Source organism: Podarcis muralis, chromosome 5 (assembly GCF_964188315.1).
Source record: "Podarcis muralis chromosome 5, rPodMur119.hap1.1, whole genome shotgun sequence".
Lineage (NCBI taxonomy): Eukaryota > Metazoa > Chordata > Lepidosauria > Squamata > Lacertidae > Podarcis > Podarcis muralis.
Window position 1 is genome coordinate 97,511,867 of NC_135659.1, and position 61,554 is coordinate 97,573,420.

The 61,554-nt window shown below is 47.4% G+C and overlaps 1 protein-coding gene across 1 annotated transcript; it reads right to left on the reverse strand.

Annotated features, from left to right (window-relative positions):
• Positions 1–2,402: 2,402 nt before the first annotated feature.
• ANGPT4 (angiopoietin 4) lies at positions 2,403–51,524 on the reverse strand. Its single transcript, XM_077929426.1, has 9 exons — positions 50,907–51,524; positions 26,271–26,426; positions 25,594–25,715; positions 17,906–18,138; positions 14,788–14,903; positions 13,173–13,274; positions 11,896–12,062; positions 7,266–7,399; positions 2,403–5,373 (listed from the first exon to the last, which is right to left on the reverse strand). The coding sequence occupies exons 1-9, from the start codon at positions 51,228–51,230 to the stop codon at positions 5,201–5,203; spliced, it is 1,527 nt and encodes a 508-aa protein (XP_077785552.1). The 5' UTR covers positions 51,231–51,524; the 3' UTR covers positions 2,403–5,200.
• Positions 51,525–61,554: the final 10,030 nt, after the last annotated feature.

Below are 61,554 nucleotides of genomic sequence, written 5' to 3' on the forward strand. Positions count from 1 at the left end.
CTCATCAAACCTAAATCCGGCCCTGCTTGGATCTGTTCATTGTGGAAATATATTTCAGTGCGAGCAAATGAGCATGGTGGGAGAGTCAGAATCCTACATGTTGGATTCAGTAAACACCAGTACGAGAGCTAAAGGCATTAGGAGGAGTAAGGATCTACTACAGGCATAGGCAAACTCGGGCCTCCAGATGTTTTGGGACTACAACTCCCATCATTCCTAGCTAACAGGACCAGTGGTCAGGGATGATGGGAGTTGTAGTCCCAAAAACATTTGGAGGGCCAAGTTTGCCTATGCCTGATCTACTGGATCTCCCTACACAGTCACTCAGCCCAAGCAAAGATGTTGTCTGAACCACAGGCTGTGGGTCTCCTCTTTTGCTTGGATACCAAGCTCACATGGTGAAAATGTGAATTTCGTTGAAAAAATGGCTCCTTCCTCTTTCTGTTCCCTATTAATAGCATTCACCCTAAGGTGGGTTTCCGCAATTAAAACACATTGAAAACAATTTTCTGGGGAATGATCTATAATGAATTGAAGAAAATGTTCAAGATAACTTTTAGTAAAAAACCCAAAAAACTAGAAGACAATGATGATGATGATAATAATAATAATAATTGTTTATGTATGCTACAACTGTAGCTAGAGAATGGTTTTTGCCCAGAGATGGAAAGAAGATGCAGTACTAACCAAGAATGAGGGGCTGATTAAATTAATAGATTATGCTGAAATGGCAAGATTAACAGGTGTAAACCAAGAAGAAGAAAACATTATCAAAATTTGTGGAATATTTGAAAAATTATTGTATGCAAATAAGTTCATTAGCATGGTAAAACAGGGTAAAACAAGCAGTTAAACATATTATCAAGATATGGGTAGGTAGCCGCGTTGGTCTGCCATAGTCGGAACAAAATAAAAAAATTCCTTCCAGCAGCACTGTAGAGACCAACTACGTTTGTTATTGGTATGAGTTTTCGTGTGCATGCACACTTGGTATCTGAAGAAGTGTGCATGCACACGAAAGCTCATACCAATAACAAACTTAGTTGGTCTCTAAGGTGCTGCTGGAAGGAATTTTTTCAGAAACTGAAAAGTAATTTTTTCAGAATTTTTTTCAGAATTTTTTCAGAAACTGAAAAGTAACTTTAAAATTGTTTAATGTGAAAATGCAGCATAAAACATTGAAATTAAAAAGAAACCACAAAAGGTGTGTGTGGGGGGGGTGGAAGTCAAATATATGTGTGTATTGGAATTGTGTGCGATTTCTGTGTTTGTGATTTGTATGTCTGTAAATTTTTGAAAAATAAAATAAACAGAAAGAAACCAAGATCATGTTACAGAATGCACCTCAATTAAACATCTGTTTCGCGGGCCACCTTGGGGGAAAACCCCCCAATTCAAAACAACTTGAAATCTCAGAAATAAGGTGGGGCCTAAAAGTAAATACCTCAGGGGTCAAAACCCAGGATAAAGAGATCAGTTCTCACACTCCAGTACCAAACTCTTGAGTTGCTTGTGTTAACCTGAATGTGTGCTATTACCCATTAAGAACATCTTCCTGTATTTCCTGTGGATTCTGACAGGTGTTGTACAGATGTTGAACGCAACTCAAAATACCTGAGAGAAAGTTCTTTATAAAAACTTAGTTTATTTCAAATTTTCAAAGCTGTATTTACAGGATAATGAGATATAGCACGAGAGAGGGAAACAAATAATGCAATAGTGGTAATTGTAATAAGTGAAAATGCATTTCGAAAGCTTTCCAAAGCTTCATAAGGAGTTAGGCTTTTCTTCAAAAACCTTATCGAAATGATCTCTCCATTCATGTCCTGAAGGAGGTGGAGAAGTCAAGATAATTGAGAGGCTAAGGTGTCAAAAGTGTCTGTCCTTCCCCAAGACTAGACTTTAATATTTATATGCTTGAACTCATGTATATCAGCAATGATCTCTCATTTTTAAAATCTACTGTAATTCAAAATGTATTGGATTATCGCTCCTAAATAATGAACTGTCTGAATCCCAACTCCGTCATTTAAATGCCAACCTTTCCTAAACGACGACTTTCCACTAAGCTCAAAACAAAACGCTTTTTATTCCAGGTTTGTGCTGCCTGCTGGTTACCTGTCATGGAGCTCTTTCAAAGCTTTAAAAAATATTCCCTCTTCGCGTTCATCTTGGTATATTAACCAACAACATTAACAATACTAACTTGACCAACATCATTCCCTCGATAGCCACTTTCCGAAGCCTTTCTTTGGTTTCCCAGAGATAAGAATAAAAGTAAGAGACATTCGAATGAACAAAGATCTCAAATACCGTCAGATGGTAAAAGCAACTGAAGTCCTAAAATATAGAAATGTAATTTTAAACTATCAATAAAGCTGGAGGAGGAAGGGGAGTTTGGCTGAAGTTTTTTGTTTGGGGTTTATTTTTCAGATACATAGTACAAATTAACATTACAGAGGCAAATGTGGAGGAATAAGAGCTGAACATTGACTATTGTACCACAACTGTATTATACAAAGGTAATTGCAAACTGTAGAATTGTCAAATACATCACTTCAGCAGCAAAAACAACAACAACAAAAAAACCATTTAGGAAACACTTTGAAGTGGACGGGGTGAAAAAGACAAAGATGAGACTGGTGGTCAGCTACATAAAGCTTAATATGAGAGTGAATACAACTCCTTTCTTCTACTGGATCATAGACAACAACCCAATCACAAAACAACAAAGATGACTATTTACAAAGTTCATTTAATATTAAGCTAAATTGTGCATTAAGGAGAGGCTTCTGTGATCCCAATCGACCTATTTTTCACTAATATCCATGGCAAGGATACTATATTATTATTATTATTATTATTATTATTATTATTATTATTATATTGTGTCCTTCCTCCCAAAGGATCCCAGGTGTCGGCTCTGATGTCTCTTGGACCAGGTACAAGGCAGAGACACCAGAGTGTCACAATTTGATGGCCTCGGACTCTAAAGTCAACCAGAAATTATATCCACACCAACCCGCCGACCTCCCACAAATGGATTTCATGCAGAGCAAATGGGGATCATTCGTGGTATATAGACTGATCAGACTTCCATTCATGTGGTTGTGTGCATCTATGGACATTTGGAATCATGTGCTCCCTGGGTGAGATTTGGGCCCTGGGCAATTTGCCATCCCTGGACTCCAGGCCACCGTAGGAAGTGAAGCGCTTTGCTATGTCGGAGGTGCGACAGAAAGAAAAATACTTCTTGTTTTATACTGTATTGGCCTGAATAGATGCCTCACTCCCCCCCCCCCAAATTCCAGCCGTGAAAAGTTAAAGTGTGGCATATATATGCAGCCAGGTGCACAGGGCAAACGTTCCCCCTTTTTAAAGGGAAATTCCCTTATTCCGAATAGGATTCCTCGCAAGAAAAGGAAAAAGTTGACAGCTATGGTCCCCTGTCCCCTCCCCTCCCCCTGTCTAGTATGCAGCCAGGAGCAGCAAGGAATGGAGAGGGTTAAATTTGGGTATTTTCCCCTCCCCCCCTCCAATTTTAGAAGTGCGGCTTATACTGTATTCGGGTGCAGCTTATATTTGGGCCAATACGGTATATTGCAAGCGAAAAATGGCCACTTCGCTATCAGCAGAGTTGCTGCACATCACGGAATGTTCACCAACATTATTTTCCAGACAGCTGTCATGCTTTGGCCCTCAAGCAGGGCTTGTAGGGAAAAATACAGGGCAGGCAGAAGGGGGAAATCTCAGCTTTCGAGGCTGGAGCGTTTGGGGTGTTGTGTCACCTTTTCTCCAAAGAAGCTGCTCTACAAGTAAATGGCAGACAGGTATCCTGCAGGTAGAGCACAGTTAAAACTGCCCCCGTCATGTTCATGCCTTGGCTCAAAATGTTTTGAAACAGAACTGCCAAGGCGAGGTGAGATTTTATTGAGCCTTTTGCCAGGAGGGTTCGTTGGAGACTTGATTCCCCTGCTGCCAAATAAGGGGAGGGGTCTTTTTGATTTTCCCATCTTGGGCTAGCCCTGCTGGCCAGTTCAATGTGGAGAAAACACCAGCTTATCCAGCCATCGCTGAAGCAAGGGGTTGAAAATGGCCAGTTTGACACATACACCCCTCGACCACAGCAGAAACGTTTCACAGTCTCTTGCAAGGATGTTGCAACCCAGACTGTGCCAGCAGAGGGCAGCTTAGTCCAGTCACGGCACCGAGGCTCCAAATTGTGGGGTCTCTGAGCCTATTTGTGTTTATGTGAAGCAAAAGAAGGGAACTCAGAGCGTCATCCTCAGAGCATGACTCTGTCCTATATAAATCAGGGATGGGGAAAACCTTTGGCAATCCAGATGTTTCTGAACTCCCACCAATCTCTGCAGAACCAGTGTCCAACACAGGCAGGATCATGTCTGTCTTTACCCAAATAAAGCCTGAAGCATAATATAAATAATATAAAGGCTGATGGCCGAAGAATGGATGCTTTTGAATTCTGGTGCTGGAGGAGACTCTTGAGAGTCCCATGGACTGCAAGAAGATCAAACGTCTCCATTCTGAAGGAAATCAGCCCTGAGTGTTCACTGGAAGGACAGACCCTGAAGCTGAGGCTCCAAGACTATGGCCACCTCATGAGAAGAGAAGACTTCTTGATGTTGAGAAAGATGGAGGGCACAAGGAGAAGGGGACGACAGAGGACGAGATGGTTGGACAGTGTTCTCAAAGCTACCAGCATGAGTTTGACCAAACCGCGGGAGGCAGTGGAAGACAGGAGTGCCTGGCATGCTCTGGTCCAGGGGGTCACGAAGAGTCAGACACGACTAAACAACAACAACAACACAATATAAAACTGACCAGATTTTTCTGCATTTACCCAACAAGCTTGCCCCTTGCCCCCAAACGAGCCGGATAGTGTGACACACTTTTCACGGGCAGATTCAGCCTTTAACATACAGAATAGTTCGCCGTACATTTTCTCGGAAGTCCAAAAGCCCACAAAAGACAGCTTCCTGCGCCATCTGGGAGGAGATAGAGAAAGCTGGTGCTGTTTGCGTCCGACCGCAGCCATGAATTCCTAGCCGCAAAGGCCTCTTTCTCAGGGAGTTTCTCTGCACCTGCCACCTGTCCAAACCGGAAGGCAGTTCCTGTTACCTGTGCCAAGGTTTGCTCTCCCTGGCTCACAGAAACTGCAGCCCTGCTTGGCGTCTCTCCACTATGCTCCTTCAGGGCTGCCCGAAGGCCGAATCATCATCCTCGTGCCCTTTAGCGAGTAGCCCGGTCCCTGGAAGTAGTGCCATCGGATCCCGTTCAGTTTCCGGATATTGTGCTTCGCCGGGTAGTAGATGCCGTTCAGATTCGAGAGTCCGCAGGCATCAAACCACCAACCTGAAGGTGAATCAGGAAAAGCAAACCGTAGATCAGTGCCCCAAAGTAGGTGCTACTGACCCCTGGCTGTGGTGGGATTCAATTCCTAGGGGCTGAGGTCCCTTGGCCCCCCCATAAAATATTTGAGTGGGACACCCCCAAAAAGTTGATGGGCATTGCCATGTGTGTGGTGCCACATCTTGTGATTATTTATGCAGGGCGGGGCTTACCTGGCACCCCCAATATTTTTTTCAAGTTGGCACCCCTGCTAGGGGGGCACTAAGAGGCAAGCGGGGTGTCGCTGGAAGTGGAAATGACTATCCAGCTTTGAAAAGCTGGTATTGCTGGATCAAGCCCATCAATTTTGTTGGAATAATTGAACTAAATAGTTTTAATTGGATTCTGAATAAATGTGCATTGAATTAATTAGTTAATTAATAATAAAATTTTATTTATATCCCGCCCTCCCCAGCCAAAGCTGGGCTCAGAGCGGCTAACAACAGTAAAAGTAACACAGTTTACATAAAATCACAATCGATTAATTGAAATATATTCTAAAATCAATTCATTCTAAAATCAATTCAGAGTCAAATTAGTGGCAACCATTGGGCTAGAGTTCTATGAGGATTACAGAAGGAGGGGGTCAGGCTGTGCCTTGGCCAAAGGCCCGGTGGAACAGCTCTGTCTTGCAGGCTCTGCGGAAAGATGTCAAGTCCCGCAGGGCCCTAGTCTCTTGGGACAGTGCGTTCCACCAGATCGGGACCACAGCCGAAAAGGCCCTGGCTCTGGTTGAGGCCAGCCTAAACTCCCTGTGGCCTGGGATCTCCAAGATGTTTTTATTTGAAGACCGTAAGGTCCTCTGTGGACATACCAGGAGAGGCGGTCCCGTAGGCTACTGTTTTGAATTTTATTGTGTTATTGCCTTCCCCAGTGGCTCATGCAAATCACTATTCATGCAAACCACGTTTTATAGGGTGGGGGGCACCGGGGATGAGTTTATAGAACCAAGGGAGCAGCGGCCCCCAAAAAGTTTGTGAACCACTGCTGTCCAAATGCTTAAGCAGAAGACAAACATGTACAGAGTGCTTAAAAACTCAAACTGCTTTAAAATGGCAAAGCTCTAAGGGCTTTTAGTGGAGTCTTGGTTCGAAGAGAAATTTACACTTTTTGAAGCAATATGACAATGGAAACGCAGCCATCCTTAAAAAAAATCTCCGCTTTCCCTAATTTTACAACATAGCTCTCTGGCCAAGCAATGTGTACAAAAATGGAGGAAAGTGTGCATAAAATTGTATCCATTAGTGAAAAAAACATGAAAAGGTATTCTGTTAGGTGAAGGTGCTCTGCAAAAATGTGTATAAAGGTAAAGGTACCCCTGCCCGTACGGGCCAGTCTTGACAGACTCTGGGGTTGTGCGCCCATCTCACTCTATAGGCCGGGGGCCAGCGCTGTCCGCAGACACTTCCGGGTCACGTGGCCAGTGTGACATCGCTGCTCTGGCGAGCCAGAGCTGCACACGGAAACGCCGTTTACCTTCCCGCTAGTAAGCGGTCCCTATTTATGTACTTGCACCCGGGGGTGCTTTCGAACTGCTAGGTTGGCAGGCGCTGGGACCGAACGACGGGAGCGCACCCCGCCGCGGGGATTCGAACCGCCGACCTTTCGATCGGCAAGCCCTAGGCGCTGAGGCTTTTACCCACAGCGCCACCCGCGTCCCTAAAAATGTGTATAGTAGGGGAAATTACATGCAAATGTTTATAGGATGAGAATTTTGCACTGAAATGCTGATGCCTTATATATGTGTGTATGCAAACTGATTTGGAAATGTGGAGTCTGGAAAAAGAGAAACTCAAGATTCAAAGCTCTTCTCTCCTCCCTCCCTTCCCAGTCAGGGAGCACAAAGGCCGACTCACCACCAGAAAGCATCTGGGCACACTTGCAGTTCCGGCAGTTGTCATTGTCAGCGTCTCGCGTGCTGAAGCCCGTCCCTTGGAGAGGCAAGCCACTCTGCTGCCCAGCACTGCCTTTGTAGCCTCTCAAGAAAAGCCTGTGGAACAGAAGACCTCATGATGAGAAAGAACGAAACCCCCTACAAGTTGCAGCAGAGAGCAGGAAGGCAAAGGCTGGGGCTCCAGGACGGCATTTCCTTGTGTGGAGGACTAGTGATAGATATTTTTTGAAGGTGACCTGGAAACTGCAATTAATCCAGAATGCGGCAGCTAGATTGGTACCTGGGAGTGGCTGCCGAGACCATAAAACACCAGTCCTGAAAGACCTTAATTAGCTCCCAGTACGTTTCCAAGCACAATTCAAAGTGTTGGTGCTGACCATTAAAGCCCTAAACAGCCTCGGCCCAGTATACCTGAAGGAGCGTCTCCACCCCCATCGTTCTGCCCAGACACTGAGGTCCAGCACTGAGGGCCTTCTGGCAGTTCCCTCACTGTGAGAAGTGGGGTTACAGGGAACCAGGCAGAGGGCCTTCTCGGTGGTGGTGCCCGCTCTGTGGAACACCCTCCCATCAGATGTCAAGGAAATAAACAACTATCTGATTTTTAGAAGACATCTGAAGGCAGCCCTGTTTAGGGAAGTTTTTAATGTTTGATATTTTATTGTGCTTTTAATTCTGTTGGGAGCTGCCCAGAGTGGCTGGGGAAACCCAGTCAGATGGGTGGGGTATAAATAATAATAATAATAATAATAATAATAATAATAATAATAATAATAGCAACAACAACAACAACAACAACAAGAACAACAACCCCAGAGTCGGTCATGACTGGACCTAATGGTCAAATGTCCCTTTACCATTTAAACTTGCTAAAATGTACCAGACAAGAACCAATGAGTGTTGGAAATGTAAAGAAAGGGAAGGGGTCTTCTTCCACATGTGGTGGACTCGTAAAGAGCTAAAGGCTTTCTGGGAAATAGTATATAACAAGTTAAAGAAAATATACTTTAGTTAAAAAACCAGAAGCCTTTTTTATTGGGTGTAGTGGGCGAAGAGATACCAAGGGAAGATAAAAGGCTGTTTATGTATGAAAGAACTGAGGCAAGAATTTTTTTAGCCCCAAAATGGAAACAAGAAGAAGTACCAACGAAAGAAGAGGGGCAGATGAAGATGATGGACTTTGCAGAACTGGCGAAGCTGACAGGAAAGATCCGAAACCAGCACAATTAAGTACAGTATTCCAAAAGGACGAGTAAATTTATGCAATATCTGAAAGATTATTGTAAGCAATTAGCAATTAACTTGTAATGAGAAGTCTTCTCCCTTTCTATATTTATTTAAATTTTGAGCTATTTTGTAATGAGTGTAATTGGAATTGGAAAACGTACAAAATGCAATGATATAAAGGTTAATTTTGAAAGCCATGAGGCGGGAGGGAAGGAAGTCGACAGGCTCTAAAGAGACAGGGAGGTAAAGTGAATGATGTGAATGTATGTTATTAAATGGAAAATAAATAAAAATGAGAGAGAGAGAGAGAGAGATGATGATGATGATGATGATGATGTTTTTGGAAATCCACAAATACCTCAGCAGATCAAAAGCAGATGAAATGAGAGGCACAAACATGCCCTTCCATGCTGAGCAGAGGGCAAGAAGGCTTATTGGACACCCTGAAAGAGCACCATGTTCTCTGAGAAACAGATGCTCGCCAGAAACCCTTAGTCACATCCATAAATACCAGCAAGTTAAAGGAGGCTTGGCACACTCATCTCTTGGATGGGCAGCTCCCAAGGAAAGCGGAGGTGAAGACACAAACAGAGCTGGAGATTTGCTAGGTGGCAAAGTTCTCTCACAAGAGGCCACCTGAGATGGGTTCAGATTCTCCATTAAACCCACAGGAGATGGTCCCTGCACCCGGGCTGATGATTTGCTAGGTGGCTGACCTCCAGGGCAAAGCACTCTCGGAACAACTTGTCCAAGCCCCTTCGCCTTTATCAGAGTAGGTTCAAATCTCCTTCTAAGCTGGCCAGAACAAGCATTTTCATTCGGGTGGCTTTGGCTGGTTTGGTGCTTGAAGCACGTACGAAAAAACCCCGGGTGGAATCTCCATGGAGCTCAGTGGTTTAGGAGGTGAGACCAGTTCTCTATCAGATTCCAGACAGGGATTAGCTCTAAAATGAAGGTGATCTCATAGCCTCCAAGCATCCCAATTTTCCAGGGACAGTCCAGGAATTACAGAATTACAGTACATCCCTGTTATGTACTGAGTTGAATAGGATCCAAAATGCAGCAGTCTGATTGGTCCTAGAACAATAGGATCCAGAATTCAGCAATCTGATTGGTCCACAGGAGCCACCCAATCCAGCTCCAAATAGAAGTGAATCCGCAACCTGATTGGCCTACAGGTGAATTAGCCAATCACTTGGGGCCCATTGTGTAAATAATGTATATAAAGCAGACATTCTGGGGGAACTTCCATTCCTCCTCACCACTATGAGCTGAATAAAGAGCATGAAATCCACTCTCGACTCCGAGTATATTTCAGTCCCCATTTTGATTTGATCCCAAAATGTCCTGCGTTTCCTTTTTCCTCCCCTCCATGTCCCGGAGAACAATTAGAAGTGCTGTGTGTTTGTAGGTGCAAAAACAGACTCCTGTTTATCCTGGAAATAAAAGTCCTGCACTAAATGAAGGAGATGGTGAAGCTGGCATAAAAAGCCCATCCTATCATTTTGAAAGACAATGTCACCAATCCACTTTAAATTCTTTCACTGCCGTGCTTCTGCAGCCAACCATTTCTTAGAAAACACAGGGAGTGCTTATTCCTTTCTTGTAAATGGAGCCTTACACTGTTTACTCAGAAGGAAGTCCCACTGTATTCAGTGGAGTTTACTCCTACGTAACGGGGTAAAAAATGGTCAGTCTTAAACACTCAGAACTAAGTCCCACTAAGTTGAATAGGATTCACTCTCTGGTATGTTCCTGATCATTCTCACAGTTTCTACAGCAGCTCCCAACCCAAATAATAACGCGGGTGGCGCTGTGGGTTAAACTACAGAGCCTAGGACTTGCCGATCAAAAGGTCAGCAGTTCGAATCCCCGCAATGGGGTGAGCTCCCGTTGCTCGGTCCCTGCTCCTGCCAACCTAGCAGTTCGAAAGCACATCAAAGTGCAAGTAGAGAAATATGGGATGGGGGGGCAACTCCCATCTCTTGTGGGGGCGCAATTAGTGCCAGCACTATCCGTTAAGAGTTTGGGTGTAATATTCGACACCTCCCTTTCCATGGAGGCGCAGATTGCAGCTATAACAAAGGCGGCATTTTTCCATCTCCGCCAAGCTAAGCAGTTGGCTCCTTACCTCTCTCGCCCTGACCTAGCCACGGTGAACCACGTAACGGTCACCTCCAGACTGGATTATTGTAACTCGCTCTACGTGGGGCTGCCCTTGAGACTGACACAGAAACTCCAGCGGGTGCAGAATGCCGCGGCGAGACTCCTTACGGGGTCTTCACTGCGAGATCACATTCACCCGGTGCTCTACCAGCTGCACTGGTAGTGGAGTACAGGATCAGGTTTAAGGTGCTGGTTTTAACCTTTAAAGCCCTATATGGCCGAGGACCCTCGTACCTACGGGACCGCCTCTCCTGGTATGTCCCACAGAGAAACTTACGGTCTTCAAATAAAAACATCTTGAAGGTCCCAGGCCACAGAGAGGTTAGGCTGGCCTCAACTAGAGCCAGGGCTTTTTCGGCTGTGGCTCCGATCTGGTGGAACGCTCTGTCACAAGAGACCAGGGCCCTGCAGGACTTGACATCTTTCCGCAAGGCCTGCAAGACTGAGCTGTTCCACCAGGCCTTTGGCCAGGGCACAGCCTGACTCCCTCCCTCGGCAATCTTCGCGGAGCTCTGGCCCAATGGTTGCCAGTGGCTTGATTTGAATTACCGTAATTTTATAATGAGTGATTTTAGAGTGTTGTGTTGTGTTGTACTTTTGTACTGTTTTATTGTTGTTAGCCGCCCTGAGCCCGGCTTCGGCTGGGGAGGGCGGGATATAAATAAAATTTATTATTATTATTATAAATAGGTACCGCTCCGGCGGGAAGGTAAATGGCGTTTCCATGCTCTGCTCTGGTTCGCCAGAAGCGGCTTAGTCATGCTGGCGACATGACCCGGAAGCTGTACGCCGGCTCCCTCGGCCAATAAAGCGAGATGAGCGCCGCAACCCCATAGTCATCCGCAACTGGACCTAATGGTCAGGGGTCCCTTTACCTTTACCAAACTCTCCAACATTTCTCCAATGAAAATAGGAATGTCCTAAGGAAAAGCGGGACATTCTGGGGTAAGATCAGAAAACCGGAATGGCTTTTGTAAATCCGGGACTGTCCCTGGAAAACAGGGACACTCGGAGGGTCTGAACTGTGGTGTCCATGGTTCTCTCCCCCCCCCATTTCATCCGCACAGCAACCCTGTGAGGTAGGTTAGGCTAAGAGATGGCGACTGGCCCAAGGTGAGCTCCACGGCTGAGTGGGGATTTGAACCCTGCTGATAAACACCTACCATACTGTTTGCATACAGTTGGCAAAGACCACATGTTACCTGTATCGCTGACGCTCGCTTCCTAGCTGTAACTTTTCGTAGTGTGCGTATGCGCGATTGCCTTCCCAGTCCAGGAGTTCGACCCTCAAAGAATAGGCTCCCTGGTTGGTCAAGAAGTGGACTGCCTCATTCCCCAGCCAGTATTCTCCTGCTGGATCCCCAAAGCCCTGGGAGAGGCAAAACACAAAGCACTAAGTGGGTTGCTCAATTAAGTTCTTGGCATATCTCAGCTAAGAGGTTGTTCCTCCCTTGAATATTGAAATCAGCCGTTGAGGGCTGAAAGGATTGCAGTCAAAATGGGACCACAGGGGAGAGAGAGAGAAGAAATGGTCATGGAGAACTCTAAGGTCTGCAGATGTACAAATATCATTTAGGGGAAAAAAATATTTAGGCAACCTTCCCCCAAAAAACAGACAAATGAAGAGCAACAGCGTGCTGCGTCTCTGGAGAAAGGGACAGAAAACTGGGAAGAGGAACAGAGCGGAATGGAGTATTTGGCAAGAGGACCACAGTTGGCTGGCTGGAACCCTGAACAGGAGCACTCCACACCGCAATGTCTTGTAAAAATCAGATGGCACATTTTTTTCTTGGGGGGGGGGGGTCCATGGTAGGAAAGGTGAGATTAACTCTGTGGTCATTTCCAACACTATTGGTTGTATCCAATGTTAGTTCAGAGTAGACTCATTAATAGACATGAATAGTCCAAGTCCATTAATTTCACTGGGTCTACTCTGAGAGTAATTTAGTTGACTCCAACCTTCCGATTCCCTCTTGTTACTTTGTGTAACATGGAGAAGAAGAAGCTCCTGCTGTGTTATGTACTGCCCGGCTTCAGATCAGCTGTCTCGTTTTTTTACGTTTAAAGTAATTTATCCAGAAGAATGCCCATTTGCCCCCTTCCTTGAATCCATCACTACTGAATAATTTTTTGGATGCTGGAACAGTGATTGGGGTGGGAGAGCAAAGTGGGTTGGTGACTTCACGTTGCCTGGCCAATCAGTGCTGTGCAGAGCCCCGGTATATGGTTTCCCCCTGCTTGATTTGGGAGAGAAGATTGTGCAACTGACCAAACTGTGGCGAGCAAGTTTCCTCTGCATAAAATTACTATGCACTTTGACGCATGGCCTCAGGAAGCCAGTGGGTTAGCAAAATAGGGGTCAGCAAAGCTGTGGGGTGCTATTGGCCCCGTGGTGATTGCTATGTGGTCTCCACTCTTTCTACCTTTGATAAAAAAGATCTGACAGATTGAGGATGACAAGTCCAAGACAGAATCAGACCTGTTTGTACTCTTTCCAGTTCTTTTGGAAGCTGACGCTGCCATTGACTCTGTACTGGATCACTGTCCAGCCGCCTCCGTCCGTCTCCATATCACAATAGGTCTGTAAAGGAAGAAAGCAGAGGATGCTCAGATGGAAGGAACAAGAGGCAGAAACACAGCTGAGCCTACGGATATCAGAAGAATCTGATCTTTGCAGATGCCATAAGGACTTTTCTTTTTTTAAAAAAATAAACAACGCTGGAAACTGATGCGGAAATGTGCGAGCACTGAACCTGGCTTGGAATGAACAATTTGCATGTGCGTAGTGCGGGTGGCGCTGTGGGTTAAACCACAGAGCCTAAGACCTGCCGATCAGAAGGTCGGCGGTTCGAATCCCTGCAACGGGGTGCACTCCCGATGCTCGGTCCCTGCTCCTGCCAACCTAGCAGTTCGAAAGCACATCAAAGTGCAAGTAGATAAATAGGTACCACTCCTGCAGGAAGGTAAACGGCGTTTCCATGTGCTGCTCTGGTTCGCCAGAAGTGGCTTAGTTATGCTGGCCACATGACCCGGAAGCTGTACGCTGGCTCCCTTGGCCAATAAAGCGAGATGAGTGCCACAACCCCAGAGTCGGTCACGACTGGACCTAATGTTCAGGGGTCCCTTTACCTTTACCTTTAGTCAACAAAGACTTCCACCAAGAAAAGCAGTGTTTAGATTCTGTGTTTAACTCCAGTGTCGTGATGGCAAGTAATCATTATTTAACAAGAAAAAGCATGTGATATTGAAGTGGCATACACATTTTATGAAATGAAATAATAAAATAAATGCCAGAGAGGTGTTGCCCGTCAGTGTAGACAGTACTGAACTATATAGGCCAATGGTCTATATAGAAGTTGTAAGGAAACTTCCTGTGTTCCAGAGCTCTTTCCAGGTCCTGCCAATTTCCCCTTAAACCTATGAATGTTCCCCAGCCCAAAGCAAAATCTAGCCACCAGAACCAAGCGCAGAAAGGCAATCCATTTGAATAAAATCTCCCTGCCCCTCTTTTGCTTAGCTGCCAATGTTTCTCAAACTTGGGTCTCCGGCTGCTTTTGGACTACAACTCCCATCATCCCTAGCTGCTGGACCAGCAGTCAAGGATGATAGGATTTGTAGTCCAACAACAGCTGGACACCCATGTTTTGGAAACATTGGGCCTTTGCAGAACCCGTTTCTAGACCAGGACGTTTTCCAGACAGCCTTAGAGAGGGTCTGTTATGTACTGAAGTTCTCACCCTGGGCCAGCAGGGGGATACTGTGGATAGTTTTCACTCAGGTCCACATATGCAAATATGGGATTGAAAATGACGTTCAGTGATTGGATAGTTACAGAAAGTGGTTACTGTTGCGTTGTAGTGGAGCTCTATATAAGAAGGGTGGCTGAACCCTTCAGTTCAGTTCTGGCCTGTGAATAAACAAGAGCTGTTTGAAGAATCGATGTGTTGTCTGATATGTTCATCCACAACTTAACAGGGTCAGATTCCTTTAGAAGCACCGGCGGTAGGAGTACCAAGGTGCTTTTTTTAGCTGTACAAATTGAGCAATGATCCTTCTCCCTGCCTCAGTTCATAGGCTCTTGGGGTTTCACTGACCTTCTTGGGTTCAGTCAGATTGTTGATATGGAGGGTGTAAACCCCACTGAGATTAACTCCAGATTGGCGGATTTCTGCGCAGTCCTGGAACAGCCGGTCTTCTTTCTTTGGAGGAACTAGCAAGAGAAAGTCAAATGCTAAAGAGTTGGCCTCTCCAAATTAAATAAGCATTTTGGGGCATGGATACAGCGACAGTGAGCTCCCAGTCTCAAGCAAATTTCCCTATTTGAAATGTGAATAAAATCCCTATTTAAAATTTGCTTGGGGAAAACTGCAATTATATTTACTAACTCCTGCCTTGTTCTTTCTTCATCAATCCAAGCTAAAGACCAGAGTGGGGAATCTGTGACTCTCCAGATGCAGCCAGCATGACCAATGGTTAGGGATGATGGGAGTTGTAGTTCAACAGCACCTGGAAGATCCTCATCCTTCTAGTAATATTTTGGGCAGATCCACACCATGCATTTAATAAACACCTAATACATCACCTTGCTAACAAAGGTCCGTATAGTGAAAGCTATGCTTTCCCCAGCAGTGATGTACGGAAGTGAGAGCTGGACCATAAAGAAGGCTGATTACTGAAGAATTGATGCTTTTGAATTCTGGTGCTGGAGGAGACTCTTGAGAGTCCCATGGACTGCAAGAAGAGCAAACCTCTCCATTCTGAAGGAAATCAGCCCTGAGTGCTCACTGGAAGGACAGATCCTGAAGCTGAGGCTCCAAGACTTTGGCCACCTCATGAGAAGAGGAGACTGCTTGGAAAAGACCCTGATGTTGGGAAAGATGGAGGGCACAAGGAGAAGGGGACGACAGAGGACGAGATGGTTGGACTGTGTTCTTGAAGCGACCAGCATGAGTTTGACCAAACTGCGGGAGGCAGTGGAAGACAGGAGGGCCTGGCGTGCTCTGATCCAGGGGGTCACGAAGAGTCGGACACGACTAAACGACTAAACAACAACAAGGCATATTTAAAGCACACAACTTCCCCCAAGGAGTTCTGTGAACTGTAGCTTATTAAAGGTGCTGTGAATTGTTGCACTGTGCAGGGAAACTATAGTTCCCAGGATCCTTTGGAGGAAAGCCAGGTGCATTGGATGTCCATCAAAGGTATGTTGTGGATCTGACCTGAGTTTATTGCAGGTGGGGATGGGAAGACATGGTGTAAAAGCACTGAGTTTGAAAAGTTGCTACACTAATAATAATAATAATAATAATAATAATAATAATAATAATAATTTATTTATACCCTGCCCATCTGGCTGGGCTTCCCCAGCCACTCTGGGCAGCTTCCAACAAAATATTGCTTTAATATTTAGAAAGCAACGTAGAATTTCAAGTTTTTCAAAAGCATCCCTCACGATGGAACGCGTCCACTCTTTGCTGTACGTTGCGCCAAATTGGCCTCGTGCGCTATTCTCCTGCACACCTGAACTTTCAAATGACCCAGAGCATCGCTGGAGGCTTGCTCCCACTCCCTCTTCCCATTGGCTCGGCTGCTCTGATGTAAAGGAATGTTCACAAATCCACATGTGGTGGGAGTGCCAAAAAGTCAAAGAGTTCTGGGAGGGGGTGTATAACGAATTGAAAAAAATCTTAAGATATACTTTCGTTAAAAAACCTGAGGCGTTTTTGTTGGGATTGGTAGGGAGGGAGATAAGAAAGAAAGATCATAGGTTTTTTCAATATGCAACATCGGCTGCAAGAATCTTAATAGCTCAAAATTGGAAATCTGAGAACCTGCCGACAATCGAAGAATGGAGAGCAAAACTGCTAGACTACGCGGAGATGGATAAGATGACAGGGAAAATTAGATACTCTAAAGATCAGAGGTTCATTGAGGAGTGGGAAAACTTTACGAACTATCTGGAAAACTTGAGTGAAGGACAGATAACACTAGTGGGTTTCAAAGGAGCTCTGTAAAAAGAAAAAAAGGGTACTGTCAGAGAGAAAGAGAAGAATTAGGATGGTTAATGACAATACAATCCAAGAAATGCGAAGTTTTACAAGGACATTACGGATGATTTGTGGAAAGGTTGAAGGAAGTCGTATTAAACAATTTGTGAATATGAGAATGTAACTTTTATGTTCTATATCTTTTTAATATGCAAATCAATAAAAATCACTTTAAAAAAAAAAAAAAAAAGGAATGTTCACAAATCAAGCAGTCCAGAGGGGAAAGTCCTGATGATGGAACACTGGCAAAAAGGTGCGACTCTGCTAAGGAAAGGAAAGTTCATTTTGGAAGGGGAGACTAGGAAGGAGGGACAGGGAGAGAGGCTGCCGGCAGGTGGGACCTGTGTAAGCAGCCAGGAGAGTTCAGAAAAAGGCGTAAGAAGACTGCGAACTGTTACAGCAGCAAGAATACTCATCGCAAAGCATTGGAAGACACAAGATCTACCCACTCGGGAAGAATGGCAGATGAAGCTGGTGGATTACATGGAATTGGCGGAAATGACTGGCAGAATCCGAGACCAGGGAGAAGAGTCGGTGGAAGAAGATTGGAAAAAATTTAAAGTATATTTACAGAAACATTGCAAAATTAATGAATGTTAGAAGGATGCTGGAATGAAGTTACATGGTTTTAGTAGAAAGGTTATAAAGAACTAAGTAAAAATGGGCTGTTAATGGGTCAAAGTGTAGAATTTAAGGCCTAATTGTGTTAAGATAAATTATAGAACAAAAATTGAGAAAGATGGAAAGGATTTGCTGAAATAGCTATTTGAATTAGAATACAAAAAAGGGAGGTGTGAGGAGGTCGATGAAACAAGTAAATGAAAGAAAAAGGTATGGAAATACTGGATATGTTTTTAAATGTTTTTGTTTTTAAATGTTTTTGTTTTTCTTATTGTTTTGTTGTACTGTTTTTTTATTGTGCTTTTTATTTTTGAAGTATTGTAATTTTTTTATTGTCTTTTTTCTTTTTTCTGTAACTGTTAAACCTTTAATAAATATCTCTTTTTTTAAAAAAAAAAAGGAAGACTGCGAACTGTTGAGCTATCTCTGTCTGCGGTGGACCTCTGGCTAGCATGCACATCATTTGGAGCTCTCAAGTAGCAGAGGCTTGGAAGCTGCTTCATTTGAGATAAAGCGTGATTTATTCCGGTGGCTCTGAGCTCACCTTTGCCTTGGGAGACCAGCTGGACCAAATTCTGAACCGACTCCAAAAGCTGCAGCTGCTGTTGCTGGAGCAGGCTGGTGTTGCCGCTGGCGGCGTGGAGAGACTTCTCCAAGACCTCGATGGTGTCGCTCTGGCGGATCACCAGCTGCTGCAGCTCCTCCTTCTCCGTCCGGATCCCTTCCAGTTCCATCAGGTGCTTTGTCTCCATCTGCAGGACTCGGGTCTCCAAAATACTGCCAAGGGAGGAAGGAGAGGGAATGAGGGCAACAGAACTGCAGGGTGCATGGCTGGCGGATTTGCACAGAGCTGGCAAGAGACACTTTTCAGAAGGCGGTCAGCGTAAAAAGCGGGCACCTGCCTTAAGGGCCGCGCAGTCACATCCACAGAGTACATCTGTGGGATTCACCAGGATGTGGGTCTTGTTTTAGGTGTAAAGATAGTTGGAAATTTGGTTGGGTTTCCACACCCCAACCAAGTTGGCAAAAATGTACAGGATTAGAAGTAAAAAATGCTGGAAATGTTTAGATAAGGATGGCAATTTTTACCACATGTGGTGGCTGTGTTTAAAAAAAAAGGCATTTTGGGACAGTATATAAAGGTAAAGGGACCCCTGACCATGAGGTCCAGTCGTGGCCGACTCTGGGGTTGCGGCGCTCATCTTGCTTTATTGGCCGAGGGAGCCGGCGTACAGCTTCCGGGTCATGTGGCCAGCATGACTAAGCCACTTCTGGCGAACCAGAGCAGCACACGGAAACGCCGTTTACCTTCCCGTCGGAGTGGTACCTATTTATCTACTTGCACTTTGACGTGCTTTCGAACTGCTAGGTTGGCAGGAGCAGGGACCGAACAACGGGCCTTCACCCCGTCGCAGGGATTCGAACCGCCGACCTTCTGATCGGCAAGCCCTAGGCTCTGTGGTTTAACCCACAGTGCCACCCGCAACGACAACTGGGAAACACTGTCCTGTGAGCGCTCCAGTTGGAGAACAACCTTTACCAAAGGTGTCATGCACTTTGAAGATGATTGAACTCCGGACAAAAGGGAGAAACGTGCTAAGAGGAAAGCATGCTTGGCAAATCTTCACCGTGATCAACTCCCTCCCAGAAAGCAATGCCCCCACTGTGGCAGGACGTGTGGATCCAGAATTGGCCTCCACAGTCACTTATGGACTCACTGTTAAGACCGTGTTCATGGAATACAATCTTACTCGGCTACGAGGGATCACCAAAGAAGAAGACACGATCAACATGCAGACGGTTAAATGCTGATTGGGCATGTGGAGTTGGAACGGCACCAAGGGTCATCTAGTCCAACCCCCTGCAATGCAGGAATCACGGCCAACAGATGGCCATCCTGACAGAAGACCACTGAACCTCTGCTTAAAAACTTCCAATGAAGGAGAGCCCGCCACCTTCTTTTTTTTTTTAATAATTTTTATTACTTTTTCAAACATATAATAAACACAAACAATCAAACAAAACAAAACATACAAACATATAAACATGTATACTTTCATAATCTCATCTTCCTACACCTTGCTTCCTGGACTTCCCCATACCTCTCCTTTTCTGCATCCTTGTTTTTACCTTTCTTCAGCAACCCTTCAACTAATTCATTAATTCACTTTCATTGAGAGCCCACCACCTTCTGAAGGAGTCCGTTCCACTGTTGAACTCCTCTTACTGTCAGAAAGTTATTATGGATCTTTAGTTCAAATCTCCTATCTTGTAACTCGCTCCCCCAGGGGGCAATGATGGTCATCAACTTGGATGGCTTAAACAAAAAAAGGATTAGGCAAAGCCATTCAGAGGAGGTGAATTTGCAGGCTTCACGGCCCCAGCCCCCGCGTGATTGGTGGGGGGGGGGGGATTCCCAGCCACGTCACCTCCTGGCCAGCCAATCGGCTGGCACTGGGGGCGTGGCCTGCCCTATTTAAACCAGGACGCAGCTGGGGATCTCCCTCTTTGCCGCCCGCCAGATGTTCCTGTTTCCCCCACTCTCCCGCCCTATAAGGTTGTTGTTCCTTGACCTTCCTATGGACCTCGGTTGGTTGCCGTTGAGGGGCCTGGTAGGAATTCTTCCACTTGGCAAATTGGCACCAGCCACTTTGTTTTCGCCCACCTCGTAGCAAATTGTCACAGCTTTCTTGGTACTGGCGGTTAGGCATTGGTATTGCTCTGTAGATGGAAGAGGGGAGGAAGCGCCATCACCTGCCCCGCATATTGAAGGGTAGTCCGATAAAGGATTCCGGGGGGGGGGGGGTGGCCCTGTCCGAAGCCTAGGGAGGTGAGGGCTAAAACACGCCCCCTATCGGTGACCCAGGGGGAGCTCCTAGTTGATGTCATCAGCAGGACTCCCCTTACTGGTGGTTAACCCTTCCCGGACTTCAAGTGGATGGGCTGAAGTCGGATATAGTCAGTTAGGACCAATGCCTAAGCCAATACTGCTCATCACCTGTAACCAATAAAGTTGTGGCCTTATTTAGCCCATTAACCTTAATAATTGTGTCATGTGTCATTATTTCCACTGGAGGGGGCCACGCAAATCCATGGAGGAGGAGATGGCTATCGTTGGCTACTTGCCATGCTGACTTTGTTCTGCCTCCACAGTTGGAGGAATAAATACAGTGGTGCCTTGCAAGACGAAATTAATCCGTTCCGCGAGTCTCTTCGTCTTGCGGTTTTTTCGTCTTGCGAAGCACGGCTATTAGCGGCTTAGCGGCGTAGCGGCTATTAATGGCTTAGCGACTTAGTGGCTTAGTGGCTATTAACGGCTTAGCGGCTTAGCGGCTATTAGCGGCTATTAGCGGCTTAGCGGCTATTAATGGCTTAGCGGCTATTAACGGCTTAGCGGCTCTTAGCGGCTCTTAGCAGCTTAGCGGCTTAGCAGCTATTAACGGCTTAGCGGCTTAGCGGCTTTAAGAAAAAGGAAACAAACTCGCAAGAACTCGCAAGACGTTTCGTCTTGCGAAGCAAGCCCATAGGGAAATTCGTCTTGCAGAACAACTCAAAAAACGGAAAACCCTTTCATCTAGCGAGTTTTTCGTCTTGCGAGGCATTCGTCTTGCGGGGCACCACTGTGCTTCTAAATCTCAGTTGGTGGAAGCTGCAGGAGGAAAGAGGACTCTTGTGCTCAGGCCCCGCTTGCAGATTTCCTAGAGCATCTCAATAGCCCCTGTGAGATCAGAATGCTGGACCAGACGGGCCTTTGGCTTCATCCACCATCTAGCAGGGCTCTTTGTATGTTCTCATGCGTGCCATTTTTAGAGACCGTCCCCCAAGGAGAGAGTGCGTGCATGTGTTCTGGAGCAACGAAGGCCGGAACAAGCAACTTCTACGACTCTGTCATTGCCGCTGCTGCTGCTGTCATCACCAGGCACTTCATCAGTTTATTTTTGCAGCCATCAGGGATTTCATTTTTAAAAAAGACAACTTCTCTCGTGACGCTCCTGCGCCATATTGGTGCTGCACGATTGGCTTCTCTCCCCGCTGCCCCTCATCACCTTTCTTTGGCCAGGCGAGATGGCCATAAATTGGCTTTTCGTAACAGTTTGGCACGGCAAACGCCTCTTGGGAACAATCCCAAAAGCGCTGCGGTTGCAAGAGAAATCATCCCCCAAAATTTTGGGAAGCCAGCTGGCCGGGATGCAGCGAGCTCTGATCTCAGCACAGTTTGGATCCTTCACAAGAATGGAGGGGAACTGCAGCATGGAAACCAAAGTCACTCCAAAGTGACTCCATATAGCTTTTAATTTTGTTTTCTAGTTGAAGGAATATTTGAACCACTGACCTTCTGATCAGCAGGTCCTAGGCTCTGTGGTCTAACCCACAGCACCACCCGCGTCAGGGTAGACCCACTGAAATTACGGGACGGGACGATATGAGATTGAGGGGTCAACTCCCATCTCTTGCGGGGGTGCAATTAGTGCCAGCACCGTCCGTTAAGAGTTTGGGTGTAATCTTCGATACCTCCCTCTCCATGGAGGCGCAGATTGCAGCTATAACAAAGGCGGCATTTTTTCATCTCCGCCAAGCTAAGCAGTTGGCTCCTTACCTCTCTCGCCCTGACCTAGCCACTGTGATCCACGCGACGGTCACCTCCAGACTGGATTATTGTAACTCGCTCTACGTGGGGCTGCCCTTGAGACTGACCCAGAAACTCCAGCGGGTGCAGAATGCCGCAGCGAGACTCCTTACGGGGTCCTTGCCACGGGATCACATTCACCCGGTGCTATACCAGCTGCACTGGCTCCCGGTGGAGTACAGGATCAGGTTTAAGGTGCTGGTTTTAACCTTCAAAGCCCTATACGGCCTAGGACCCTCGTACCTACGGGACCGCCTCTCCTGGTATGCCCCACAGAGGAACTTACGGTCTTCAAATAAAAACATCTTGAAGGTCCCAGGCCACAGAGAGGTTAGGCTGGCCTCAACTAGAGCCAGAGCTTTTTCGGTTGCAGCTCCAACCTGGTGGAACGCTCTGTCGCAAGAGACAAGGGCCCTGCAGGACTTGACATCTTTCCGCAGGGCCTGCAAGACAGAGCTGTTCCACCAGGCCTTTGGTCAGGGCGCAGCCTGACTCCCTCCTTTGGCAATCTTTACAAAACTTTAGTTTATGGTTGCCATCAATTTGTATTTTAATTAATTTTTATAATGTTTTTATAATGTTGCATTGTTTTAGTGTTGTTAGCCGCCCTGAGCCCAGCTTCGGCTGGGGAGGGCGGGCTATAAATAAAATTTATTATTATTATTATTATTATTATTATTATTATTATTATTATTATTAATTAATTAATTAATGGACTGACCTTAAGGTAAAGGTACCCCTGCCCGTACGGGCCAGTCTTGACAGACTCTAGGGTTGTGCGCTCATCTCACTCTAGAGGCCGGGGGCCAGCGCTGTCCGCAGACACTTCCGGGTCACGTGGCCAGCGTCACAAGCTGCATCTGGCGAGCCAGCGCAACACACAGAACGCCGTTTACCTTCCCGCTAGTAAGCGGTCCCTATTTATCTACTTGCACCTGGGGGTGCTTTCGAACTGCTAGGTTGGCAGGCGCTGGGACCGAGCGATGGGAGCGCACCCCGCCGCGGGGATTCAAACCACCGACCTTTTGATCAGCAAGTCCTAGGCGCTGAGGCTTTAACCCACAGCGCCACCTGCGTCCCTTGGACTGACCTTAGTCATGCCCATTATTTCTACAGGACGAACGCTGGATCCTGCACCACTTTGAGAACTTGCACACCCTCCATCCCCAGTCAATGGAACTCGCTTTATCCTTTGCTCCTTATCTTCTGGGAACCAAGCAGCAAAATCCACAGGAACGTATATTGGTCCTGAGCCAACAAATCCATTAGTGACCTAATGGAACGAGGTGCTCCTTTGGACAACACTGCTGGAATTAGAGAGAAACCAAGAGGTCCTCCCATATCAGCAGAGCCATGGACAGTGATGGCTGGGAAGAGAAACTCAGTTCTTGGGAAGCTGAGATCTGCAGTCCAGGAGAGCAAGACTCAGATAAGGAAGCGAGCCAATTGCAGTTGGGGATAGATTTATTTCAAAGCCTCCTGAGTACATTTCTGGACAGGGAATCATCCAAGCCCTGCTGGGTTCTTGGCTCATAGGATTAGCAAACTGGAGACTCCTTTTACCCGAGAGAATGTTTTTGTAGCAACTAATGAAAGAGAGAATGATTTGCTTTAATAAATAATAATAATTTTTTTATCTATACCCCACCCTTCCCGGTTCAGAAAACCGGGCTCAGGGCGGCTAACAACAAATTTAAAACACTTAATTGATGCAACAGAAAACAGCATAAAATACAGTATAAAATGTGAATAACAATAAATTCAGAATTCAAAAATCAATTTAGGGGGAAATTCAACCAATAAACATTCGATGATCACCAAGGCTAGCTGGCTAAATTAGTCCTATTTGGGCCAGCATGGAGACCAGGGGAGAATTAGCCGTGGGATCCCAAAGCGGGTAATCTTCATAAAAAGGGGAGGGGGAGGGAATGAAGGGGAATAAAAGATCCGGCTGAATTCAAATTAAAGGCCAGGAGGAATAGTTCTGTCTTACAGGCCCTGTGGAAGGAAGCTAAATCCTGCAGGGCCCTGGTGTCATGGGACAGAGCATTCCACCAGGTCGGAGCCATCACTGAGAAGGCCCTGGCCCTGGTGGAGGATAGTCTGATTTCATTAGGGCCTGGGACCTCTAAACTATGATTATTCATGGACCTTAAGGTCCTCTGTGGGGCATACCAGGAGAGGCGGTCCCGTAAATACAGTGATTCCCAAACTTTTTCTGGCATCGCTCGCTTGGTTCCATAAACTTATCCCCAGTGCCCCCTCTAAAGGTAAAGGTAAAGGTACCCCTGCCCGTACGGGCCAGTCTTGACAGACTCTAGGGTTGTGCGCCCATCTCACTCAAGAGGCCGGGGGCCAGCGCTGTCCGGAGACACTTCCGGGTCACGTGGCCAGCGTGACTAGCTGCATCTGGCGAGCCAGAGCCGCACATGGAAACGCCGTTTACCTTCCCGCTGGTAAGCGGTCCCTATTTATCTACTTGCACCCGGGGGTGCTTTCGAACTGCTAGGTTGGCAGGCACTGGGACCGAACAACAGGAGCGCACCCCACCGCGGGGATTTGAACCGCCGACCTTTCGATCGGCAAGCCCTAGGCGCTGAGGCTTTTACCCACAGCGCCACCCGCGTCCCTAGAGTGCCCCCTCTACCTTAGCCTATATAAAGTATTATTCAAAATAGTGGTTCAACCCACAAAGGAAGATAATAGCAGTAACAGTAACAATAAATTACACAGTTACAGATAGGTAGCCGTGTTGGTCTGCCATAGTCAAAACAAAAAAAAATCCTTCCAGTAGCACCTTAAAGACCAACTAAGTTGGTTCTTGGTATGAGCTTTCGTGTGCATGCACACTTCTTGGTATCTGAAGAAGTGTGCATGCACATGAAAGCTCATACCAAGAACTAACTTAGTTGGTCTTTAAGGTGCTACTGGAAGGATTTTTTTTTTTTGTTTTGAATAAATTACACATTTATTCACATTTATTCAACAGAGAACCCTCTGCCTGGTTCCCTGTAACTTGGCTTCTCGCAGTGAGGGAACCGCCAGAAGGCCCTCTGCGCTGGACCTCAGTGTCTCGGCTGAGTGATGGGGGTGGAGACGCTCCTTCAGGTATACTGGGCTGAGGCCGTTTAGAGCTTTAAAGGTCAGCACCAACACTTTGAATTGTGCTCGGAAACGTACTGGGAGCCAGTGTAGGTCTTTCAAGACTGGTGTTATATGGTCTCGACGGCCGCCCCCAGTCACCAGTCTAGCTGCCGCATTCTGGATTAGTTGTTGTTTCCAGGTCACCTTCAAAGGTAGCCCCACGTAGAGTGCATTGCAGTAGTCCAATGATAACTAGAGCATGCACCACCCTGGCAAGACAGTCTGCGGGCAGGTAGGGTCTCATCCTGCGTACCAGATGGAGCTGGTAGACAGCTGCCCTGGACACAGAATTGACCTGTGCCTCCATGGACAGCTGTGAGTCCAGAATGACTCCCAGGCTGCGCACCTGGTCCTTCAGGGGCACAGTTACCCCATTCAGGACCAGGGAGTCCTCCACACCTGCCCGCCTCCTGTCTGCAGGAATCCAGGTATTACTCCACCTGCACAGCAACAACACCTACCTGTTTCTGTTCTGCAGCTTGTGGATCTCGTTCGTCTGCATCAGCAGCTGCTTCTCCAGCTTATTGGTGGACAGAGAGTTCTCCAGGAGCTGGATCTCAATGCGGGAGGTCTGGTTGAGTACCTGCGCAAGGCACAGAAGAAAACCTGAAGCTGGAATGAAGTATAAAGGTAAAGGGACCCCTGACTATTAGGTCCAGTGGTGGCCGACTCTGGGGTTGCGGCGCTCATCTCGCTTTACTGGCCGAGGGAGCCGGCGTGCAGCTTCTGGGTCAGGTGGCCAGCATGACTAAGCCGCTTCTGGCGAACCAGAGCAGCGCACGGAAACAACGTTTACCTTCCCACCGGAGCGGTACCTATTTATCTACTTGCACCTTGATGTGCTTTCGAACTGCTAGGTTGGCAGGAGCAGGGACCGAGCAACAGGAGCTCACCCCGTCGCGGGGATTTGAACCGCCGACCTTCTGATCGGCAAGTCCTAGGCTCTGTGGTTTAACCGACAGCGCCCCCCGCCTATAAATATATTTTATAAACGAATAATGCACTCTATCCTCACAACTACAGGATTGCGGATTTGGAAGGGACACCAGGGTATCATCCAAACTGACATAACAATTTTTCCATATTTCTTCTCATCTTCGACCCTCTTTCCCCATTAGAAAACCTCCACCAAACCCACCTGAGCCTCTACGTCAGTCAGTTTCCTGGTCTGCTCCGCTGTTTGGTTCAAGAGGTTCGTCCCAATCTCCAGCATCGTGGCCGTCTGGTTCTGCACCACATTCTGCTGGATCTGCACCATTTCCGACTTCATATTCATCTGGATGTAGCTCTCCAGCTAAAGGTGAAGCAGTCAAAATGTTAAGGGAAGAAACTCCTCAAGACCTTTCCTCCCCCTCTGTCTTGCCTTCCTCCAGCCCATTCGACAAAAAGTCCCCTTTTCTCCCCCCCTCCTCATTTCCTCCTTCAGAAGAAATAATTGAGAAACTCATTCGGATGAAATAATTGCGGCGTTTGTCTCTAGAGAGGCACCTTGGCTTCTCTTGGCTCCACAATGGTGCCAAATCTGGAGCAGTTCTTGAGAAATATAAGCCAGGGCAATTTGACCAAGATGAAGCTCAGGGATGCTTATTGTGGTCAGGCAAAATCCTGAGCTATCTAGAGGTCACGACATGTTGTCAGCAAACCTGGAACGCTGCCTCCATGAGAGACTGGGGGTGGAATCTGCTTTTGGAAAAATTAATCTCTCTGAGAAATGTTGGCTAAGAAAAACGCTGGATGTTTATGGTGTCCCTGAAATCCCTCTCGTTTTCTAGACTCCCATTTTCTCTTGCAAAAATCCTGCTTCCATCCAACATACAGGTTTCAATGCTGGAGCTGGATAGCTTCTCTGAGAAAATAGGGGCTCTTTCAAAGGTTAAGTGGAGGAGGACCTGCAGGGAGGAAAGGTATTTGCTCTCCCCGAATTCTCCTCTCCAAAAAGGAGATCTGAAATACTAACAGCGAACTTGTCGTCTGAGTGTGAATCATCAGTTACGGCCTCGGCCCAGTATACCTGAAGGAGTGTCCCCATCCCCATCATTCAGCCTGGACACTGAGGTCCAGCTCTGAGGGCCTTCTGGTGGTTCCCTCCTTGCGAGAAGCAAGGTTACAGGGAACCAGCAAGAGGGCCTTCTCAGTGGTGGTGCCCGCCCTGTGGAACACCCTCCCATCAAATGTCAAGGAAATAAAGAACTATCTGACGTTTAGAAGACATTTGAAGGCAGCCCTGTTTAGGGAAGTTTTTAATGTTTGATCTTTTACTGTGTTTTTAATATCCTGTTGAAAGCCAACCACAGTGGCTGGGGAAACCCAGCCAGATAGACAGGGTATAAATAAATTATTATTATTATTATTATTATTAATTATAGCCCACACAGCATCACTTGACCTGAAGGAGCGTCTCCACCCCCATCATTATGCCCGGACACTTAGGTCCAGTGCCAAGGGCCTTCTGGCGGTTCCCTCACTGCGAGAAGTGAAGTTACAGGGAACCAGGCAGAGGGCCTTCTCGGTAGTGGCACCCGCCCTGTGGAATGCCTTCCCACCAGATGTCAGAGAAAAACAACTACCAGACTTTTAGAAGACATCTGAAGGCAGCCCTGTTTAGGGAAGCTTTTAATGTTTAATAGGTTATTGTATTTTAATATTCTGTTGGAAGCCACCCAGAGTGGCTGGGGAAACCCAGCCAGATGGGCGGGGTATAAATAATAAATTTTATAATTATAATTATAATTATAATTATAATTATAATTATAATTATTATTATTAAGGTAAAGGTAAAGGTACCCCTGCCCGTTCGGGCCAGTCTTGCCAGACTCTAGGGTTGTGCGCCCATCTCACTCTATAGGCCGGGGGCCAGCGCTGTCCGCAGACACTTCCGGGTCACGTGGCCAGCGTGACAAAGCTGTATCTGGCGAGCCAGCACAGCACACGGAACACCGTTTACCTTCCCGCTAGTAAGCGGTCCCTATTTATCTACTTGCACCCGGGGGTGCTTTCGAACTGCTAGGTTGGCAGGCGCTGGGACCGAGCAACGGGAGCGCACCCCGCCGCAGGGATTCGAACCGCCGACCTTTCGATTGGCAAGTCCTAGGCGCTGAGGCTTTAACCCACAGCACCACCCGTGTCCCTATATTATTATTATTATTATTAGGAACTCACAAAAACTTCCCAAGGAAGACTGAGCATGCTCAGTGACCACGGAATATCGAGTGTCTATTTCAGGTGGGGCGGGGAATGGAATGGAGTATTCAGGAAACGGGCATGGCTGGCCAGCACCCTGAACAGGAGCACTCCACACGGGATTCCCTATAGCAACTGTTTGTTGTGTGACACCCGCAATCTTTGCCCCAAAGGCCCTGATATATTGGATGAAAAGAAGGCAAAAAGCACTGCCCCCCCGGCCCCCGGTCCCTCTACTGCTTCTCCTCTTCCCCCTTCTCCAACTAGCCGGCAGCTGGGAAAGGTCTGTGTGCATCTCTCCCTTGGGATCCGCCAACACCATTCCGCATGGCTCGGGGCAGGGTAAGAATAAACATGTCATTTCCTCTAAAGCACTTCCTATTCCAAGCCTTTAGCTGAAGAAGCTTCAGGGGAGAGCCAACCTTAATCAGATAATTGCTGTGATCAATCCGCTATAGTTTCAACTGCATTGTTTAAAAGGCTTGCTAACTGAGCAAATCACCCGCTTGATGGACTGATCACAGTTGCTGGCCTGGAGCCAAGCAATATGGAATCCCAGCCACATCAAATCCAGGATGAAGGATGCAGCACAAACAACAGCTCCAGTGGTGCGGTTGGCTAAGGCACTGTATTTCTATACAGGTCTGTGGTGATCACACAGGGTCTGCAGATGTTTAATGGTCTCTTGATCCCTGTGCCACCACTGTGCTCGCTTCCCCGCTGCCACTAACCCATTACTCTTGGGTAAAACACTGAGGCCAGACCGTTGTTAAAAGTGAACCAAAAAACAAGTTTATTTTACAAACATGAACAAGTTTATGGTTTCTCCTGTCAGTATCTTAACTTTAGTTTCTTTACCAGCCTATACCTTCCTAATACCTTCTGACTCATTATCTCAACTGTTTGACTGACTCCTCTTAGCAAATTCTCTCCCTCTCTCACAACAGACTAGCCAAACCCACACACTTATCTTCTAACTCCAGACTGTCTTCTCAAACACCCTAACTCTAACTCCCCCAAAACCCTTTGTGCTTAAACCTTATACACAGTTAACTCTGCCCCTTGGGTTCCCATTGGTTAGTCATTTTACAATTAGTCATCACCTTGCCAACAAAGGTCCGTATAGTTAAAGCTATGGTTTTCCCAGTAGTGATGTATGGAAGTGAAAGATGGACCATAAAGAAGGCTGATGGCTGAAGAATTGAGGCTTTTGAATTATGGTGCTCAAGGAGACTCTTGAGAGTCCCATGGACTGCAAGAAGATCAAACCTATCCATTCTTAAGGAAATCAGCCCTGAGTGCTCACTGGAAGGACAGATCCTGAAGCTGAGGCTCCAATACTTTGGCCACATCATGAGAAGAGAAGACTCCCTGGAAAAGACCCTGATGTTGGGAAAGATGGAGGGCGCAAGGAGAAGGGGACGATGGAGGACAAGATGCTTGGACAGTGTTCTCGAAGCTACCAGCATGAGTTTGACGAAAGACAGGAGTGCCTGGCATGCTCTGGTCCAGGGGGTCACGAAGAGTCACACATGACTAAACGACTAAACAACTTTCCTTATGAACCCAGTATGATGTCACACACCTAGGAGGGCAAATGTCACAAGGTCCAATTCATGTCATCAGTGCTTTTTGCTAGGGGTACGCAGGGGTACACATACCCCTAAACATTTTGTGAAAGTTTGGACTTTTGTCCATTTGCTTTCCCCCCGATTCAAACTATAAAATGGTGATTTTCTTGAGTCAAAATGAGAGTACCCCAAACATTTGTTTTTTAGAAAAAAAACCACTGAGTTAAACTATGGAACTCCCTGCCACAGGAGGCAGTGATGGGTTTAAAAGAGGATTAGACAAATTCAGGGAGGAAAAGGTTGTCGATAGCTCCTACCCACGATAACTAAACGCTTCTGAATACCAGTTGCTGGAAACCACAAGAAGGGAGAGAGCTCTTGGCCTGCGGCTGCTTGAACAGGATGCCGGAGGGCAAATTTTGAAGAAGGGCTGTGTTTCAGTTCGCATTTTGTTTCAGAAAGTGAGGTTTGCCTTGAAACGTGACATCTAAAAGCTGACCAGCGAAGTCCCGCTAAGCATCTGGGTCTGATCTGGCTGAGGGCAAAGGAGATGCAGCGGCAAAGAGGGGCACCCGCGAGTTGTCACTGAGAAAAACGGAAAGACGCCTCAAGCTTTAGGACGCAGATGAAAGTCAGATGTCCCTTCCTCTTTCTCAAGCCACCAGGGAGATGAGTTTCCCAAAACTGGCCTATTTTTAGGAGAGGTTGTTGTGAATCAAATGTTTGGTTAATTTGATACATCCCAGGTGCCCCCTGTTTTTGGAAGGACTTGTGGGAGACAGGGAAATGGGGACTTCAGAATACAGGCTGTTGAACGTAGCAGAAAGAGATTCCTACTGCGGAGGGACCAGGCCTTGAACTAGGAGTCTCTGGGTGTGAAGGACCAGTTTTCCTGCATCACAAGATGCCTGTAATGATCTCAGGCAGGCAAGCAAGCCCTGATAAGAAGTAATGACTCTCCAGCAGTTTTATGTACATTTATTTAAAACAACACATCCAGAGCACGTCTTCTCGCCTGCTCGCATTGGCGAGAGTTGGTCAGTCTGAATCTCTGCCCCTTTCACAGCAGGAAGGATGCCAAATTCCCACCGTTCCCCTCTTGCCCTTCTGTTGTCCTCTGACCTTATCCAGTCTCCTAAAATGGGGACTGAGAAGGTGGCCTTTCCCCTCCCTACTTCCACTTGACACACTCTCAGTCTGCTGGTTGCCTAGCAATGCTCTGGCTGCCTCCTAACTCTCCCGCTCCTTGAGAGCTAACAGTGTCATCTTCGGGAAGGTGGGGGGTTGAATTACCCCTTCTTGGCTCTGTCAGCCAATGTTCATCTGCAGAGTCGGTCTCTCATTTAGTTCAGTTTCTGAGTCTGACTCTTCCCCTGTGCTCAGATGAGCCATGTTCCTGACAATGCCAAGACATATGCAGATGGCTTTCAAAGGACTAGGTCTGATCCATGAAGGGCAGGTCAAACCAAGCCCCATAATAAACCCCAGCACCAAGTTTACCCTCTTCCCCTCCTTCTGCAACACATTTCTGGACACAGCAACTTTGTTAGACATGATTCTTCCGACGGTTAATTCCCCAACTTAAGGACATAAGAAGAGGCCGAGGCATCTAGGGGATAAGGGTTCACCAATAAAGACCTGGTTATGTTTAGAATGATACCACATAGGGAAATGTTCTCTGATACCAAGATGAAGGATTCTATGGAATACAGATAGAGAGAATCGATAAGAATAATGATCTGTTGTGACCTTGACAGAAGCGTACAATAGACAAGCCTTCTTGTGTTTTGGCTCATTTTCCTCTTCCTCCCCCCTCCCTTTTTTTCTTCCTTCTCCTTCTCCTTTCCTTTTTGTTTTTTCTTTCCCATAATGGCTTATGTTCTATGCCATGTACTTTGACATTTTTCGTAGTTTTTTTAGCCTTTTCCATTATTATTATTATTATTAAGGATTTTTTTTTTTGTAATTTGGGTTGTTTACATTTATCTGTATTTGTTTAAAGCAAAATAAAAATTACTATTAAAAAAATTGAAGAAGAAGAAGAGGAAGAGGAAGAGCCCAAGGCATGAAGTACCATAGGTCCATAACAGCTGTCTGTCCTGAACATATGCCCTTCCCTGGATGACCTGGAATATCCCAAGAGAGAAGAGGACAGTCAGTCTGAGCTATGGATAGCCCTCACAGGAGCCGATGAACCAGGGGACAGGTCAGTGGATAGAACGGATAAGGCAGGACCAAAGATAAAGCAGAGCCAGTGGAGAAAGCAGAATAAAGGAAAAGCTTTGTGCCAGAGCAAGGTTCAGCTGGAGAAGGAAGCCCCTCCCTTTCTAGAAAGCACCATTGGTCAACCTGAATGGGCAGAGCGAGCTCATTTTCTCTAAAAAGGTCAACTCCTGCAATTCAGCCTCCCACCACAAGGGGCAGTCACACAAAGATTCCAGCAGTGCCAATATATTTCCATTCTCTATCATTCACCATGGTGATTTAATAGGCTGGATTGCAGGAAACAGACATCTGGATTCAGCCTCAGATGTTGCCTCTTAACGCCACAATAAACTCCCTTGCAGCCACTTCCCTTGTGCAATGATGATGTGCACAGATGTTCTGCTGTGGATTGTTGAAAGCTGAGGGCTTAGCAATAGCTTGAGGGTGGTCTCCCCAAAGGTGTTTGGAATAATGGAGAGAAATATTTCAATCCTTCAAATGTGTGGTGTCACCTACATCATCTGGGCTCCAGACCATATGTCAGGAGTGCTCTGATGGTGTTTCCTGCTTGGCAGGGGGTTGGACTCGATGGCCCTTGTGGTCTATTCCAACTCTATGATTCTATGATTCTATCTGCGTGGCACATCAGGAGCAGTTTGCTGAGCAGAGGGTAGTATCTGGAGAGAACATGTCAGCATGACGCCCCACAGCTCCTGGAGACTTTCCCTTAATGTCACATCGTTAATCCTCCAATTTTGCAGGGCAAAAGTTTTGTTTATTTGTTTATTTTGTTTAGTTTTGTTTTTGTTTATGAAAATGAACAAATTTGAGTACAGGAAACACAAGCAAAGGTTGGGGTGGGGTGGTCACGGGTAGAGGCTGGGAGGAACACATTACCCAAAATGACATGCGCACCAACTGCAGCTTAGCTTCCCATTTTCTTGTGGAAAGGGGCATGTCCAATGTTGATTAAATGGAGCAAAAAATGGAGCAAGTAGAGGCAGCTGGCTTGAATTAATCAGGACTGAGTGTGAACTGCTTCTTGTTTGTCGCAAATATTTTCCAGAACGTTTGCTTGGTGTAAGAGCCTAAGAAGGACCAGGCCAGTGGTGCATCAAGCCCAGCCTTCTGTCCTCACATTGGCAAACCAGATGTGGGGTTCTCTCCTGGTCGGGAAAGGAAATCTGTTACAGGAAGTTAACTTTAGGCCAAGTGTGCTAGGCCCGGGGGTAACCCGTGCAATGTGGTCCAGGACCGGTCCAGAAACCACAGGTTCTGCTAGAATTCAGTCCGACAGGGCCAAGGCAGGACATGAGGCAGGAAACCAGGCAAGGACAGGCACAGGATCTCAGGCAGGATCTAGCATGCAGCAATGTTGCTCCCGCAACCTGGGGCGGGGTCCGACAGCCTTTTATCTTTGTCGGGGTAACAGCAGGTCCTGATCCCCCGGCGACTCACCTCCCTGTTTCGCAAGGAGACATTCAACCAAACATAGAGAGGAAAATTCCCTCGGAACTACACAGCCAATCAGAACATGTGCTTCTTCAGTCAGGATCATGCCACTTTGTTTAGTTGCTAACCAACACCTCCACACAGCTCCCCTCAGCTAGTTGGCTTTCACATCAAGATGATTAACCCTTAAGTTGCATGATCCTTGACTTCCAACAAATAGCTGATTTGCTCTTGCAATTAAGAAGGAACACAATCAGCAAGCAGATTGCCATCAGATGTACACCAAGAAGAAAGCCGTTTCTGGATCTACACGCCGTTGTCGCATGCAGTGCACAATGATTCAGAAGTGAGAGCCTTGCGCCGCGTTTTAGAACGGGGAACATGGTGTGCAATTAAGCCAACTGTAGATAATAAGAGGGATAAAATGTGTAATGACAGCTTGGATTGCTTTACAGGAAAGTGACCCAAATAAGTGAGGCCAACATGAGGAAAGACAGAAATAGAGGGTCAGAAGTGAGTGTTCTGTTTGTTTTTTGTCCTTTTAATACATACCCCAGAAGGAACTCTGAGTTCCTTTTCTTGACAAACTTGCTAACTGGATTAGTCTGCTCAAGTCAAGCTTCATTCCAGTGCAATTCAACAGGCTGTCCTGATGAATACAAAGAAACAGCCCATAAAGGGGACTAAGCTGTAGAAGTCTGCAGAAATTATATTAATTTGATAGTTGGGTGTTTCTGTGATGCTGTCCTCACATCCCTGTACCTAGGGATGTAAGGGGACCGTGATGTCCATCGTGTCATCTGTTCATAAAAACATAAGATGAGCCTGCTCTCACAGTGGCCAGCCAGAGGCCTGTGGGAAACATGCAAGCGGGATTCGAACACAAGAGCAGCCCTCTCCCATCCTGTGAGGTTTCCAGCAGCTGGCATTCATTGCTGCCTCTGACTGTGGTGGCAGAGCAGAGCCATTGCGGCTAGTAGCCATCGATGGTTAGTCATCTTCTCCATGAATTTGTCTCATCCACATTGGTGGCCATCCCTGCCTCTTGTGGCAAGGGGTTCCATAGTTTAAGATTGCTCTCTGTGAAGACGTACCGGTATTTCGTCTGTCCTGAGTCTTCCAATTCAGCCAATCTAAACCGAATGGCGATGTTTCTAAGTCTTTTCAGGGTCTGCAGAATCTGAAATCTCAAGACCAAGGAGGTCTTCTGAGAGCAAACGACCACCGGCCAAAATTTCTGGCCATGCACGACAAGGCCTGCTCCAGCTCACACGGAAACTTTGTTCCTGTTGAACCCAGTGGGATATGATGTTTTCCCTGGAGGCAGGAGGAAGTTTCATTGAGAAATCCAAGGCTTTTTCAAAGATCCGCAGGATTAACACAGGAAATAGGGAAAGAGGAAGCATCCATAAATGAAAATCTGTTCTTCGTGTGTGTGTGTGTGTGTGTGTGTGTGTGTGTGTGTTATAAAAAGGCCCAGAAGATTTTTTTTTTAAATGGGGGGAAATTATGAACCACATTTGTGTTTTACATGGGAGTTACATTCTGGGGGGATTATACGTAAAGGCAAAATTGCATATACTGTAGTCAGAATGACCCTGGAACCGCAACCCCATAACCATCCCCACCTTTTCAGAGACGGAGCTCCAAGTGGACCAATCCTGTTTTAAAGCCATTCAGGTTGGTAGCCACCTTCCTCCAGTGGCAGGGAGTTCCACAGTATGGCAATGTGCTGCTTTATTTCATCTGTCTTAAATCTCCCCACATTCAGCTTAAGCCACTTCCGCCCTGCAGAGGAGGTGGGATTGCGGGCATCACAGTCCCTGCGCGATTGGGGGAATCCCCGGCCGTGTCACCCCCTGGCTAGCCAATCGGCTGGCTTTGGGGGCATGGCCTGCCCAATTTAAACGCAGGCATGGCCAGGGATCTCCCTCTTTTCCCACATACCAGCTGTTCCTGTTTTGTCCACCCTCCTGCCCTATAAGGTTTTCGTTCCTTGACCTTGCTATGGACCTCAGTTGGTCGCTGTTGAGGGGCCTGGTAGGAATTTTTCCACTTGGCAAATTGGCACCAGCCACTTGGTTTTCACCTTCCTCGTAGCAAATCATCACAACTTTCGTGGTATTGGCAGTTAGGCATTGGTATTGTTTTGCAGATGGAAGAGGGGAGGTAGTGCCATCACCTGCCCCACATATTGAAGGGTAGTCCGGTAAAGGATTCCGGAGGGCGTGGCCCTGTCCGAAGCCTATGGAGGTGAGGGCTTAAGGCTCCCACTCGGTGCCCCGGGGGAGTTCCTAGTTGATGTGCATCAGCAGGACTCCCCCTACTGCTGGTTAACCCTTCCTGGACTTCAAGCGGACGGGCTGAAGCCAGATAGTCTATTAGGACCAATGCCTAAGCCAAGTGAAGCTGAGGCTCCAAGACTTTGGCCACCTCATGAGAAGAGAAGACTCCTTGGAAAAGACCCTGATGTTGGGAAAGATGGAGGGCACAAGGAGAAGGGGACGACAGAGGACGAGATGGCTGAATAGTGTTCTTGAAGCTACCAGCTACCAGCCTGGCGTGCTCTGGTCCAGGGCGTCACGAAGAGTCAGACACGACTAAATGACTAAACAACAACAACTAAGCCAATACTGCTCATCACCTGTAACCAATAAAGTTGTGGCCATATTTAGCCCATTAACCTTAAATAATTGTGTCATGTATCTTTATTTCCACTGGGGGGGGCGGGAACTCGCCACGCAAATTGCACATCCACGAGCTCTACTATTGAGAAAGGGAGAAGAGCTTTTTCTCTCTCCCCTTTCTCCATGCTGTGCATAATTTTATCAGCTTCTATCATCTCGCCCCTTACTCGCCTTTTCTCCAAACTATAAAGTCTCAAAGGTTCCTGACCCTGAGCATTAGGAACATGCAGAAAAGCAGCAAAGTCTGTTCAGTTCCGAGAGGTGCAAAGCAGTTATTTGCCCTGGATTTGAGCCAAATTGCTTTCCATCTCCCGGCCTGTTCCTCCTTCCATCAAGACTGATAGTAGCTGTTAGGTACTAAGTTTGGATCCTAGAACAATAGGCAAGTAGGATCCTAGAATGTTTGGCTTGCAGGAAAAGACCAATCAGGCTCCAGGAGGAAGTTAATCAGCCTATTAGGCTGGTAGAATCCTGAATGCAACAACTAATTGGCCAGCAGGAAAAGACCAATCAGGCTCCAGGAGGGAAGCAGAATCAGCCAATCAGACGGGACTCATTGTGTAAATAATGTACAGTGGTACCTCTGGTTGCGAACGGGATCCATTCCAGAGGCCCATTCGCAACATGAGCAGAACGCAACCTGCGCTTGCGCATGCATGGTCGCGATTTGCTGCTTCTGCGCATGCGCGTGACGCCATTTTGCGTGTCTGCGCATGCACGAGCGGCAAAACCCAGAAGTAACCCTTTCCTCTACTTCTGGGTCGCCGCGGGACGCAACCTGAAAATGCTCAACCTGAAGGAAACGTAACAAGAGGTATGACTGCATATAAAAGCCTGAGATTTTGGGGGGCAATTCAAATACTGTTTTACAAGCTGCAATAAAGAGCATGAAATCACTACAGGACTCTGAGTACGTTTCAGTAGCTCCGCAGGAACTGTAGCTATCTCTTAAAAACCACTCCAGTGAGTTTGGGGGGTGCATAAGGACATCTTGCTAATTCACTTTCTCCACAGCCTCTCATTAATCATGGTTGCCTATTGCCAAGCGCACAAGACCCTCTGCTCCCCCTCCTCCTTTTTCGCTTTCTCCCCCCTTCCCCATGTTTTCTTTTCAACTAAGCGGAATCTCTCCCGCAATGCAAAACATCGAGTTCAGAAAGGAACTCGAAGCCCAGGCCCTGTCGCCCTGATTTCTGACAAAGCCAGAATAACAAACTCAAAACCATCAAAAGTGCCAGCGAGGGAACGGGGACGGGGTCGCGGGCACATGCCTCGTTATTTTGGGAACAGCAGGACCGATCTGTGCTTTCGTTGTCCCTGGGAAGCTTCCAAAGATTTTCTCGAAATGTGCAGCGTAGCAGCAGTTTAAGGGAAGGAGGGAGAGAAATTCAGGGAGGGTGGAGACAAAGGAGAGATGGAGGACTCTCTCCTCCAAATACAGTTCTTTCTCTTCCCCTCTTCCACTGAAGGAAGGAATTCTCCACACCATTGCAAAGTTGGCTGCCTTTGGTGGAGAAGGCTGGGGGAGTCCTATAGGGTCTTGCCGCCTGTTTATCTTCAAATTAATAAGTTAGTGTGGCAATGGCAGGACAAAAAGATAGTTTAAGGCTGCCAGACTCCAACAAGCAGACATGATCCAGAATGTGTCCTCAGCCAAGCCTCTTGCTTCTTATGGCATCAATATTCATGGTGTACACGCTCGCTGTGTGTGTGTGTGTGTGTGTGTGTGTGTGTGTGTGTGTGTGTGTGTCTTAGGGATGGGAGGAAATTCAATTTTGTTTGCATTTTAATGACAAAGTCGCCTAATTTGCACCCTCGAACCAGTACAGTGGTACCTCTGGATACGAACGGGATCCATTCCGGAGCCCCATTCGCATCTAGAAGCAAACGCAACCCGCGTCTGCGCATGCACGAGTCGCAATTAGCTGCTTCTGCCATGCACGTGACATCATTTTTCACCGTCTGTCCATGCACGAGCAGCGAAACCCAGAAGTAACGTGTTCCGTTACTTCCGGGTCACCGCGGAGCGCAACCTGAAAGCGCTCAACCTGAAGCACATTTAACCCGACATATGCCTGTACATGAATGGAGGTGCAACTATCCTCCGAAATTGGAATTCCTATTGGAATTTGGCCATGCAGTTCTCCAACCAGCCAATGTAATATATTGGGGGGAAGTGTGCATACAAACGGCTATAAATGATTGAAGATCACATTAAATTTGGAGGAATCGCTTGGGGGAAATGTGCCTATTAGTCAAAATGTGTCTATTAGTTATTTGAAGAAATTCTCACTAAAATGCTGCTGGATTGACATGAGGATTAAAATAAATTGACCTGAATTTAAGACTGGAAAAATGAGAAACCAGGAGAAATAAAAAATGACAGATTCATCCATCCTGGGGGTGTGTGGAAGCACTCTGCATATGCACTTACAACAACAACATTTTAAATTGCATTTTAACCTGTATTTTAAATTGCTTTTTGTTTGTTTTTCTTATTATGTTTTTACTGAAATTTTATTGATGTTAGCCGCCCTGAGCCCGGCTCTGGCCGGGGAGGGTGGGGTATAAATAAAATTAATTATTATTATTAATTATTATTATTATTATTATTAACAACAACACTGTCAATTTCCTTCATAAAAACCCCTGGCCTCCAGAGGCAGGCATCATGGCCTGAGGGCAGGCAGAACTTTCCCTTTAACTGCCTGGCCAATATTTTTCTTACATTTTCCAATTCTTTCACAACCCCCTCCTCCCCTCCGCTTGCCCACCCCACCCCCCCAATGCCTGCAACAGAGTTGTTTTTTCAGGACCTGAATCCAAAGAAAACAGGTCCCATTAAGTGCTTCCAGCTGGATTTATGAAAAACAGGCCTGCTTTGGAAGAGGAGCCTTGTGGCATGAGGGTCATGGGGACACGGGTCTTTTGGAGAGGCAGTCGGGGGGGGGGGAGAGAGAACAGATGCTCCCCCTTCTCTGAGAAATCCTTCAGGTTCCCTGCAAAGCCACAATCAGGAAGCGCAGAGTCTCAGAGTTCAGCATGCGTCGCTTCTCATTTTAAATGGACAGCGATGCAAACCTAGCCATAGCCAGAGACTTTCGGCACACTAAAGATTTCTCCTCAGCTTGATGAAGAAGAGTTTGGATTTGATATCCTGCTTTATCAGTACCCGAAGGAGTCTCAAAGCAGCTCACAATCTCCTTTCCCTTCCTCCCCCACAACAAACACTCTGTGAGGTGAGTGAGGCTGAGAGACTTCAGAGAAGTGTGACTGGCCCAAGGTCACCCAGCAGCTGCATGTGGAGGAGCAGAGACGCGAACCCGGTTCACCAGATTACGAGTCTACTGCTTTTAACCACTACACCACACTGGCTCTGATGTGCCTCTTTAAGTGCCATGTTGTTGTTGTTTAGTCGTTTAGTCGTGATTGACTCTTCGTGACCTCCTGGACCAGAGCACGCCACGTCCTCCTGTCTTCCACTGCCTCCCGCAGTTTGGTCAAACTCATGCTCATAGCTTCGAGAACACTGTCCAGCCATCTTGTCCTCTGTCGCCCCCTTCTCCTTGTGCCCTCCATCTTTCCCAATATCGGGGTCTTTTCCAGGGAGTCTTCTCTTCTCATGAGGTGGCCAAAGGCTTGGAGCCTCAGCTTCAGGATCTGTCCTTCAAGTGAGCACTCAGGGCGGATTTCCTTCAGAATGGATCGGTTTGGTCTTCTTGCAGTCCATGGGACTCTCAAGAGTCTCCTCCAGCACCATAATTCAAAAGCATCAATTCTTCGGCGATCAGCCTTCTTTATGGTCCAGCTCTCACTTTCATACATTAAGTGCCATGCCTTCCCACAAAGAACCCTGGGAGTTGAAGTTTAGTGGGGTTCGCAGCTCCCCACCAACACCAAATCTGCACACCGATGAACATCCAAATCCTGGGTGAAAATTGACTCAACCAGGTCCAATCACTGGGGGGGGGGGTATGCCCATGTTTTCAGGACTTATAGATGACCATCTTGCAAAACACATGTGCAGGACACAAGCCTTTTATCGAATCACACAATTGTAGAGTTGGAAGAGACCTCAACAATCACCATGTTTAACATCCTGCAATGCAGGAATGTCAACTAAAAGGTAAAAAAGCTAAAGGACCCCCGGATGGTTAAGTCCAGTCAAAGGCGACTATGGGGTTGCGGCGCTCATCTTGCTTTCAGGCCAAGGGAGCCGGCGTCTGTCCACAGACAGCTTTCCAGGTCATGTGGAGGGAGTCGGTTCACTGTCAAACAGCTCTTACTACAATAAAAATAGTAACAGTCACCACAACAAATGTATAAATTTCTTGATATTTTAGTGTGGTCCTTTGGAACTCCCTGCCTATTGATTCCAGGCAGGCACCTTCCCCGAATTCCTTCCAGTGCCTGGTAAAACATTTTTGTTTAGACAAGCCCACCCAACTATTTAGAAAGTTAATGTGAGTTTTAATCTGTTTCCAGTCTACTATTATTTTAAGTTCCCCAAAGTGTTCATAATTTTTCTTACTGTTTTGCAAACCTCTTTAAGTTGTTTTCTTTTAAAAGCCTTTCAAGGCGTGGAGGAACTTTGTGGAATAAATAAAATAACAAATAACAGCAACCACCCTCACCTTAGCATTTGCTGAAATTTGCAACGCTGTGAAAATATTACGAAATTTCGTTTCAGCGAATCCAGCATTCTCACCATAGCTGTCAACGTTTTCCCTTTTTAAAGGGAAATTCCCTTATTCCAAATAGGATTCCTCTCAAGAAAAGGGAAAAGTTGACAGCTATGATTCTCACACTGCCTGGTTCTGTGCCAGACATGATTCTGTGTTCACGAATCTAATGCAAGGATTTGTGAAATGCACGCAATCCTGACTCGGATCTGACCATGCAAAGTGCGCTGAAATCTTTGCATGTCCTCTAGCAAAGAGTCTCAGCAGTGGGATTCGGCTCTTGAGGAAGAAAGGAGTAGTGGTTGCTGCTGGAGGCTCAGGCAGTAAAAAGGTAAAGGTACCCCTGCCCGTACGGGCCAGTCTTGACAGACTCTAGGGTTGTGCGCCCATCTCACTCAACAGGCCGGGGGCCAGCGCTGTACGGAGACACTTCCGGGTCACGTGGCCAGCGTGACATCGCTGCTCTGGCGAGCCAGAGCCGCACACCGAAACGCCGTTTACCTTCCCACTAGTAAGCGGTCCCTATTTATCTACTTGCACCCAGGGGTGCTTTCGAACTGCTAGGTTGGCAGGCGCTGGGACCGAGCAACAGGAGCACACCCCGCCGTGGGGATTCGAACCGCTGACCTTTCGATCAGCAAGCCCTAGGCGCTGAGGCTTTTACCCACAGCACCACCCACGTCCCATGCTCATGCAGTAGTTCCTTGCTATTCTACCCCTGTGCTCTGTGTACTTTTCGTCCTGCAAAGCATTGCTGGGTCAGCCAGACTTTCCCAGTAGCTGCCTCCGGTGCAGCTGTGTACACAGAAGAGACCAGCCAGACGTCCAGTATCAAGAAGATACTCTTCCAGAGGAACGTGGAAAGAGTCCTCAGCTTAAAGTGGCTACAGACCTTCTAAGAGGGGCTACTATTTTCCACTGAGGGACTGCTCAGGGCCAGCTCAGAGCTAAAACGATTCTGACGCTCAGGGCATGGATGCATTTAATTTCTCTGTCTTGCCGCCCAACTTACTAACAGCGACATCAAGTCCCAAGCCAAATTAGTAGGGGCAGTCTTGTGTACAGTGGATGCTCGGGTTGTGAACGTGATCCGTGCAGGATGCATGTTCGCAACCCGCAGTGTTTGCGACCCACAGCAGTGCATCTGCACACGCACGGGTTGCAGTTCGGTGCTTCTGCACATGTGCAAAGTGCAATTTAGCACTTCTGAGCATGCACAACCCCCGAAACCCGGGAGCAACCCGTTCTGGTACTTCCAGGTTTCGGCAGGTCTGTAACCCGAAAAATGCAGACTGAAACATCTGTAACCCGAGGTATGACTGTACAGTGGTACCTCGCAAGACGAATGCCTCGCAAGACAAAAAACTCACTAGACGAAAGGGTTTTTTGTTTTTTGAGCTGCTTCGCAGGACGATTTTCCCTATGGGCTTGCTTCGCAAGACGGAAACGTCTTGCAAGTTTGTTTCCTTTTTCTTAACACCGCTAATACAGTTGCGACTTGACTTCGAGGAGCAACTCATAGCACGCGGTGTGGTAGCCTTTTTTGAGGTTTTTGAAGACTTTGGTGATTTTTGAAGCTTTTCCGAAACTTTTCCGACACTGTGCTTCGCAAGACGAAAAAAATCGCAAGACGACAAAACTCGCAGAACGAATTAATTTCTTCTTGCGAGGCACCACTGTACTTGTTAAGCTCACACAACTTTATATTATCAGTGAGATTTATTATTATTAGTAGTATTAGTATTATTAATTCAATTTATGCACTGCCCTGCATTTATGCAACCCCTGGCATAAAGGGGCAGAGTCGGTTCCCCTCTGAAAGTCAACCTATATTTGCATCTTTGCACATAAAGCCAGCAAATTTTACGCAAATCCCTATGCCGGGACTGTACCCCAGGCCATTTAAGCAGCGCAATGCATCCTGCTCAGAATCTCCATTTCGAAGTGACGGTGGTGGAAAGCTGAGCGGGCAGCGGGGGCTCGCAAGCAACACTCCCCCTGCAACCCCCCATTCCATTTCTCACGAGAAGAAGGCCCAAAGATTCCTCCCCCTTTGCTGGGGAACTCAGTTCCTTCCAGTTGTCCACCGGATGCTATGGGACGCTCTCTGGTCCCAACCCAATCAGGGATGGAGTTATTTGCAGGTCTGACGCAAGCAGCTGTAGCTTAGATGACAGACGAGAGGTCCAGCCCGTCCTCTAGAGGGAAGACGACTTTTCTCCTCGCTGTCTCCTATTTCGGAGGGAGTCGGCTGCCAAGAAAATCGTGGGGAGGAGGGAGAGGAGAGCTGGCCCCCCCGATAGATATTCCTAGCTCCTTCTCTGAATCAATCAGCTTACCTCCCTCCAGTTTGTTACGGGGGGGGGGGGAATCTAGGTGCGAGGCTGCTCAGTCCCCCAGCTCGTTGGGCAGAGCCCGCGGGTCCCTGCGGAATAAAGGAAGGAGTCCAGCCACCAAATAGCTGTAGACCAAAGTTTATTGCGCAACAGGTTCAAAGAGGAATTTTGAACCCCGAGGATGGGGTGACAAGGACTTTTAAAACTTTCCCACCATATCCCAGAATACAGTTCGAACAGCATCTGTTATGCACTGAGTTGAATAGGATCCAAAAGGCAGCAGTCTGATTGGTCCTAGAACAATAGGGTCCAGAATGCAGAAGTCTGATTGGTCCTAGAACAATAGGATTCAGAATGCAGCAGTATGATTGGTCCACAGGAGCCACCCAATCCAGCTCCAGGTGGAAGTGAATCCGCAACCTGATTGGCCTACAGGAGAATCCCAGAATTAGCCAATCACGTGGGGCCCACTGTGTAAATAATGTATATAAAGCAGACATTCTGGGGGAACTTCCATTCCTCCTCACCACTAGGAGCTGAATACAGAGCATGAAATCCACTCTCGACTCCGAGCATATTTCAGCATCATTGATACATCATTGCGACACCACTGACATGTCACAAAAGGGGAGAGGTAGACCCGGGTTACACTAGTTTAACCTGGGCAAATATGTAAAGACAAGTCCTTGGTACAAGATTAGCATAGGCAAACATCTTCTGAAGTCCCACCACCCAAAGTACAACAACAACAACAACAACAACAACAATTTTTATTTATACCCCGCTCTCCCCAGCCAAGGCCGGGCTCAGGGTGGCTAACAAGCAATAATAAAAGCAAGTTGAGTGAATACAACTTGAAAACAAAATTAAAATACAACATTAAAATATTGAAACATTAAAATATTAAAATGCAGCCTCATCACAGGAGGAAAAAGAAAAAAGAAAGAGGGGGAGGGAATCAAATTGGCTCCAAGCCAAAGGCCAGGCGGAACAACTCTGTCTTACAGGCCCTGTGGAAAGAAATCAGATCCTGCAGGGCCCTGGTCTCATGAGGCAGAGCGTTCCACCAGACCGGGGCCAGAGTTGAAAAGGCCCTGGCTCTGGTTGAAGCCAATCTAACTTCCTTAGGGCCTGGGACCTCTAGGGTGTTGCTATTTATGGACCTTGAGGCTCTCCGTGGGGCATACCAGGAGAGGCGGTCCCGTAGGTACGAGGGTCCTAGGCCGTGAAGGGCTTTAAAGGTCAAAAGCAGCACCTTAAATCTGACCCTGTACTAAACCGGGAGCCAGTGCAGCTTGAAAAGCACTGGGTGAATATGCTCCCATGGCAAAGACCCCGTGAGGAGCCTCACTGCAGCATTCTGGGACAGCTTCAAGGGCAGCCCCGCGTAGAGTGAATTACAGTAGTCAAGTCTGGAGGTGACCGTCACATGGATCACTGTGGCCAGGTTGGGGTGGGAAAGGTAAGGGACCAACTGCTTGATGCGGCGAAGGTGGAAAAATGTCGCCTTTGCATGTCTGGACCCCTTGGCAAGTCCGGTGATTAGGCTTTCCTTGGCCAACAATCTGCTCAGTAATTGTCACCTCTGGAAACTTCCTGGAGTCCTTTTTCAAGGGGAAAATAGCTTTAGAATGGAGGAAAATGGCAAAGGAGTTGATTTTATATTATTTTTAAAGCTAGGTAACTTCCCTGAGCTGTCAAGTTGAAAGAATACATTCAGGCATAATATTTGTAACATTTAACAACTTTAAAAATGTGCCCCCTCCCCGTAATTTCCGTAACAACTTCAAATCTATCTTATCTATCTATCATCTATCTATCATCTATCTATTAATGTCAAGGTTGTGTCTCCTGTTCTTTACTTCCACTCTCATGAGAAAAAATAATGTGCAGGCCAATTGCTGGGTGAGAAATCAACTTATCCCCACCTCCCAATGCTCTTCTGGCCAATGATTGCAAAGGGCCAGGCTGACGGACAGGCATCTGACACATCTTTTGTCAAAAATTAGCTTCATGCTCCATGGTTCTCGCACTTTTTTTCTCTAGAGAACACTTTCAAGATAAAAATTTGCTCATGCCACACCAAAAATTTTTCATTGATAAGAAATGTGTTGGGAAACAAAAATAAACAGCTCTTAGCATTCATGACACAGAACATGACTACTTTATAATATGATCACGGGACATGCAGAAAGTATAAAATGATGCAGCTACTTAAGAAAAAATGTATCACTCCCAAAATATAATCATAAGTACCTTAACTGTAAGAGTAAGAGAAGGTACCTAAACACAGTAAAAGGAATGAGCTCACTTTTGCAAATAAAAGAAATATTTTGATACTATGCCATACTGCACTGAAACGTTTAGATGTTTCTTCAATGGTCCTTGAATCTTCCTGTCACACTTGCCAGCCTCTTCTGCCACATCAGTGTGGCACATCGCACGCCCTTTGAGAACCACTGCCTTAACACACACACACACACACACAAATTTGCTCTGTGATTCCTACATTGCAGGGGGTTGGACTACAGTCATACATCACGTTATGTTTGCTTCATGTTATGTTCTTTCAGGATACGTCCCGCAGCGACCCAGAAGTACCAGAAAGCGTTACTTCTGGGTTTTGCCGCTCATGCATGCGCAGAAGCGCAACCCGCACGTGAGCAGACACGCTGCTGCCGGTTGCACTCTTTTCATGTTGCGAACGGGCCTCTGGAACGTATCCTGTTCACAACCACTGTAGATGATCCCTACCAATTATGTTTCTATTATTCTTTTATGCTGTGAACCACTCTGAGATCTACGGATGAAAGGTGGTATGCAAATGTAATTAATGAGGGACTCAGGTGGCGCTGTGGGTTAAACCACAGAGCCTAGGGCTTGCCGATCAGAAGGTGGGCGGTTCAAATCCCCGTGACGGGGTGAGCTCCTGTTGCTTGGCCCCTGCTCCTGCCAACCTAGCAGTTCGAAAGCACGTCAAAGTGCAAGTAGATAAATAGGTACCGCTCTGGCGGGAAGGTAAACTGCGTTTCCGTGCGCTGCTCTGGTTCGCCAGAAGCGGCTTAGTCATGCCGGCCACATGACCCAGAAGCTGTACACCGGCTCCCTCAGCCAATAAAGCGAGATGAGCGCCGCAACCCCAGAGTCGGCAACAACTGAACCTAATGGTCAGGGGTCCCTTTACCTTTATGATTCTATGGTTCTGTAGTAGATCACTGGTATTTACGGTAAGTTTTCAGTTCTTTGGCATTGCCTGTCATTTTCTGTGCAGAGTCCACCCCCTCATCCGCCGCCCTTGCACATCAGCACATATAAATTGTTGCCTCCAAGCCTCTGAAAATCCCCCCGGGAGCTGAGTTTAGATGAGCCCCAGAAGCAAAGTTCCGGTAGCAAGATGAACCAGAGGACACTGGGAAACCACATCCTCCTGACCCTCCTCAACTCCCAGAGGTAGGATTAGCAATGGCCGGGGGGTGGGGGGTGGAGAGGGACTGGTCATTGCGGGGGTGGGGAGAAGAATCATGCGACGTCCAATATTCACACACATTGTCTCCTTCAGGCAGGCTATGAGTGAGTGCTCAGTGGGAGACTCAGTGCCACTCTGTGCATGCTCAGTGGCTTCACTCCATCCAAGAGTACAGATAAAAACTAGTTCTCTAGCCTCCTCCCTCGTAGACTCCAAATATTTCCAGATCTTTACTATTTGGCTCTAGCAAATTATATCTTTTCTGTCCTCTCCAAAATGACAGCAACAGCGTTCTGTTGGCGCAGGTCAATTCTGTATCCAGGGCAGCTGTCTACCAACTCCACCTGGTACGCAGGCTGAGACCCTACCTGCCCGCGGATTGTCTCACCAGAGTGGTGCATGCTCTAGTTATCTCCCGCTTGGACTACTGCAATGGGCTCTGTGTGGGGCTACCTTTGAAGGTGACTCGGAAACTACAACTAATCCAGAATGCGGCAGCTAGACTGGTGACTGGGGGCGGCCGCCGAGACCACATAACACCGGTCCTGAAAGACCTACATTGGCTCCCAGTACATTTCCGAGCACAATTCAAAGTGTTGGTGCTGACCTTTAAAGCCCTAAATGGCCTCGGTCCAGTATACCTGAAGGAACGTCTCTACCCCCATCGTTCTGCCCGGACGCTGAGGTCCAGCGCCGAGGGCCTTCTGGCGGTTCCCTCATTGCGAGAAGCACAGGGAACCAGGCAGAGGGCCTTCTCGGTCCTGGCACCCGCCCTGTGGAACGCCCTCCCATCAGATGTCAAAGTGATAAATAACTACCTGACATTCAGAAGACATCTTAAGGCAGCCCTGTTCAGGGAAGTTTTTAATTTGTGATATTTTACTGTATCTTTGGTTTCTATGGAAGCCGCCCAGAGTGGCTGGGGAAACCCAGCCAGATGGGCGGGGTACAAATAAATATTATTATTATTATTATTATTATTATTATTATTATTATTATTATTATTATTATTATCTCTCTCAATCCCCACACACTGCAGTTCCCAAACTCTGTCATATTTCAGTGTGACCAAGAAAGAGAACCGAAGGCGGGGCTATGCCTATGAGGAGGTGTGGCCATGCAAATAGGGAGCATGCTTAATTCTTAACGCCTGGAGTGAGAAGCAGCAGAAGAAAACCAGTGTCCCTGGGTGCACTTCTCCCCTATAGGAATGAAATTTCCATTCTCATGGGCGCACCAGGCACTTCTGCATTTGGGAACACTGCAGGGGCAAAGAGAGAAAAACAGGCCCCTCGTCCCTGACACTGGATTACCTCAGAGAAAAAGAGAACCTGAGAATTGTAGAGTTGGAAGGGACCCTCCCCCCAAGCCATCTGGTCCAACCCCTTGCAATGCAGGAATTGTGGGAATGTTCAGGGATGCAGGAGAGGATATATTGTCTGAGAATAGCCTTCCCAACTTGTGTAAACAAGTTCACAATTTAGCAGAGTAACATTCCCCCTTTTAAACTCGCAGCGGATGCGTTAGCTCAGGCTCGCTAAAGCCTCTATAATAACTGTCTGGTATTTCCTCCTTATTCCCTCATAAAAGATAAGACACGACACAGTCTTCTATAAAAGTATAAAAAGAGTTTACTCACATTCTGTTCACAGTTGGATCCCAGAAGGCAGACTTGGCTTAGAAAAGTAACATATACCTGGAAACTATCTCATAAGGAGACAGTCCCTTTGTCCTCTCTTGCCTGGAAGCTAAGAGAGCATCTTTGGCTAAAGAGATGTTGCTTCTTTGATGCATGTAGTCAAAGAGAGAGAGATGGCTGCCCTGCCCTATGCTTTTGTCGTTACCTGCACAGGTGAGGCCACGCCCACCTCTAGTCACATGCAGAGGAAGTCTGTCCCAGCCCAGAAGGAAACAGGAAGTTTACCTGCTGGCTGGACAAACATTCCTCCCCATGTGTAAACATGTTCACTCTAGGAATGTTGTACTTGACTGCTCTTGTGTTTCACATCCCACAGAACGCAACTAAATCATCCATGACAGATGGCCACCCAACCTCTGCTTAAAAACCTGAAGGACAGTCCATCACTTTCCAAGGGAGTCCGACAGATCTCACTGCCAGAAAATTTCCCCTCATAGTTGGAATCTCCTTCCTTGCAGTTTGAATCCATTGGTTCGGACATGGCCCTGACTGGCCTGGATCCTGTGGAAATTGCATGTGGGGATACAGTATGTGTTAGAAGCTGCCTTATACAGAGTCAGACCCTTGGTCCACCGAGTTCAGTATTGCCTACATGGACTGGCAACACCTCTTCAAGACTTCGGATAAGGATCTCTCCAAGCCCTTTGGGGACTGAACTTTGGAGCTTCTGTAGGTAGGGCAGATGGGACGCGAGTGGCGCTGTGGGTTAAACCACAGAGCCTAGGACTTGCCGATCAGAAGGTCGTGGTTCAAATCCCCGTGACGGGGTGAGTTCCCGTTGCTTGGTCCTCCTGCCAACCTAGCAGTTCAAAAGCACGTCAAAGTGAAAGCAGATAAATAGGTACCGCTCCGGCGGGAAGGTAAATGGCGTTTCCATGCACTGCTCTGGTTCGCCAGAAGCGGCTTAGTCATGCTGGCCACATGACCCGGAAGCTGTACGCCAGCTCCTTCGGCCAATAAAGCGAGCAGTGGCGTAGCGTGGGGGTGCAGGGGGGGGGCCGGCCGCACCGGGCGCAACATCTGGGGGTTAGGGGGCACAAATCCACGGGTTAGGGGGCGCAAATCCACAGGTTAGGGGGTGCAAATTACTTGCCTTGTCCCAGGTGCTGACAACCCACGCTACGCCACTGAAAGCGAGATGGGCGCCGCAACCCCAGAGTCGGCCATGACTGGGCCTAATGGTCAGGGGTCCCTTTACCTTTAGGTAGGGCAGATGGTCTAACTCTGAGCTATGACCCTTCCCCTTTCTCTATGGCGTGCAGAGGTGTGCTGGGCTGCCTTGTAATGCACAAGACTGAGTTGGCTCAGTCGGTAGAGCATGAGACTTTTAATCTCAGGGCTGTGGGTTCAAGCTCCACATGGAGGAAAAGATTCCTGCATTGCAGGGGGTTGGAATAGACGACTCTTGTGGTCTTTTCCAACTCTGAGTCTATGATACGTCTGTGCAGTGCTATTTATCTAGGGAAAAGGGCCAGAATGCCTCCCTCATTCTCTTAGAATGGCGATGGTGCCCACCTGAGAGGTGCCGGAACTGGTGAGTTCTGGCCAGAAAAAAACCCCTGCTTCTATGATACTTCTCAGGCCCTCCACCCATCAAAATGATGACCATTTTGCTGCTGACCAGGGTAATATCTCCTCCAAGCCCTCACCTGTCACACCTGGGTGTCTGTGCCTGCTGGGTGTTCCTTCTGTAAATGCACAAGACGTAACCGGCTGTACGTTTGAAAAAATAATATATAATAATAATTATTATGATATAATATATAATAATTATATTATAAAAATAATATTCATTGTACTGAATTGTAGATTTCAACAGAAGTCGCTCATAAAGTTCAACGAAAAAGGTAGAAGACCCAAGCGGATCAGTTTATTCTCTAATCTTCTACATTTTTCGTTGAATTTTATGAGCTACTTCTGTTGAAATCTACAATTCAATACAGTACCTCGGGTTAAGTACTTAATTTGTTCCTGAGGTCCGTACTTAACCTGAAACTGTTCTTAACCTGAAGCACCACTTTAGCTAATGGGGCCTCCTGCTGCCGCTGAACCGCCGGAGCACAATTTCTGTTCTCATCCTAAAGCAAAGTTCTTAACCTGAAGCACTATCTCTGGAGTCTGTAACCTGAAGCATATGTAACCTGAAGCATATGTAACCCGAGGTATCATTGTACAATGAATAGTATACTGTATATTATTTTTTCAAACGTACAGCTGGTTACGTCTCGTGTGTTTATTGAATACGTTTCACGTAACCAGAGGTTTGTTTTTGTTTTGTGGATGTTCCTTCTGAGCACGAAAACTGCACCCATGCGCTGAAATTCCAGCGAGTTAAAATGAAGTGGGTGCGTCTTTCTCCAGAGGTCTTTGGCCGTTGAGCCAAAGGCTGATGTCTAGGCTCAGGCATGGGCAGCCTTGATCCACAGCATCTCTCCCCGTTTGTGGCTTCCATCCTCCACCCTCACCCCCCCCCGAAGACCCTTCCTTCCCCCTTACCTTCAGCAGCCACTGGGTGTTGTTTTCCAAGACCCTCTCCAACTGCTGGACCCGTTGGGTGGACTGGTCATCGCTCCACAGCAAAGGGCCGGCCGGGGAATCCCTCTGCAGCGTGTTGACGTTGAAGGTCTCCCCGGGGTGCTGGCAGGGTTGGGGGTCGGCCTCTGGCAGGACGAAGGTGTAACTGCAGCGCCCGTTCTGAACCCGGTGCGACCTCCTGCGGATGCCCCCCTCGGCCGCCCTCCGCTGGCTGCCCACTGCCCAGGAAGCCGCGACCACCAAGAGACCCAAGGCCCCGACGTGGAGATTTGCAACCGTCCACATGGCTGAGCACGGAGGGGGTGGGTCTCGCCGAGTCCCAGGCCACCCCTTGCACAGATCCAGCACCCAGTTGGTATTCTCAGGGTGTAGAAGCTGCTGGTCAGAACTCCCTTGGGGGCTGGTTCCGGAGACCCAGCCGGGGTGAAGCCTCCGAAAGGCTCTGCCCGTTCCTCAGCACACACTGAAATCTTGCAAACTCCCAACTTCCTCTCACCCTGCCCCTCCTCCTCCTCTTCTCGTTTTAACATTCTCCACCCCCCTCCAAGACTTTCTTTTATCATTATGCTGGCTCCAGTAACAATATCTGCTGGCCGGACATTTTTTATTTTTTTAAAAAGAGAAGTTTGATGCGTTTTCCCCCTCCTTCGTCTTCCTATCCCACTACGGGAGCTCAAGTTTCAGAAACGAGAGGTTTTTTGCATACACATAACCAAGCCGAGGGCTCTCTCCAGGGCTTTGCGCAGATCTTAGCAATGCTCCGTGGTTTGATTTGCATCCTGTCTGCTCTCTATCATTTTATAATCGATAGGTCAAAGGGCAAGTGAAGGGTGGAGAGGCCACTCCAGCAAGCCACACTAACACGAACCTGGCAGAGAAAGTGTGGCATTGTATCTGAAGATTGTCACAGATATGTTGCTCTGTTCTACCTCCCCTGTTGGAGGCAAGTTCCTTGGGAAGTGCAAAGTTTAACTGCGGAACTCATTGCCACAAGAGGCAGTGACAGCCACCAACAGGACTGGGTAAATGCATGGAGGAAGAAAGGGCCATCACTGAACACTAGCTATGATGGCTGTGCTCAGAGACAGCAGTGCTTCCAAATGCCAGTTGCTGCAAACCACAGGAGTTGCTCTTGGGTTCGAATCCAGTATACCTGAAGGAGTGTCTCCACCCGCATCGTTCTGCCTGGACACTGAGGTCCATCGCCGATGGCCTTCTGGCGGTTTCCTCATTGCAGGAAGCAAAGCTACAGGGAACCAGGCAGAGGGCCTTCTCGGTGGTGGCACCCGTCCTGTGGAACACCATCCCACTAGATGTCAAGGAGAACAACAACTACCAGACTTTTAGAAGACATCTGAAGGCAGCCCTGTTTAGGGAAGCTTTTAATGTTTAATAGGTTATTGTATTTTAATATTCTGTTGGAAGCCACCCAGAGTGGCTGGGGAAACCCAGCCAGATGGCCGGGGTATAAATAAAAAGTTATTATTATTATTATCCCACTTGCAGGTTCCCCACAGGCATCTTGTTGGCCACTGTGAGAACAGGATGCTAGATTGGCCATTGGCCTGATCCAGGAGTCTTTTCTTATGTTCTAGCCAAAGAAGTGGGCCACTTCATTGAGATCTGTCAGGGTGCCCTGCCCCAAAGGTTTTTTAAATATTTGCTTCCTGACTCTTGGTGGGAGCTCTTTGTCCAAAGTCTGATCCTGACACCTGCCAATCCAAGTGTTTGGAAAGAGAGAGGCATTGGAGAAGGCAAAGCACACCCAGACTCCTGTCGCTGTGGGTTGGTGTGCTGGGCCTGGGGGTTAACCCGAGCAAAGCGGTCCAGGTCCGGTCCCAAATCCAAGGATTACGCGAGAAGTCAGTCCATCAGGGCCAAGGCAGGACACGAGGCAGGAAACCAGGCATGGACAGGTATAGGATCTCAGGCAGGTTCTAGCAAACAGCAATGTTGCTCCTACAACCTGGGGCGGGATCCAACAGCCTTTTATCTCTGTCGGGGTAGCGGTCGGTCCTGATCCCCCGACGACTCACCTCCCTGTATCGCCCGAAGGCGAGCACTCCTCCTGAGAATACTCAGGTCTCTCCTTCTCTCAGACCTCAGTCTCTGCAGCTCGGGAGCCGTCGGTGGGTTACTAGACCCAGAGGCCGCCGCAGCCTCCCCCAACCCAACCAGGAGTGGAGCAGCTGTAAGTGATGGTCCAGTTGGAGGCAACGAGGTAATCCCCACACCTGGAGCCAGGGCAGGCTCAGTCCCCTGACTCGGCCCAGCTGGTGCTTGTTGCAGGGGAACCTGTGCAGACTGGGGCTCTTCAGAATCAGGCCCCAGACCTAGTTCAGATTACGCCTGTGGCAAAGCATCCGGTGCGGACTGAGACTCCTCTGGTTCCGAGTCTGAGCCTGAGTCCCAGGCCATCACAGTTGACCTGAAGAAACAGCATTTTGTCGTTTGAAAGAGATAGGAGGCAGAGTGAATGGGTTGAAGGCGCCACAGGAATGCAGGGACCACAGACTCTCTCTAGATGGCTGATATGGTACCTGGTTTGGCCCATGCGCCTTGTACAAATGCCTTGCTCCATCAGAAGTGTGCAAACTCCAAAAGATGGCCCTGGTTTGGTTGTTCCGGAAAGTTCAGATCAGATAGCATCGTCTCTGAAGGCAAACTGGCTCGAACCTCTCCCATGTCCCCCTTTCACTGTTTTCACCCCAGATTCTGCTTCAGTTTCACACCCTGCTCGTTCTTTCTGCCTCTTAGCCTTGCACCAGTTCTCTAGTCAGAGGCTGCTTGGTTGCAAGAGTGTGGCACCCTGGCCCCGTCCTAGGAGGCAAAGAAGACAGCGAGCCTCTGAAGCAAAGAGCGTTTCTTTCTTAGCACCCCTCCGCTCTCCATACCATAACTCAGCAAATCCTTCTCTGATCAGTACCAGCTGTGACCTTGCTGGGTTCAGCTGAGCCGCATTCAGATTAGATTCAGGGCTTCCTCCTTCTCTGTGGTCTATTTATAACGTCCCAGGGAAATGAGTCAGGACTCTCCTGCAAACCTTTCTCACATCAAGGGATATTCTCTCTCAAGCCAGAAAGGATTTGGAGTCCTTGAGAGGACTTCTGAGACTTATTGAATAGGATGGGGGAGTCCGTTTGATTTGCATTTAAAGGCAAACCTGCCTGAGTCCCACTTTCTGAAAAGAGACGCAAACAAAAACCTCAGCTGTCTGTTGAAATTTGCACCCTCCCGAATTTTGCAATGCCGTTCTCTGGCTCATTGAAATATACTCGGAGTCGAGAGTGGATTTCATGCTCTTTATTCAGCTCACAGTGGTGAGGAGGAATGGAAATTCCCCCAGAATGTCTGCGTTATATACATTATTTACACAATGGGCCCCACGTAATTGGCTAATTCTGGGATTCACCTGTAGGCCAATTGGGTTGCGGATTCACTTCCACCTGGAGTTGGATTGGGTGGCTCCTGTGGACCAATCAGACTGCTGCATTCTGGACCCTATTGTTCTAGGACCAATCAGACTGCTGCCTTTTGAATCCTATTCAACTCAGTACATAACATAACCACAGATGCTAGGATAAGTGTGCATATATATATGCATGTATTAGTGAAAACAACACAGAAAAATGCATTGCATTGGGCCAAATTGCTTTGCAAACATTTGGGTATAAGACAAATTGCCCACAACCAAGTTCCTCAGCACTAAGGAACATACCGGTGAGAAACATTCGCTTTGGTGCCATTTTAATTTTGGGTATGGATTATTCTTGTGTGTTGAACACCTGCCTGTTATTATATGAATTTATCTGTCATTTCAAATTATATCCTGTCCTTCTTCCCAAAGCGGGCGAGAAAGAGACATGTTTTGTTGGATACAAACCCATGACTAAGGGGCATCTCTGGAAACCTAATGGAGAAGCGAGATCTGTTGGGGGTGTTAATGCTGTGAGCCCCTCCATCCTACGCTCAGGTAGTCTAGGTGTGTAAATAAAACCATATATCCGAAAGACACCACAGTCTCCGCACACTTTCATTCCAAGGAAACAGAACCTGGGTAAGCATCTCAAACGCCTGGGGTCTGTCACCCCTGGGAGACTGGGGCAGTATGGAACAATAAAATTAAGGACGAGAAAGAGCTGTGAAGCCGCATGGGCTCAATAATTTACACACAACAAAGAACGAAGCGAGATGATCTCAGGAATTGCAACCTTCCTCCTGAGCCTTAGATTCTGAATCTCAAGGGTGGAATCTTGGTGATAATGGGTAGATCCTACTTGATTTTTAAAAAGACCCAAAGTACTTTACGAGAAAGATAAATCAATAAAATCATCAGTAAGAATTAGCAGCAATAATTTAAGACTTCTGTTAAAATAACTGTAGATTAAAAACAGATTACTGCCCCCCTCCCCCCGAAATTTCTCCACAGTTCTTACTAGGGTCATTTTTTCTGGACCATCTTTGGGGCAAGTGATCTTGTGATGCGTTATCCTTCCAGTTAAAATAATTCCGTAATCCCAGAGATGGAGATGGAAAGGCTTTTGTTTTGAGAGATTTTGCTCTGTTGTCAGTCAACAAATGAATTATGGTTCTACTATAGCTGGCTTTCAAACTTAGTTGATTACTCTCGAAGGAATTGGTATCCCATTTTCCATCCACCCCTCTTCTACAGGCCTGGCCACCAAGCCCGGGACATGATTAACGGCAGTCGCAGTTCTCGGTGCCAGGCCAAGCTTGTTTTCGAGAGCATCCCCAGGGAAGTTGAAGAGGCCCTCTTTGCACAACAGTTGGTGCCAACCATAACACCAGAGAGAGAGAGGGAGAGAGAGAGAGAGAGAGAGAGAGAGAGAGAGAGAGAGAGAGAGAGAGAGAGAGAGAAACAAGAACCAGTGGCCTCCCAGTTCTGGGGACCCCAAACTCTTCCTCTGCGTTGTCTCAAGACTACCTATTTATTGAGCATTTGTCATAACTTGCTAGTGCAAAGACTACAGACACTGTCACTCTGTTTCCTGTGTCCAGTTCTGTGCACCACAATTTAAGAGGGATATTGACAAGCTGGAACGTGTGCAGAAGAGGGTGACCACGATGATCAAGGGTGCTGAAACCAAGCCTTATGAGTAATGAGTAATGGTTTGAGGGAGCTGGGTATGTTTAGCCTGGAAAAGAGGAGTCCAAGAGGTGATATGAGTTGGCGCATGCTCTGGTTATCTCTCACTTGGACTACTGCAATGCACTCTACATGGGGCTACCTTTGAAGGTGACCTGGAAAGTGCAATTAATCCAGAATGCAGCAGCTAGACTGGTGACTGGGAGCGGCCGCCAAGACCATATAACACCGGTCTTGAAAGACCTACACTGGCTCCCAGTACGTTTCCGAGCACAATTCAAAGTGTTGGTGCTGACCTTTAAAGCCCTAAACAGCCTCAGTCTAGTAGACCTGGAGGAGCGTCTCCACCCCCATCGTTCTGCCCAGACAATGAGGTCCAGTGTCAAGGGCCTTCTGGCAGTTCCCTCACTGCAAGAAGCCAAGTTACAGGGAACGAGGCAGAGGGCCTTCTCAGTAGTGGCACCTGCCCTGTGGAACGCCCTCCCACCAGGTGTCAAAGACAAAAACAACTACCAGACTTTTAGAAGACATCTGAAGGCAGCCCTGTTTAGGGAAGCTTTTAATGTTTAATAGACTACTGTATTTTAATATTCTGTTGGAAGCCACCCAGAATGGCTGGGGAAACCCAGCCAGATGGGTGGGGTATAAAAAATAAATTCTCCTCCTCCTCCTCCTCCTCCTCCTCCTCCTCCTCCTCCTCCTTCTTCTTCTTGTAATGTTTATTAGTAAAGGTAAAGGTACCCCTGCCCGTACAGGCCAGTCTTGACAGACTCTAGGGTTGTGCGCCCATCTCACTCTAGAGGCCGGGGGCCAGCGCTGTCCGGAGACACTTCTGGGTCACGTGGCCAGCGTGACATCGCTGCTCTGGCTCGCCAGAGCTGCACACGGAAACGCTGTTTACCTTCCCGCTAGTAAGTGGTCCCTATTTATCTACTTGCACCCGGGTGTGCTTTCGAACTGCTAGGTTGGCAGGCGCTGGGACCGAGCAGCGGGAGCGCACCCCGCCGCAGGGATTCGAACCGCCGACCTTTCGATCGGCAAGCCCTAGGCGCTGAGGCTTTTACCCACAGCGCCACCCGTGTCCCAATATTTTTATTTTTATTATTATTATTATTATTATTATTATTATTATTATTATTATTATCATTATTATCTGAGTGGGGGGTGATCGTGTAATCTCACTGTATACAAGTTGTACAAGTGACAATAAAGTATTTCAATAATATATTGCTGGAGGGGGGTGGAGTAAGAAATGTCCCTATTTTCATTGCAGGAATGTTGGTGACACTCGCAGAGCCCAGGCAGGTTCATATGGGAGAATTCGGTCCTTCAGATAGCCTGGGCCAAACCTTCTTATGGATAGAGAAGATTCTGCATTGTCTTGCAGCACAGTTAAGGTTCTACAACGTGGCTGAATGCCATCTTCTCATTATTCAAACCCACGGTGATGCATTGCTTAGGTCCGAACAATGCAGGAGAGACTCTTCACATTTCTAGTCCTTGTCAGAGATGTCGCAAGAGAAACTTGGAGGAATTCTCCCTTTCCGCCCTGCCAGGCACCCTGGGCCCGTGCCAGCTGGGCAAATAAACATCCCAGCCGGCTCTGTTTACATGTTGAGCGGGATCGCTCCTTTGAGATGCTGCCCTTTGGCCTGCAGTTGGGATGGGAACTAGCCCAGCTTTTCCTGTGTCCTAATGGAAACAGGAACGCTTGATGCAAACCCAGCCCACGTTAGGCCGATGGGGCAGGCTTGCGAAGCCCCACTTTGCCCCTACTGGGAAGCAACTGTGATGCTGCTGCCACTTCTGGGAGGCTATTGCTGCAGCCCCACAGAATCGTAGCGTTGGAATGGGTCCCAGTGAGTTATCTAGTCTAACCCCCTGCAATGCTGGAATCACAGCTAAAGAATCCGGCTGTTCTTCTTCAAGCCTGCAAGAACTACTTGGTTTTATACTGGAACCCAGAGGTCAAATAACCAGAACCAGGTGCAAAACAAGGGGGTGGAACCCTGGAAACACCCAGGATGGAGAAAATGAGGCATTTCCACCACATAGGTAGGGATGCCAGTTCAGGAGCACCCCAGATGCTGAAATTTCAGGACACAAACCTGAGACCCAGGGGTGACCCCATGGCAATGTCACTAGTGGAGGCTATTGGTGATGTTGTTGTGACGATCCCCTGATGATGTCATCGGCCGGGCCCTGGAGATGGAGGTTAATTGGGAGAGGGGAACAGAGGAGGGCAGAACCCCTCCACAGAGTGTCTATGCCAGGGGTCAGCAAACTTTTCCAGACCTTGTGGGGTGGGGGCAGACTATATTTTGAAAAGGAAAAAAAAATGAATGAATTCCTATGCCCCACAAATAACCCAGAGATGCATTTGAAATAAAAGCACACATTCTGCTCATGTAAAAACTGCCAGGCAGGCCCCACAAATAACCCAGAGATGCATTTTAAATAAAAGGACACTTTCTACTCATGTAAAAACACACTGATTTTCGGACCGTCCACAGGCCAGATTTAGAAGGTGATTGGGCCGGATCCGGCCCCTGGGCCTTAGTTTGCCTACCCATGGTCTATATCAGTGGTTCTCAACCCGTGGGTCCCCAGATGTTGTTGGACTACAACTCCCATCATCCCTGAGCTCTGGCCTTGCTAGCTAGGGATGATGGGAGTTATAGTTCAACAATATCTGGGGACCCACAGGTTGAGGAAGGCTGGTCTATATGCTATACTTTGCAGGCATCTCCTGCTGAGCTGAAGCTTGCAAGGAGCAGGCACGGCCCTATTATTATCATTGCTGTTATTGCTATTACTACTAAAGGCCATACTGTTCACCTGGAGGTCCATACCCTCCAACCTGCCACCTGGAGAGAGACATCTGAACCTGGAGGTCTGGCAACCCAACGCACCAGAGGTTTCTTTTTGCCTTCCTTCCACTGACCTGCCCACCAATTGAAAGGGATGGTTCTGAGAGCTTGTATTCTGTCCTAGTCGAGCCACACCTGGAGAATCACATCTGGTTCTGAGCACTGTAGTGCTATAAAGGAGGACAATACTGCCAAAGGCTACAGCCACGATCACTCTGTTTCCTGTGTCCAGTTCTGGGTGCCACAATTTAAGAAGGATATTGACAAGCTGGAACATGTGCAAAGGAGGGCGACCAAGATGATCAAGGGTGCTGAAACCAAACCTTATGAGGAACAGCTGAGGGAGCTGGGTATGTTTAGCCTAGAAAAGAGGAGTCCAAGAGGTGATATGAGTTGGTGCATGCTCTGGTTATCTCTTGCTAGGACTACTGCAATGCGCTCTATGTGGGGCTACCTTTGAAGGTGACCCGGAAACTACAACTAATCCAGAATCCGGCAGCTAGACTGGTGACTGGGAGCGGCCACTGAGACCATATAACACTGGTCCTGAAAGACCTACATTGGATCTCAGTACATTTCTGAGCAAAATTCAAAGTGTTGGTGCTGACCTTTAAAGCCCTAAACGGCCTCAGCACAGTATATCTGAAGGAGCGTCACCACCCCCATTGTTAAGCCCAGAGACTGAGGCCTTCTGGCGGTTCCCTCGCTGCAAGAAGCCAAGTTACAGTGAAGCAGGCAGAGGGCCTTCTCGGTAGTGGCACCCACCCTGTGGAACGCCCTCCCACCAGATGTCAAGGAAATAAACAACTACCAGACTTCTAGAACACATCTGAAGGCAGCCCTGTTTAGGGAAGCTTTTAATGTTTAACAGACTATCGTATTTTAATATTTGGTTGCAAGCCGTCCAGAGTGGCTGGGGAAACCCAGCCAGATGGGCAGGGTATAAATAACATATTATTATTATTATTATTATTATTATTATTATTATTATTATTAGAGCCACATGTAAAGGGCTGTCACATGGAAGGTGGAGCAAACTTGTTTTCTCCTGCTCTGGAGGGTAGGACCCAAATCAATGGATTCAGGTTACAAGGAAGGAGATTCCGACTAAATGTTAGGAAGAACTTAAGACAGTAAGAGATGTCTGACAGTGGAGCGGTCTCCTTCGGGAGGTGGTGAACTCTCCTTCCTTGGAGGTTTTTAAGCAAAGGTTGAATGGCCATCGGTTGTGGATGCCTTAACTGAGATTCCTGCCTTGCAGGGGGTTGAACCAGATGTGACTTGAGGTCCCTTCAAACTCTACAATTCTACGATTCCATGATTCTACGAATGTCGGTGTTGGGGGTCATGGATGGGAGAAGGCTTTTGCATTCCTGTTGGTTCCTTTGTCAGTCTCCTGCAACCTGGTGCCTCCAGATGTTTCGGGCTACAGCTCCAACCAGCCTCCATCAAAATGTGGTCAATAAACAGGGATGATGGGAGTTGTAGTCCAACTGCACCAGGAGGGCCACATGTTCCCTATCCCTGGCTTAATCCTCCTCTAAATAAGCAAGGCACAACAGTGATGGCAGAAAGTGAGGAGGAATTAAAGAACCTTTTAATGAGGGTGAAAGAGGAGAGCGCAAAATATGGTCTGAAGCTCAACATCAAAAAAACGAAGATCATGGCCACTGGGCCCATCACCTGATCAAATTTGCAGATGACACCAAACTGGGAGGGGTGGCTAACACCCCAGAGGACAGGATCACACTTCAAAACGACCTTGACAGATTAGAGAACTGGGCCAAAACAAACAAGATGAATTTTAACAGGGAGAAATGTAAAGTATTGCACTTGGGCAAAAAAAATGAGAGGCACAAATACAAGATGGGGGACACCTGGCTTGAGAGCAGTACATGTGAAAAGGATCTAGGAGTCTTGGTTGACCACAAACTTGACATGAGCCAACAATGTGACGCGGCAGCTAAAAAAGCCAATGCAATTCTGGGCCTCATCAATAGGAGTATAGCATCTAGATCAAGGGAAGTAATAGTGCCACTGTATTCTGCTCTGGTCAGACCTCACCTGGAGTACTGTGTCCAGTTCTGGGCACCACAGTTCAAGAAGGACAGTGACAAACTCGAACGTGTCCAGAGGAGGGCAACCAAAATGGTCAAAGGCCTGGAAACGATGCCTTATGAGGAACGGCTAAGGGAGCTGGGCATGTTTAGCCTGGAGAAGAGGAGGTTAAGGGGTGATATGATAGCCATGTTCAAATATATAAAAGGATGTCACATAGAGGAGGGAGAAAGGCTGTTTTCTGCTGCTCCAGAGAAGCGGACACGGAGCAATGGATCCAAACTACAAGAAAGAAGATTCCACCGAAACATTAGGAAGAACTTCCTGACAGTAAGAGCTGTTCGACAGTGGAATTTGCTGCCAAGCAGTGTGGTGGAGTCTCCTTCTTTGGAGGTCTTTAAGCAGAGGCTTGACAACCATATGTCAGGAGTGCTCTGATGGTGTTTCCTGCTTGGCAGGGGGTTGGACTCGATGGCCCTTGTGGTCTCTTCCAACTCTATGATTCTATGATTCTATGACCTCCTGGCAAATAGAAGGGGAAGAAATGGAGGCAGTGAGAGATTTTACTTTCTTG

Coding starts and splice junctions, on each gene's coding strand:
- ANGPT4 (XM_077929426.1), bottom strand. CDS start 51,230: ATGTGGACGGTTGCAAATCTCCACGTCGGGGCCTTGGGTCTCTTGGTG. Junction 25,716..26,270: donor TGACTGACGTAGAGGCTCAG/GTGGGTTTGGTG, acceptor TGCCTTGCGCAG/GTACTCAACCAGACCTCCCG. Junction 5,374..7,265: donor TGCCCAGATGCTTTCTGGTG/GTGAGTCGGCCT, acceptor ATTCACCTTCAG/GTTGGTGGTTTGATGCCTGC.